Source organism: Henckelia pumila, chromosome 2 (assembly GCF_033568475.1).
Source record: "Henckelia pumila isolate YLH828 chromosome 2, ASM3356847v2, whole genome shotgun sequence".
Classification (NCBI taxonomy): Eukaryota; Viridiplantae; Streptophyta; class Magnoliopsida; order Lamiales; family Gesneriaceae; genus Henckelia; species Henckelia pumila.
This window is the reverse complement of record NC_133121.1, coordinates 80,709,386-80,781,474: the sequence shown is the minus strand read 5'-3', so window position 1 is coordinate 80,781,474 and position 72,089 is coordinate 80,709,386. Positions and strand designations below refer to the sequence as shown.

The window sequence follows — 72,089 nt, the reverse complement described above, 5'->3', positions numbered from 1 at the left end:
AATAAAACATCTCTCAAAAGTAACTTAAAACCGTTCTGCAAAATTAAATAAACATCTCCCACAGTTTTAGCTTCAACTCTGGAACCATTTCCGAGCCTCAGCTGGGTCTCACCCATTCTAAGCTTATTACTTCTTGTCATCATTTGCAACTCATTGCAAATATGAGATCTACATCTGGTATCCAATACCCAAGAAGTAGTATTAAGAAAAACATTTATTTCAATGTAAAACATACCCTTTGCAGTTCGCAACTGCTGGAGGTATTCCTTGCAGTTACGTTTCCAATGACCGGGTTTCTTGCAGTGATGGCAAACTTGTTTAGACTTGTCCAATTTTGCATGTAACATTTGGCCTTAAGATCATGGTCCAACCATTTCTCTAGTTCGGCCAACCTTTCGGCAGTTACATCACCCGGGGCTGTTTTCGGAGAAGCCTTTTCTAACACTTAGAAAATCTTTTCCAAACTTAGGACAATCTTAACTTATGGAATCATTCTGTATTGTTTGCGCCAGTAAGTTTGTTTTGTTGGAGAATTGAAACATGTGGATTACGAAGATTCATCATAATGATATACTGAGATGAAAAAGACAATTATCGATGATTGTTTAATTAATTTACTAAGACATAAAATAGGCGAAATTTATTTTATGAATCTCACTCCCACTATTTTAACGATTTCACTACCCTCTAGTGAAAACGGGAAACTGTTTTTCTTAGTGAGAACATGGAGTCCAATTGACAAACTATGGTCCCGAATAATATCAGCCAACCATAATTTTCAAAAGGTAGAGCCCAATTGCTTCCAAAGCAACCTCCACGTTTTTACCTCATGTCCAATAAGGGCCCAATAATATGACGCCGTTTATTGTGACATGTCAAGATGACCCATCAATATTAAGTTGTGATGGACGGCCGCCATGTGGATCCCCCAATAATATGAGCCGATCCCATGGGAGTTCCACCCAACTTACAACATGTGTCGATCCAATGTACAGCTTTCCGACGAACGGGCCCCCCTAATAATATGAGCCGGACCATATCCGCGGGTAGCATCTCATACATTGATCGTTGATGGAAGGTAGGAACATTTAAACAATTTTAAATTTCCTTTATTTATCTTGATATCAATTTTAAATCATATTTAAAATGAGGGATTTTAATTTTGAAAATTTGTCTCATCATTTTAAAATTTTGTATGCTTGCCGGATTCACACAATTTAGTCTAAAACATGCATACAACAATAATATCACATATTATATAGGATGATCGATTCCATTTCTAATCGACCCGTGGTTGCCAATCACGAGTCTTAGTCCAATCCTAGGAAATATGCAGTATGCAATGCAATCCTATTAAATTAAGCTTCCAATTTACATTTCTTCTGTCTTTATTGTCTGTTGGGCCCACCTCCATCTTCAAATCTTCATCTCCCACTAAGTCTAATGTATTTACAATAAATAACCATGACAAGTAGGGGATACATTTCAAGGGGTGGGAACAGGCCATAAACCAGGTCCACTTTTATTACATATGACAATTCATATTGGGCCATAAACCAGGCTCATTAATAAATCCAACAACAATAAAAACAAATGTAAATTCCTAACATACACCTACATAATTGGTCATGGCAATCGATCATCTTTATCCAATAACATTTAATTCAAAATTAATTTATTGGATAACATGCAATGGCAATTTAAATTTAAAAGGATAAAATCATATTCCATATATAAAATCTTATTTTACATACAAAATCATATTTTATCTTTTTATCAAATAAAATCATATTTTATCTATAAAATCCAATTTTATACATAAAATCATATTTTACTCAATATATCCATAAGATCATATCTTATCATCAATTGTACCAAAAATAATTAATTTCATAAAATCTGATTTAACGGATAAAATTTATAAATTTTCCAAAAATTCAAATTTATCCAAAAATCAATTTTAAAATTTTCGGACTCGAACAATTCGATCCGACGCCTCGTGGACCAATCAAAAACAATTTTCGATCGGACCAAAAATAAAATTTTAACATATTAAAATTTTAATTTAAAAATTAAAAATTAATTTTTCGCGGGCCGCCCGGGACACTCCCGGGCTGCCCGCGCCCTAGCCCGGCTGCCCCTAGGGCAGCGACGATCGCTGCCCTGGGCAGCGATCACGTCGCTGCCCATGGGCAGCGCCGTGGGCTGCCCGGGGCAGCGACCATCGCAGCCCGGGTTTTGCCCGAAAAAAAAAATTTATTTTTAAAATATTTATTTTGTTTCAAAAACCGAGGCTTAAAAAATTTTTGTACAATCGATTAATTTAATCGCTTGATCTGAGCAACCTGGCTCTGATACCACTGTTGGAGAACGGCGATCAGATCAATCAGAATTGATACCCGGTGCAGCGGAAGTTTAAAAATTTTATATGGAACGATTCCATAATGGGTATCAAAACTTTACGATTAAATTGTGTGTGTAAAAATTAAATAACAATTATAAATTTTTACCTCCAATCTCGAATCGAGATTATTGACACCAACAGATTGCTCTGCTCTTGTTGTATCTCCCTGGAACTGATGGACGAACTGTTCTTCAATCAGGTCCACGAACGGATATTTAATCCCTCTGATAGATTGCATTAGAAAATCTATCAGAAGTTTCTACGAAGAGAATTAACGAATTTGATCCGTTAAACCAGACTGTAATTCAAAATTCACAGGCTGGATTTTTCCCGAGCAGAGGGGAGAGGCGGCGGCCACACTTAAGAAAAATAGGGTTTTCGAAAATTATTTTGTGACCTGTGTTGTGTAATTTCTGTACTGCAATAACTTATTTATAATGTGGGCTGCTAACAGCTTAGGGCCCATTAGTCATAAGTTCAAGCCTGACAAGCAAAGCCCGCATGTTCAGAAATTAATATAAAATTCATCGTGACTCTGATTGATAAACCGATTTTACCAATGTTCACAGAAACCATTTCTGCACCTTTTAAAGTCAAGATAAATTTTTCTGAATCCGAATTCAGTGATTTCCAAAAATGCCCATCCCTATGTCATTTTAGGAAATCTTACTCCTCTACTCTTAAATAAGAAGTCCAACTTCTTTGTTCATTAAATTTAACTCTTTAAATTTAACTATCTCAACGGGGATTAAAAATCCATTACTCTGTGTGACCCTCAATGGTTCAGGGATACAGCTAGCCGTGGGCTCACAACTCCTTGTGACTCGGAACAACAATTTCCGACTTGCCCATCGAATCATGGTAAGAGCGCCTAGCAACATCGCCCCATGATTCCCTAGGTATCACTGATAGTGCCTACAAGAACCAATAGATTTTGGTTAGCGTACAGTACGGTCCCTTCATCCATATATCCCGATCGAATCAACAACCATTGGTAAATCGAGAGTCGTTCTAGATTCGATAACTATGCAATACATCTTGAAGATCAAATAGTGACATCGCATGTGCTACTAAGAAACCATTTCTTAAAACACATCATGTACTCTGGCCAGAGATTCGTCACACTAATATCTCCTCAGATCGCATAGGATATCCACACTCGCAAGTATGTGGTGAATCCTTGACAACAAAGCATCGACTCCTATATGTGTTGTAACTGTACCCAATCCCGACACCTGATGACCCCAATAGAGTCGGTAAACGAGTCAAAGCACAGTACTAGCATATAGAGTCTCAATGATGTTTCAAGTAGTAAGGACTAATGGTGTACAACCAAAACCGCGGACTTTATCCACTCGATAAGTGATAACCACTTGGAAAGTCCGGATAGGGTAGTTCGATCATTCATCATATGAATATCCATTTGCATGCTTCGAACATCTCTATGTTCCCTACCAATGAAACGTGGTACTCTGCATCGCAAATGCTAGTCTCAAACTCGAGCGATCCTTATCCTTATTATCGGATGGCTCAATCGACTAGGAACAGTTTAGAATATACAGTGACTATAAGATGTGTTTCATGATAGACATCCCCATGTTCTACCACATCTTATATACACTATAGTATATTCAAGGTCTTTATCAAAACAACAATAGTATATCACAATATAACAATATGAAGAAAGATAAAGTCATTGCCATTATTAAAAGTGTAAATTATATTAAACAAAAGATTGTTTATACAAAGAGTCATCAAAGCCCTTAGCCACAAGTTGGCTCACCGGGCACCCACTCTTTCAGAAACTACAAATCTTAGCAACCGTCGTCGGACGAGACCAGTTCAGCACTTCCTTTATCTTACTAGGATCAACAGATATCCCTTCATTAGAAATTACATTACCGAGAAACACTACCCGATCAAGCCAGAATTCATACTTGCTCAATTTTGCATACAACTGCTTATCTCGTAATGTCTGCAACACAATCCTCAGATGCTGTGCATGCTCATCCTTGTCATGAGAATATACAAGAATATCATCAATGAAGACGATGACAAATCTTTCCAGATATTCTCGAAATACTTGATTCATCAGATTCATAAAGACTGTCGGTGCATTCGTCAAACCAAATGGCATAACCAAAAATTCATAATGCCCGTATCTGGTCCTAAATGCAGTCGTAGAAATATCTGAGTCCCGTACTCGCATCTGGTGGTATCCAGATCTCAGATCTATCTTAGAGTAGACAGAAGTACCCTGTAATTGATCGAACAAATCATCAATTCGCGGCAAAGGATACTTATTCTTGATGGTGACACGATTCAACTGCCTGTAATCAATACATAATCGCATCGATCCATCCTTCTTCTTGACAAATAAAACAGGTGCTCCCCACGGAGAAAAAATCGGACGAATATATCCCTTATCAAGCAGATCCTGTAACTGCTGTTTCAATTCCTTCATCTCTGACAGCGCCAGACGATAAGGTGCTCGGGATATAGGCGTAGTTCCTGGTACTAGATCAATACCAAATTCAACCTCTCGCACCGGAGGAAAATCAGGAATCTCATCAGGGAATACATCAGGAAACTCGCTGACAACCGGTAACTGATCAATACCCGTACTACTCATGGACATATCAACTGCATAGATGAGGTAGCCCTCCCCACCTGACTCTAAGACATGACATGCCTTCAGAGCCGAAACAAGTGGCATCGGAGGTCGCGCACCCTCACCATAAAAATACCAGCTATCACCCTCAGCAGGATGAAACTGTACCAGACGCTGATAACAATCCACAGTAGCATGATACAAAGTCAGCATATCTATTCCCAAAATACAGTCAAAATCTGACATCGCTAATATCATCAAATTAGCCAATAACGTATTACCCTCAAACTCTAGAAGGCAACCCATCACTAGATGCTTAGTTACTATCTCCTGCTCCAGTGGAGTAGATACAACTAAATCCATATCTAATGATACATAAGGTAATCTATGTCTCTTAACAAAATGACTAGAAATAAAGGAATGCGATGCTCCAGTATCAATTAAGACAAGTGCAGGAATACCACATAACAAAAAGGTACCTGCCAACATGCGATCGCTTTCCTTAGTAGCCTGTTCTTGAGACAGAGAAAATACCTGCCCTTGAGACTGTGGACGGTAACCAGAAGAACTCTGTGGTGCTGGCTGTTGTCGTGGAAAAGTAGAAGCCTGAGATCCAACCTGTGATCCCGATCCACTAGCAGAACCCATGCGCTGAGGACAATCTCTCCGCAGATGTCTCTGCTGACTGCAAATATAACAAGCACCAGTAGCTCTCCGACATGAAGCTGCAGGATGATTCCCTCCACAATGGCTACAAAACTCCTCCTTCTTCTTCTTCTTCTTCCCAAAACGGAACATACCTAGTGAACTGTGAGAACCAGACAAAGTAGTAGGAGTAGAAGAAGACATAGGTCCAGATTGCACAACAGATTGAGCTCTAGGCTCAACAGATCCACTAGACTGTCCTGGCATCATCAACTATGCCCTCCTGTTGCTGGTCTCCACCAGACGACAACGGTTCACCAAAGTCTCATAAGATGTCGGATCATCACAGACAACAAATTGTGAATAGATATCTTGATTCAGACCTTGTAGAAAGATATCATACTTTGATGCATCACTGTCACTGATATGAGGACTGAAAGGTAGCAGATCAAGAAATCGTTGTTGATATTGATCAATATTCATTGATCCTTGCCTCAGAGTCAGCAACTCCATAGATCGTGTCTGACGAACAGCTGGAGGAAAATATAGTTTTTGAAACTGCTGACAGAAATCCCCCCAAGTCACCTGTCCTCTATCAATACGTGCCTGAGCAGCTTTGGCATCCCACCAAAAACGTGCTCGATCCTCTAGAACAAATTCTAGAACTTCCAATTTCTGATCCTCAGTGCAATCGAAAGCACGAAAAGTATTCTCGAGTTTAGACATCCAACTTCTTGCTTGCTCAGGATTCTCGCCCCCCACCAAAGGTTTCGGTCCTACTTGCATGAATTTATTGATAGAGTAGCGATGATGGTGGTGGTGACGATGATGATGACCACCTCCCTGGCCAATACTACCGTGACTCTCGTCAGCCATATCCTAAAAAGAATTGCACATTAAAATCCCAAATGCGCAAAAATTACTCAAGTCTAAACTAAATCCCAAGTAATAATCCCAAAATCTAAGCATGCTCTGATACCAAAAATGTAGTGACCCAGCATGGTATCACCTACTAACTGAAAACTAATAGCATGCATTAAACTTAATAAAGAAGGAATGCTTAACAGAGTAAAACGTGCGGAAACATAACCATAATGTACATATCAGCTTAATAAAACATATTCAGGCTTAAATCTGTAATGATACAACCATATCGAATAACTTAAAAGTAAACGTTATACAGCTATATCGAATCCTGCTGTATAATTAACTCCTCAAGGCTCCTGCTCCCTAGTCCTGCCTTGAACTACCTGCTCCGTCCATCCTGCGACCTGCCCCGTGGAATAGGGTGTCCAAGATAACAACTAGGACGTGAGCGCTAATGCCCAGTACATAAACATGAGTAAACATATATATACGATGCATGCAACATGATGACTGGTAAAGGGTCATCCGAAAAGTCATGCTCAGTACCGGCGCCACATGAGTGCTGCCACCGCACGGATCAACCTCTGGGTGCAACCACACTCGTCAAGTACACCATAGTAGATAGACATAAATGTCTCCGCCGTCGCGGTACTCTCAGTGACAGACTATCGAGTATAGAGCTGAGCGGCTCTATAATCAAGTATAACAAGATATAGGCTCAACGTGTATTTGCACAATGACATATGAATATGGAAAACGGTAAATCATATATCATGCCATATAATAATGCCAAATAAATGCAACATATAAACATGTAAACTCGCTGGCAATCTCAGTCAATGTGTACGTACCTCTAGGCTAGTTCAAGTATAGTAGGATCCTAGGTTTCAAGCCTATATTCAAAAGTTCACTGTATCACTACACAAGTTCTATAAGTCTTAACTAAGCTAATAAGTACTCCCAAAACTTAAATAGATTCCCGGACCATACCTTCATCCGTTGATAGCCCTTTGAAGTCGCTAGTCCCGGATGACTATAACCACACTTTGGTTATTCCAGAACCTCTATTATAACCTATAGGGCCCTCAAGTGTATATCTCACACTATATAACTGAAGAAGGAAACTCGGGAATTCGTAATTCAAATGAAATCATACAAGCCCTATTTATAGAAAAATTCCCGGCCAGGATTGGAACTTCCGATTTCAGGATCGGAGCTTCCGATCTGCCCTCTGTTCGACACTTGTCAAAACTCACGGTTGAGTCATCGAGTATTTCTGGCAGCTGGAGATCGGAACTTCCATTCCTGGATCGGAGCTTCCAATCTCTGTGCTTCCGATTGGCTTCCGAAGTGGCTGGGATCGGAGCTTCCGATCCGGCCCAAAGTCAAAAGCCCAAATTTTTTCTGAAGTTCAATTACACTCCGAAATTGGTTAATTACTAACTCTTAATCATGTTTAACATATTATTATCTTAAATTAGAATCTGGGTTACTACAAGTCGATTAATTCATCAACACTCCGTCCATCTATCAAAAGTTAACTCATCCTCGTCAAAAAATCCTTCTAATTTCAGTCACAATTCGAATCTTCTTTCGTTCTAACTCATGTGACACAGAAAGTTCATATCAAAAGGAAGGAGATCTTCATCTCTCCTCATACAACTTCTTGAGATGTGCTTTCATAAATCATTTGATCACTGCCATTGTACGAATTCTCCACAAAATCAAGAATTCTGCCAACTAGTACTAAGTCGAGCACTACAACTCATGGCAATTCCTCTAAAGTTAGACTCATCTGATCTGGCTGTACGTCGTTCTGAGGGTATCAAATCGAAAATAGTTGAATCAACAATAAAAAGTCTCTTCTAAGTCTATGCCAAAAAAACAATTACATCAAGGATCTCTGTTTAGACTGACAAACTTCGGCAATTCATGACATCTGAAAACCTCTGACCAGATATCAATCCTCTGTTCTTCAATAAAAATCATTCTGTACAGAAAACTGTAACGGATTCTATCAATAAATCAATCAAAATCAGACAGTAGATGAAATAAGAATAATTCCAAAATCTCAATAAGAAGAAATCACATCACTGAAAGATCATCAGCACTGAAAATCAAAATACACGAGAGAGGATAATCAAAAATTCCATCATCAGATAATAAGATCAAAGAAATTCATTCGGTCCAATCAGAATTCAAACATTGAATTTAGCAAACAACTAATCGGCGTACAATTCTGAAAATATTGTTGAAAGCTCTGTACGATCAGTACAATTCTCATAACCAAAAAACAAGAAATTCATCAATAACAATTCCTAATTTCAACTAATACTTCTAAGAATTCGGTCAACAAAAAATTCTTCAACAATACAGGATTATTCTTCAAATCAAACGGCCTGTCAAAAGTTCAAAACGGCCATAACTCAATTCGAAAACGATTCTGAGAAAGTTCTCTTCACGAACTTCCTGAAGATAAAATTCGGATCCCCATTCAGTGTCGAACTCGTTCTGACAATCAGGACCAATCTAGAAGTTCATTCCGAACAACTTCAGTCGTTCAATAACCACTGGCACATCAACCAGTTCAGGTTACAATCCAATACATCAACTGTAAAGCTTCGAGAGTTCGTTCATACTATTCTGTAACAACAGTCATTCAACAGAATAAATCAAGAATTCTTAGAATCGAGAATTCTTAACGGGGGATTCCATCACTCGTTCAATGATACTCAGATGACATCTCATCTCGGACTCACAAAGTAGCCTTGCTACAAAAATCATCGAATTGTGATCCCAAATCCATTCTGAATCAGAATAGACTGTACAACAGAAATTTGGATTGTTCTCTCTCTGACTGCTGACAGTTCAAAATATCAGAAGCCATACTTCGAACTTCATGCTTCCTCATCCTCTATTCTATCTGATTCCTCAATTCATCAAACATCTTCTGATCATCTGGAAGAACTCTGAATAAACTTCAAAGTGCCAATCTCCTGATACTCTGTCTCAAACCGAAACATCTGGCACAACAAAAGTTATTCGCTAATAAGGCATCAATATAAACCTGAAACTCAGATTATACTCAGATCTGATCCATCTTCACCGGATTCTGAAAGGTCGAATCAGATTCCAAAGCGTTCTCAATCTTCTCAATCAACTCTGGTTCGAAGTCGAATGAAGGAGTCAAGATAAGTGTTCCATCTGTTCCAGACTCTATCAGAAGTGCAGCAATCATCTGTCAAAGAGGACAACTGAAGTAGATAAAATAAGAACAAATCATTCAGCTTAAATTCTAAGTTGTTACAATCAATTCTCCGGATAACAATAGAATTCGCAGTCAGATTAATCGTCCTCTATAACTCTATTTCCCAACTCATAATCAGTTCGGACTGCGACAATCAAAACCTCTATCTTCCAAGATCAGAACAGATTACTGAAATCTTTCAAGCAAAAAAAAGATGCTAAATCTTCCAAGCAAGAAGATATCTATGAGACTCAAATCAGAAACTAACATCGCATCTCGAGCATCTTCAACTTCTTCGATGCTCAAGATAACAAGGAGTTCTTCTGAACAAGAATAAGTCTCAACTCTCAATAAGAAGGAGTGCAAAGCACCGAAAGGTCATCAATACCGAAGAAGTCAATAATACTGAGGTGCTGATCAATCTCTCATTCAATTCAATAAGATCTGGTCTCAAGATACAAACTAAACAGAAGAACATAATCTACTGAGTAATCGTCTTCTCAACAATAAGAATTCTTCAAAGGATTCGCGATAGAATTCGCTAAATCCAAAAATCTTCAAATTCAGATAAGGACGTCGATCCAGATCAATTCATAACAGCTCTAGTCTTGAGGTATTCAATAAAATTCCATCTTCCTAGATAAAAGATCGAGGAAAATACAACTCGGTCTCACAAGATTCAGACGTCAAAAGAATAGCATAATTGATCAACATGAAAATCTACGAACAATTCTTAAAGAATCTGAAAGATCAATATAGCTCTTCGAAGGATAAGAGATTCATCGATAAAAATACTCAAGAGCTCATCTACAAATCTCTGGAAGATTCGGTTCAAAGGACTCATAAACATTGCAGATGCAATTCCAATTCAATCTGTACGATTAAAATTCAAATCGGTCGTACCTCATTCCGAATTCAATCTCTGAACCCTCTTTCCTTCAGATTATCAGTCGATGATGTCTGATCTAAAAAATTAATGCTAAATTCATCCTCTCGACTCGGAGGCAAATCTGGAATCTCAACTAGAACAACATCAGCAAACTTAACATCTCTGTTAAATCAACCAACACGGGCTGATTGAAGACATCATCTACATACATCAAACATTCCTCCGTACCTTACTGTAACAAACGGTAATCGGCAAACAATAAAAAAGGAATTCTTAACTCAGGAATTCTTGCCGGAGGAGAAATCCACTTGTCTATCATCTCGGATTCGAATCCGGCAACAATCTAAAATCAACCTCGGTTGCCCTGTACTCGGTTAATATACTACATCGATAATATAATCAAAAACTGATTACCAAAAATATAGTACTGTTCAGTACAATCAACTCCCATCGAAACAAAATTCAAAATTTCGAATTAATTTCACCGCAACTAATTCAGATAGACAAAAGTAGAGGAAGCATCAATCTAACTTCTCCACAAGAAGAAAAGTTGCATCAATATCTAACAACAAAAGAGTCGAAAGACTAAAATCAACCAGTTACCTGCTTCGCCATCAACAGAAGCAGTTAGAGTCTGTGAATCCTCGCTAAGAGCAAGTACTAAAGCATGACGCAGAAACTCGGATTTAACCAACTCTACGAAACGACCAAACCTTGTTTTTCTAAGGCTTTCTTCTTCGATATCCACCAACTTTTCGCAATACCTTGCAGTTGGTAACCAACTAACTGAATCCGTCGTTCGTCGGTGTAGTCTCGCGAATCAAACAATTGATCAAATTCCTCTAACCATCTTTCACACAAGAATGGCATTCCCAGAATTATTCAGAGTCAACGGTTAAAATGACTGAAACTCATCGAAAATTCTTCAATCAGTGTCGAATAGCTAACCATCTGATCAGTCGCAGTATCACTCTATCCTGTTCGAATTCTATGCAGTTCGATTCTTCTTCAATATACAACAAGAACATAAATCTCATACTCAAACGAGTTAGGACACAACTACCTCGATCTTCCAACATTCGATGTCCAAAACCTCTTTCTCGAATAATTCAACCATCTCGAGAAAAATTCAAATTCGATCCAGGAATTCAAGTAATTGATATCTCAAGTAATTCATGCTTTAAAAATTTAAATCACATATCCAAGTAATTCAAATAATTCTCAATCATAAAGCATGCTCGCATATTCTTCAATCATATAATTAATCAATCACATGCGAGAAATTAAATTCAAGCGGACTCGATCTACCCCGCTCACTTCTAGAAATAAAATCCAGAAACTTATGCTTTGATACCACTTAATGTGAGACCCCGATTCTAATCATCTAATCAAGAGTTAATCCTATCGAGAACCATTCAAAGTCCAAAAGATAAACATCAAATGAAAATAAAAAAATATATTTTTCTTGTGAACAGTACTGCGCTCGATCCTATAAAAATCCAGGATCGAGCGCACCATATTCCTGAAATCTCTGCCGAGAAAAAAAATAAGTGTCACGCTCGATCCGGAAAAAATCCAGGATCAAGCACACCATTTTGTGCAAGTCTCTGCCTCAAATAAAAAGGGGCCGCGCTCGATCTCAGACAATCGTAGGATCGAGCGCACCCTGGGATCAGAATTTTTCCAGAAAACTGAACATGCTTCAAATCTCAAATCAACAATTCAACTCAATCTAATATCAATCTAACATGCTCAATTCCGAATCCAACAACATGTATTCAACATAAAAACTTCAATATTCATCATTCATAATCAATTCTAATATTTAACAACGCTCGAGTTCTAAACATGCTTTCAAAACATAAACTAGATTGGCATGCATTTCCAATTCTAACTCGAAGTCCCACTTCTATCTTCGATCTCAATCTATCCTTGTCGTCTTTGACTCGGTCCTGCCCCACCTGTTGCCATGCACACATACAAAAACAAGACAACAGTCGGATAATCCGGTGATAATACAATTTCCAGTAAAAGAGACAACATGCTATATCAAATAAACATATCAAACATGATATGCATCAATTCACCTCGTATATCAACTTCAGATATAATTCAAGTAATTCATTCAAGTACTGAATTAAAATGATATTCATGTCTTTAAAACTTCTGGATTATCAGACTCAGATAATCAAATGGAATTCTTCTTTCTTTCTTTCTTCGGTTTGGGATCCCGAGGTTAAAATATCCAACAATCACACCGACTACCCTCTCGAGATGGACGAGGCATATTTTAATCCTCTAGACTTCGGAGCATTATAGAGAGTTATTTCCACACATGTAGTAATTTGCCTACAAGGCCACTCAACTATAATCACCAGAATGTCTAATTCAAAATGAATAATCAATCGGCTCAATATGAATGCATATGTCATCTCATGCATTCAAATATCATTTTCAATCATCAATTCAAATAAACATTCAATCATGATTTAAAATAAGCATTCAATCATGATGTCAAATAAGCATTTAATCATGCAAGTATGTGAATTTCTTCGGAACACTCGAATAAATTCGGATTCGAGTTAATCATTTCATTTAAGTCTAATTCATCTTTTACCTTATTCTCTTCGAAGGTACTTCAATCTGAAAATCAATAATAAGGATAATAATCAATATCCAATCAAATTCATTCAAAACACAATCAAACTTCTTCGATTGATAAATAAGAAAATCGATACTGTACCGACTTCAATCTTCCAAACTGACCAAAGCTGCTATCTCACAACTCTGTTGACTTCACTTCAATCTAACAGAAGAAGTCATAAGGATCAATATCGACATCAAAAGCTCAATCAAACTCGATACGATCAAAACATCGCAACGATATCCAAAACTCAAACTGACGGCATAACGGCTATATTCTGACAAACCGGAAACACAGACAGCATAATATCAATCAAATAAACTCATTCCAATCAACAAACATTCATTCCCAATCAATCCCAACACATCTCAAAATCCCCAAATTTCGAAATTCATAAGATAATTCATATCAAATCCAATCGTCGTTATTTCTTCGAACCGTCTTAGATATACTATCACAGCTATCTCAAAATCATCCTCTCCGAATATAAATCAATTCTAAAGACATCCAAAAATTCAAAACTCTCAGAAATAAGATAAACTTACTTCCAAACGGAGCACTCGTCGCTGCGATCGCAGATATCAACTTCAGATCAAATTCCAACGGACAGATTGAGCTAAAATGGAAATCACAAAAGCTTGGAAGCTTTTCTCTCGCCTTCAATGGAGAGGAACCTATGAAGGGGATGAAGAGGGAACAAATGAGACTAAGTCAAACAAATTCCAAGACCAATCAATATAACAAATCCCATTTTTGCGTTTTAGTCCCTGAAAATTTCAAAAATTGCATTCTAGTCCCTGATCAAAATCGAATCGGCCCTCGACTTCTAAAATCTCTGATTATCTCAAATAAGGTCCATTAAGATAATTTTGGGGCGTTACAAGTTGTTAGATGGTTTTAGTTTCCACAATAACTCTGATTGTATTTTTTGCTTAAGTTTAATTGCATTCTTAAGTCTCTGATTAGTATGTGATATGGGACGGGTCACTACAATAGTGACCCGAGTTCTGTTTTACATGTTTAAAATGACTCTAAATTTTAAAAGATAAAAAAAACATGATTAATGGGTCATTATTTGAGAAAAATAAGTGAAAAATCAGCTCTAAAACATCCAAAAATAGTAGAGATGTCTCGGGGGTCCTAACTAGTTCGGAAGCAGCATAAGCAGTTCAGATCTTCCAAACTCAGCAAGCAAGAGGTGTCATGTTAGGTTGGACAAGTGACAAATCAGACATTCAGAACTCGGTTGTACCCTGAGGTGTCAAAATGTTGTTTACACGTGGAATTCATGCTCAGATCAGAGCTTCTGAACCCGGATTAGATCTTCCGATCTTTGGCTTATAAATAGATGTCCAAAAATCAATTTTAGATGCAAAATTCAGAGGATTTCGAAATATTAGTCTACTTTGAGTGTTTCTAGCCATAACCTTGAGGGTCGGGCACTAGCATGAGGCTATTGGACTTGTAGTGGAGCTGTGCTTAAGTTGTTGTAGGCTCTCGATATCAAAGGGTTGACGACAGACTAAGGTATAAACTTGGATACCTAGCAGTTATTGGGAGTAATTATTAGTCTAGTTATGAATTTTAGATAAGTTATAGTGATATGATATTCATTGACTTGTAGGCTTGTACTGCTACACCAGTGAGTTAAGGTACGTAAGTATAGACTGATATAACAAACTGAGTATGTATATTTATGTGCTGCATTATTATATGTTTCATTATTACCTGTCAAGTGATGCATGATTATACTATTCATATATGCGTCAGTTGTATACCACGTTGAACATGTTATCCTTTCGAGATAGTTTGTTGTGTCTAGGGTTGCTCAGCTAGGGGTGTTCATATTTTGGATAAAACCAAAAAAACAGGAAATCCAAACCGAAAAAATCAAAGATCGAACCGAACCGAAAACCGTATTTTGTAATTCGAATATAAATATTAAAATCGAAGTTTATTTGGTTCGATTTTGGATTATATATTTCAAAACCGAACCGACCGAAAAAATCGAAATTGAATTAAATTAATAATTTTATTTATATTTTTTATTTATATTATATATGCTATGAGATGATATTTAGTGAATGAATATTCATTTTGAATAATTTTTAGTTGATTGTTGTTTATTTAATTCGTTGTTATTGTTTATGTAATTTTTAGTTGATTATTGTTTATATAATTCAATTAAAATTTATTTTTAAATTTTTTACTAAGAAATCATTTAAAAAAACATATTATATTTTATAGCATATTTATATTATTAATTTTAATAATTGTGTCAAAATTAGAATAACTGTATCAAAATTTCTTTTGGTTTTTTGAAAATATTATAAGACTGTGGTTGGATATTTGTCCTTGTATTGTTTGTTATTTTTTATTTTTTCACTATATGACTATAACTTTAAGTTGTGTGTTGGGGTATTTAAATTACATGTTGGATGAAATTTATGTTTCTTTTATTGTGTTATGTATTATTAATGATAAAACTGATCAAACCGAACCGTATAAACCGGTCCGTTATAGTACAAAAACCAAACCGAACCGAAGTAAAATGGTTTGACTTTGGATTATATTTTTCATAAACCGAAAGCCGGAAAACCAAACCGACCGATGAACACCCCTATGCTCAGCCCTAGTCTTTCATTGTACGATGGGTACCGTGTGACACCCACTGGATCGACGAGTTAGCATGTGCGGTCACCCAAGATGGTGGTAGTCCAAGATCAGAGTCAGCATGTGTTGACATCAGCTGGATCCTTCGGGGTTAGCGTGCGCATACTGGTGGCGCCTACGTTCGGGGCATGATATTCAAGAGTTTGATCCATGTTCACCAGATCATTCATGCTCATGTTTCATGCATTTCATAAACTTGTATTGTAGTGACCCGATCCGGATCACCTACTAGGTAACCACTTAAGCATGCAATTAATTAAAACTTAAGCAAATAATAAACAACATAAACTAAACGTTAGTTAACCAAAACAAACCGGCAGAATACAACCGGAACTAAAACCCAAAGTGATAAATGTTATACAACCCAATCGAATAAAACTGTATCAAAACCTTGAAACCAGAAAAACAACTCACTGCAACACCGATTTTTCTCTCAACCCTGTCTCGATCCTTCGACCTCGTCCAACCTGAGACCTGCCGCGTCGAATAGGGTGTCCAAGAAAATAGCAACAAGGACGTGAGCGACTAATGCTCAGAACGTAAAGTATGAGTATACAAATCGATATGATGCATGCAAATGACTGGGTACTGGTCAACTAACAAGTCTTGCTCAGTCTAGGTACCAATGAGTGTGTAGTAGTATCTGGGGTCAACTCCGCTGGATAACTCCCCACACTCATCAAAGATCATCGTAGCGTCAGTCCCCGTCATCACGACGGCTCGCGGTGTTCGACAATATAACAAGGGTGTAGGGCTAAACGACCCACTCGAATGACTATCTCGAAGGAGATGCAACTCAACATGAATATGCACATGTAACAAAAGCAGTAAAACATGGATCATGACACGTAAAAAATAACATATAATCAAGTATAGTCGCTGGAAATCTCAGTCAGTACCTACGTACCTTTCTAAGGCATTCCTAGCAATACAAGTCTAGCCCACAAACTAATAATTATCATATCACTAAAACTAGGGGTGTTCACGGATCGGTTAACCGCCCGAACCGAAACGAAACCAAAAATTCGGTTTTTGGTTTTTCGAATTTTTGGTTTTTTGGTTTTTCGGTTCGGTTCAATTTGGTTTTTTCTCATGGTTAACCGAACCGAAAAACTTTTTTTAAAAAATTTTTTAAATTATTTTTGCATTTTTAAATCATTTTTTATTTTTTATTAATAAAATAAATAATAATAAAAATAAATAAATAATAAAAATAATAAAAAATTGAATTTCAGTTAAAACCGAGAACGAAACCGTTTCACCGAACCGAACCGTTAAATTTGGTTTGATTTTCGGATTTCAAGTGAATTTCAGTTCGGTTCGGTTCGGTTCGGTTCGGTTCGGTTCCGATTAAATGAATACCCCTAACTAAAACTGGTCTAAAAGCATTAACTATGTGATAAGTGCATTTTGTATGCATTATTTCATGTTATTTTTATGTCTATTTTGTGTGCATTCATATTATTTTTATGTGTTTTTATGTGTTTTAGTGCATGTGTGTGTATTTCACTCCTTGGGTTAATTTTGTAGGAAAATATATTGTTGAAGAGTGAATTGCGGACCAGCTTTGTTCAAAAAATCACATTTAATTTTAGAGAGCTCCAAATCCGATCTCCACCGGTCAGATTAAATTTCACGATGTTTTGAAGCTGCTGTCCAAATTTCAGCTCAATCCGACGGCTAGATCTTGAGATATGAATTTTTGAAAATCGTCGCTCGGTGCAGAAAACTTGTACTGCGCGCGCGCGAGAATCAAGCTCGCGCGCGCGCGAGTCCGACGTACAGGGCTCTGTTTTTATGTGCTGCGCGCGCGCGAGGCCTATGCCGTGCGCGCGCGCGTGTTCGGGGGTCATATGTGTTCCGAAAAATCCTTATTTTGAGAGGAAATTAACTGGTAGGCGTCCCGGACCATATATATAGAGGATATAACATATTTTTGAGGGTTTCGGAAGCTCCAGAGCGCAGACAACACAAGAGGAGGCGGCTACAAGGCTTGGGAGAGAAGATTTCTTCTTTCTTTTCTTCTTTTTATTTTTATTTTTGAATTATTGTTTTTAATTATTGAGTAGTTTATTTTCAACCAAGACGGCGTGATTGGGCCGAACAAATTTATGTAGAAAACTTGGATGTTTGTTTGGGATTTTTTAGAGTTGATTTTATTTTATTGATTGTCAGATTTATAGTTGTCTTGTGAATAGTCTGATCAACTGTTTGCTTGCATGTTAATCAATTCCAAATCGACAGAGGAGGTTTTGATTTTGATCACTCTGATAATTAACATATTTTAAAACCGACTAGAAATAGAATTCGGTTTCAGTGTGCGGTTTAGGTGTAAACTGAATTTTCACAAATATTTAATGCATTCAAATTTGATTAGAATTACGAAAGATTAGTTCATCAATATTTGAATAGGTTTGATTGTTCTAGAAATAGACCTTTGAACAAATTAGGAGAATTCCCGTGAATTAAGATTAAATCTGAGTCCTGAATCGACTACATGTTACAAAATTTGTTCGGTACCTACGTGTGTCTTGGTTGTCTTTGTCTTAATTATTTTTATCTTCAGTTATTTTTATTCTTATTTCTTAATCAGTTTTTATTTTATATTCTTATTTTATTTAATTTAAAATCCTTCTATTATTTTGTCTAGATTAAGTAAAATAATTAATTCTTGAGAATTGACTGCAGTCCCTGTGGGATCGATACTTGAACTCTCTGTCCACTTTACTATTACTTGACCTGGTACGCTTGCCAGTAGATTTATATCACACCGATTTAGCCGGTCACTATGCTAATAGATAATCTCAAATTCTAATAGGGATCTCAGACTATACTTGTGTCCGTCGTCAGACTTTTGCTGTCGAATGCCCTAACTCTTGGGTATGGCTCCGCTGCTATCCCGGAAGCATCTCGCTGCTGCCCGGCCCTAAATTATATGACTGGAAACGCCCTAATAACAACAAGATTTGAGAGGAAAAGTGTGTGAATTAGCAAAAACTGAATCTCGGATGACCTATTTATAGGCGAAGTTCGGACCTTTCGAACTGCGCATGCATGCCACAGTCCTAACTGCTCTGATCCAAATCTTCGAACTACTCTTCGGACGCTCCGATCTCATGCATGCAACGACGTGCCTTGTGCATCTTGACACTACGTAGAAGCCTGATTTCGGACCTTCCACGTGTCCGTGTATGATTGACACTTCACATACTACATGACCTAACTCAGATCGAACCTTCCGATCTTGGGTTCGGACTTTTCTAACATCCCTCAACTTCCGAACTCAACATAAAGCACTTCGGTGCTTCCAAATTGGAGTTCGGACCTTCTGAACTCTTCGGGGGTTCCAAAGTCTTATTTCATATTTCTGATCCAGTTAAACACCTAGTTAATTAGAATAGTGATCACTTAATCATGTTTTATTATTTAATCTTGTAAAATAGGGTGCCAATTACTACATATATACTCATATTTATGTATTGGGCGTTAGAGCTTATGTCCTTGCTTTGTTTCCGATTGTATACTGTTTGATTAGTATTTATTTTAAGTTCCACAGTTTGCTTTGATTTTTTTAATCTGTTTAAGTAAATTGCATGTCTAACTTTCTGATTAATAGGTGATCGAGGATGAATCACTATAGTTACAAATCCCAAGGGTCTAAGAATTTTAATATATGATGATGACAACAATAAAAGAAACTCAACGACGAATATTGTATTTAAAGGAGTTTTTCAAAATTTGTAATAATATTTTTCATTTTTTTATTTTTATTTTAGTCGGTGTTAGTTTAGATTTTGTATTTAATTTTTAATTACAAATCCAAATTCTCATACTTTCTATTTTTTAATCGTTGTATATACAATATAATTCGTGCATGGGACGAGTGAAATACTAGTTGTAGACAAATCTGGCATTGCAAGCATTTTTACTCACACCCCATTTCTTTTAAGTTTCCAGTACCTCTGCGTATCTATACTTTCTTGCAGAAGCTGGAATCCAATGAATCACGATATGAACAAGAAAGAAACAAAAATAGACAATCATCTATGGAATCGATCGGCTTAGTCGTGGATCGAGGATCGGGTAGTTAGAGAAGATCTCATGTTCACAATGGTGGATTTGTCAGCTCCTAACATGAAAGCTTCTCTACTCGCACCTAGGAACCTTGATACGGCACCTTTCACGTATCCATGCGCTTCTTTTACGGTCATTTTCTTCACTGTCTCACCATGAATACTGCTCAAGAAATGGTCGCCATTGAGAACAGCAGCCAACTGTACCAACTCGCTCTGAAACTCGGATAACCCTCTATGTTCATTGGTTTCAGTCCTCCTTAAAGGAACTACATCAGGCAAAACCTCTGCAAAAAAATTCATATATCACCTCCCTAGCTAAGTCTATTTCCCAGACAGAATTGAGTATTTCAATAAATAAAATGAGACATCTATAGTTCCTTTTTGTAACAAAGTATAAGCAAAATTAGCTTTTGGAAATGTATAAACTAATCATCTTGACTAAGATATTGTAGAGAGCTAATATTTTAAGCTTTTGGCTGGAACAAGTCATGCAGATGGATTACCTGGGCAATCGGTTCTTGGAGAGGTTAGTTCGGTGACGATGTGATCAAAAGTGCCAGCCCAAGCATCTCTACGAGTCAAAAAACTGGAAGAGAGATTCAACAACTTCTTTATCGTTGCCGGAACAGAGGAGTGTTCAAACTCTGAGTCTGCTTCCGGCCCGTTCGGTTTACTTATGACTACATTAAAAAATAATGAGATAAATAAATCAAGATCAAGCTACTTAATGCAGATATTTAAGTGAAGCTAAATCTGCCAAAAAGCTATCATTTTCAGTTGCTTAAGCACTAATTATATACTATTTCCATGTTATATGAAGCATATGTCTTATTAAGGCAACTTTTATCCAAATGAAAGAAACCATCACTAAACAAAACCATCTTATTATCCGCAAATGTGCTACCATATGTTGCAATCCTCCATTCATTATAAGCACAAAGTCATCAGTTTCAGATAACACTAAATGAAAATTTCAACATTTCACAAGTAAACATTTGAAAAATGAATGCTTTGTCCTCTAAACTAGTAGTCAGTGCACCCACCCCCTAGCCCCCATTTCCATGATCCGCCTTTGCATCTGCATCTACTACCAAAGGAAAACATCAACTAGCAACCGAAAAACAAGGAAACTAAATCGAACTCACCAGTTCCTTTCTTGATCCAAGGAGAGACCATGATAGTCGGGACACGAACGCCGAGCCTGTCAAACTTAAAGAAATAAGGCGAAGGGCCGATATTTCCATCCGGATTCGGAACATTTACAAAAGGGGTTTGGACATGATCATAGAATCCGCCATGTTCATCATAGGTAATTATGAAAAGGGTCTCATTCCATTGAGGACTCGCCCTCAATGTCTCATACACCTCCTTTACTAACTTCTGGCCATTAGCAACATCATGAGACGGATGATCGTCGTTTGCGGGAAATCCAATCAAATCAAAGTAGCTAGGCTCAATCACAGTTAAACTAGGCAACTTTCCATCCCTAGCATCTTTCTTGAACTTCAAATCATACTGATGGAACTTAAATGCATACTTCAATCTCCTCAAATTCCTAAAGAACAATGCTGTGGGAAAGTTCTTGAAATAAACACCAAAATCCAAACCATTTTCATCAAGCGAATCAAATATTGTGTTCTGTGGGTACCCTAAAGCCAACTGTTTAATCACATGGCTTGTGGATCCATGAGAAGTAGCAGAGTACACAAACAGCCTATTGGGCTGTGTAGGACCAGGAATCGAAGAAAACCATCTATCGAAAACTGCGAATTCTCGAACCAAAGAAGTATAAATAGGCACATTTTCGGGTCTAAACCCTTTCATCACAGTTTCTGATAGATTCTGTGACATGCTCGAAGCTTGCTCCACAAAACCAGACATTGAAGGTATTAAGCCCGACCCGAATACCTGTTTCGCCACATCTTCGAAGGAGTGACCTGGGTCCGGATCCACATACTTAGCATCATCGGAAAAACAAATAGTTTCATTACCACCTGCCTCTGTTGAAAATGAATTGCATTCTTCCCCTGTGACGCCATTGATTAAAGGGTTCACAGATTTCTTCATCCACCCAAGCAAATGGTCAAATGATCTGTTCTCCATCACCAACACCACCACAGTTTTGATGGGCTGCTGCTGCTGCTGCTGATGGGTGAGCAGAAAAACAGTGGAAAGCGTCAGGAAATTCAAGAAAATCGTCCTCATTTTCTTGATTCCGAAGAGACAGAGTTTCTTCAGGTAAAGAACAGAAACTTTCCCTCCCTATATCCTGCAAGAGTTACGGCAAATTTATCAAGGGTTATACCCAAGTGGGAAACTTTTAGAATGGTGGAGAATAAAAGATTCACGGAAAAATCTAATGTTTCTTTGCAGATTTTCAGTGAGTGGGTGAGTGAGATGAAACGTGTTCAAACCGGCAATGATTTGGGAAATTCCAGATTTGTGATGCATAAAGACAAGAGAATACTGTCCAGCCACTCCACTGTGGGGGCGAGTTCTTGAAAATTGAAATACATGCATTGTCATTTTGGATTCGATTCATTGGGAGGTTGATGCAAATATGGCAATACTAATGGCGGGTTTTACTTACATTTATATGTAAAAAATTTGGTATTGTACTGTGTACATCAAGCTTAGCGGGTGGTACATGGTTCATGACTCTTGCATATACGTCGTAGTTCGGAATTCCTAATAAAAGTTGGATCTTTTTGGCATACTATATAATACATTGCTTAAATGTGTTTGTCTTTTTGGCATACTATATAATACATTGCTTAAATGTGTTTGTTTGAGTGGTATAGATCAACATGCATGTTTTTCTATTAATAAATCTCATGTTTTTGGGAACGTTGATTGGAGAGAATAAAAAATGTTGGTGAGCTTTTAGAGCGAAAGATCGATTTGACCCAACTCGACTGTGAACTAATCTGAGTAGAGTATGTACATAATAAAGACCTTCAAACATTATAATGAGGTGAAGAGCAATAAGACAATAAATATGATGCTTAACATGTGAAAGATTATGATGTTTATATTTACAGAAATTATAAAGATCCTATTATCTTTTAGATAACTAAGAGAGTGTTTGGCTAAACTTATTAAAAAGAGCTTAAAAGCTGTTTTACGAGCTTATAAGCTGTTAGAACTTATTTTAAAAATAAGCTCTTAAAGTGTTTGGATAAACTTATTTTAAATAACTTAAAGATGTTGATGTGTTTGGTATTATAAGATCTTTTTATCGTCGAAATTACCAAAAAGGGTATAATTATATGAAAATAATGTTTTCAGTTATACATATATGAAAATAGTTTTAGAATAAACATATATTAAAAAATAAAATTGTTATAATATTTTATTTTAGAAAAATTTATGTGATTTGGAATTTTTTTAAAAAAATAATATTTAATATTTAATGGATGGAGGATATGATTGAGATTTATTAAAATATTTAAGGATATTTTAGAGAGATATAATGTTAAAATAAGATCTTTTTGAAAAAAGTATCTTCCCCTTACTTTTTTAAAAACAACTTATAAGCTGTCAAACAGCTTATTTTGATAGCTCATAAGCTTTTTTTAAAAAAAATTACGAAACAAATCCGAAAAGCTTTTAATCTCTCCCAAACACACTCTAAATTTGAATTACTCTACCTCAGTAGCTCCTACCTAATTAGGGCTCTACTCATGTTCATAGTGAATCATCAGTTAGTCAATTAATCGAGAAAAAACAAACAAACAAACAATGGATCGAAGAACTATATATCATCGACTAATAATATATACAAAAAATTAATATGCATGCCTCGAAAATGGAATGAGTACATGAGGGTGTTGCAGTGAACAATATCAAGTACTCAAGCGGTTCCAAAAATTATAATATCACATCCTAAAATAAAATCTAGTGGGAGAGATAAGTGTGCAAAAATACCAAGAAAATTGCAAATTAAAAGTACGCAAACCAATGTGGAACACATACTCTTGTTTGATACTTTAGCAGCATACCCGTGATTCTTTAGTGACCACAACAAACAAACGCGCTTGGGGAATATGACGAATTTGATATTTTCTCGACTTTCCGTTAGAGTAATTGAGATAGGGACTTTTTTGTTTTAAGTTGTGATTTTACGTAGTAGTAGTTAATAGATACAAACTCCTATGATAGTATGTGATTTATATCATAGGTGATTTATGGATTTTATGAAAAATTTCTTATTTAACTCATAAAAAAATATTATTTTTCATTTTTTGTATGTATCCAGTCTACCCGTTCTCACATAAAGTATTCACTCTTATTAATGTAATTGGTTACAAATTTCAGTTTCTGTTTATTATCTAATTAATCACTACCATATGTACTTACGTGTTCGTAATAATCAAGGCGACAATCTTAATTCATGTCCTTAATCTTGGTTAGGCTTCAATCATGTCCTTAATATACTCAATTCCGATTAAATATGAATGTTATATTCAATGGTATGAAAAACTTTGGCATAACCATATTTATCCATCGGAGCTATTGAATTAGAAATTTGATTTTGATTTTTTTTTTCATTATAAAAGTGTATTTGGATTAAGACCTCGTTTGAAAACAAAAGTTATTGGCTTAAAAAAGCACTTAAATACGTTAACCTTTTAAAGTGATTTTATTAAAAAAAAAAAAAAAAGAAGCAAAAGTAGTTTTAGTGTTTGGATAAATGTTAAAAAAATGTTTTTTAAAATTAAAATATAAGCAGAAGCCAAAAAACCAAAATTTCTGACTTTTAAAAAAGCATTTATTTGAGCTTAAATAAGTGCTTTGTTAAAAACGTCTATTGTAACCAAACAAATAACTTTTTTTCAAAAAACACTTTTTTAAAAAAATAAATGATTTTTTTCTAAAATATCTACTGTTCTTTAAATCGAGCTAACAGAATCTTTGATCATTGATATATAGTTTTAGAAAATAAATTTTCCTACGTTGGTCTATTTTCATATCAAGTGATTGATATGATTTTAGGCGGCGTTTGGTAAGGTTGATAACTAAATGATTAGCAAGTAGTCTAACGTTTGAATTGATTTTAGCACATTTTTGGATAACCATGGGCCCGGCACAATTCACTGTATGGGCTTGAAAAAGATGGAATATGAAACCCACGTGAGAGCAAGTATTATGAGTCCTCATTTGTACAGTACTCGGGAGAATAATGCTCAATTACCAATTTATCCCTTTTTTGTGCCCTACTATGCCAACCCACCTCACTTTCAAGCTTTTTACCGAAATCTTCTTCTAGCTCTTTCAACAGATCTGGAGCGATTTCTTGAAGGTAAAGTGTAAATCTTTGTCCACTTTTTTTTTGGTTCTAAATAAAAGGCGTCACCTTCCCAAAAAACACACCTCCCGGATAGATTTTTTGAAACGGTGATTTATCCACTTGAGCATCTTAATTTTTTTGAATCGGGTGGTGTTTCATTCTTTTTGTTAACTTTAGGCAGCTAGTTTTCTGAAACTATTATTTAGATTGATTTTTGTTTTAATTTTGTGGTGTTCAACCGAAGATTTGTTTAATAATTGAGATGGGACGACGAAGGAGATTTCAGTCGGACAAAACTATGATATAATGTATTCATTCAATTTCAAATTACCCGATGATGCAACTGTGTGTTTGTGGGTGTCGAAAGAGGAGGAGTAGTGTGAAGAGATTTGTGATTATGTTTTCTCTGAAGTGAGAGTGTGATCGGACGATGACCAAGGGCAATTTGGGTACAATTTTCTTATCCAACTCTTAATCCTTCGCATAAAAAACCAACCAAACAAATTGATGTATATTTTTTATTATTTCAAATATTATTACTAAAATATACATATCCGATAACTTATCTTTACATTAATAATTTCATCACATGTACCAAGCGGAGCCTTAGGCTCTTACGTGATGGACAAATTATATCGCTCAATTTTTCGACTTATAATATCATTTTTTATTATTATTATTTTTTAAAAAAAATATCTATTTTTTCGAACCAGACAAATTGAATCCACCTATTACTCATCCATTCCTAATTACAGTCAATTACTATATATCATTATCATTACTATTTTATATATTGATTTATATTTGACTGGAGTAATTTAATTTGCATGATTATTTTTTCTTTTTTTGATGATTTTGTGTGAACAATTTTAAACTGAATTTAAGACGGTATCATTAGGTTTATGTGCCGTAAATTGATATTTCGTTTGCAGACTTGTCTAAGAGCATCTCCAATAGAGGTTTAAATTTGAGGTTCAGATTTTGAACCAAAAAAATGAACCCACTATCATTGTGGGTAGTGGGTTCATGGTAGTAGCATAGGCGAGTTGGTAAGGTCTGAGATGACGTGGGAAGAAATTCTCCAGCGTTGCGGGTTCAATCCTCGTGTGGAGCATATTCCTCATTGAAATATTTGGGGGTATGCTCTGGGGGTTGGACCATGTTGTTCCCTCCCTCAAGTCCCTGCCTACTTGTGCACATCCCTCGATTTAACCCCGCATGAGCCAATGGGCCTCTAACTCATGTGGGATGGGGTCCCCTTCGAAATCAACCCTTTTAAGTGGGTTCATGGTTTAAAATAAAAACATGTTTAATTGTATGAACCATGTTCAATTTTACTTTTTCTGAAAAGTTTTGGGAAAGTGTGCACCAAAATGCTATCCTTTCCTATTCTTTTCTTTTTTTAATAATTTGTTTTTTAAAACATTTTTTTTTTTTGAAATTTTGTTCACAATTACGTTATCTTCATATTTATTGTTATAAATTTTTTAACAATTTATTAAAATTATTTTTTGATAATAAAATTTACTAAATAATTAAAAATTGATATATGATTAATTAAATTAAATAAATTAACATTATTATCATAAACATTAATTTAGTTACATAATTTAAAATTATTACTATAAACAATTCAATGTCATTTTTTTAAGTTGAAATTAAAACTTGTAGTATGTAGTAGCATGCTTTTTCATTTAAGTAGTTTTTAACAAAAATTTTAAATCTTTAAAATATAACATAAAACTCTATATCAAATTTAAAATATTTTAATTAATATTTAGTTGAAATATTATTTTTATTATAAAAATTATGATTTTATTAAACTTGTAATTTGAATTTTGTAGTGTATTTTGTTATATGTGCATGCTACTACACTTAGTAGAATGCCTTTTTCATTTAAGTAATTTTTTTAACAAATATAACATAATACTCTATATCAAATATAAAATATTTTAATTAACATAACTAAATATTATTTTTTATTATAAAAATTATGATTTTTTAAACTTTAAATTTGAAGTTGGTAGTGGGTTTCATTATATAATATAATCATTTTTTTAAAAAATAAAATAAAATAAATTGACAAATGTAAATGTGAATTTTGTTAATATTTTATTTTTTAAAAATCTATATATTTCAACTATAAATAAAAATTCGATAATTAATTATCTTTATATTTTATTTTATGAGTTGTTTGTATTTTTATTTTTAGTCTACTTTTTTTTATGAAAGCTATAAATAAAAATTCAATAATCTCTTCGTTTTAATATTTTTTTTATAATTTTTAAAATTTTAATAAATTATTTAAAAAATATATGATTAATTAACTAATTACGTAAATAAAAATTATTACCTAAATATATATTTAGTTAAATATGTATGTGCACAATATATAAATAAAAATAGTAAATTAAATGAAAGAATTAATGTGTGATTTGATAGCGGGACCCCCAATAGTTGTGTTTTTTTGGGTTTATGATTGTGGATGAAAGGTTTAAAAAGTAATGATTTTTAAACTTTTGAGGTGGCAGTACAGGTGGCAAAAATGAACCCATTTGAGTTGTTGTAATTTGCGACCATTACGAGACTGATTGAAGTTGGGCTCTTGGATTCTCATGACATGAATTGAAAACTATAGTTATTGAGAAAATGATTGTTGGGTGTAAAATTTCTTTTATTAGTCAAAAGAACGATTGAAATATGACGTTTGAAGAACGATTGATATATGACATTTGAGTTGTTGTGTATCATGTATTGAGACCAACAATAGTTTTTGATGAAACGACGAGCTATTGGTGTTATAGTAAATTAATTTATAAGTTATTGTTGTAAAATGAACCAAATATTGTAAAATTTTATTCTTTCAATTTTCAATTATATCTCCCTAATTATACCTCCAACCGTAATCATCCTATTAATTTAATTTTTATTGATCCCAAATATTTTTATTTCATTACCTAACATAATAACCTTTTATGTTCAAAAATATTTAAAATTCTTCTCTCTCAAGTTTCAAAGTCACATATTCATGCGTGAAATCACTAATTGATTTCATGCATGCATATGTGATTATATATATATATATATATATATATATATATATATATTATTTAAACTCCATCTTTTGTTAATTTCACTTCATTTTTAATATTTTTACAAAAACTGACAATCATGACATCCTCTAAATGATTGGTTTTATTTTTAGTAAATTCATTAATGATTTCAATGAGAAATTCCTAAAATATTTATTACTATTAACTAACTTTTGGTATTTTCAAGTGAATTTCAAAAAATAATCCTATTCGATACATAAATATACTATTTAACAATTTTAATTTATTTTCATACAATTTTTCCACCATTTCATATTTCATGTGTGGCATATTTTAATTTCAAAATTCAAAAACTAACTCTCACATATATTACCTACATGACATAATTGATTTTTATTTTTTAAAAAAAATACAAATTTTATCATAAATTATTTTTTTAATATGATAATTTGATCAACAGACGCATTACGTTTGCAAAGCGCTAGTTTTAATTACTCAAAAACTTATGGTTAAATTTTTTAATCATTAAACGCAAAAATAAATATAAAAAATTTTAAAACTAATTGTTATTTTTATTTTTGTGCTAAATTATATATTCTTTTTATCAAATTTTCGTATCAAATGATGTTCCGTTTTTATTTTTTAATTTTTATTACATATCTTTGTAATTTTTTTATTATATCTTAAGAATTAAAATTTTAATTAAGCATAATATCTTCCGTCATAGTCAGTTAATATAATTTTGTATTTAAAATTGTACAAAATAAAAAATAAACATAAACATAGATTAATATTTAGTATATATTTACATAAGGTAAATAAAATTCAAATCATATCTTTATACTATAAAATCAAGTTGTTAATCACCAAAGGATATATTAAAAAATAAAAAAATATATAATAACACAGGAATCTTAATTTTATCTTATATGTTAAGATACTTTGTATATTACTAGGTAAGGACACTTCAATACTTGAGGTGTTCATTCAGGTTTCTAATAGAGATAGTTAAAAATGATTGTAAGAATGATAAACTTGAAAGGAGTAAAAAAAAAACATTAAGATTTATTGATATGGAAAAACAACAATAGAACTCAAAAAATTCGTACATCACATGTAAGATGAGCAGACATATACATACATATATATATATTATACAACATAGTATTTCTTATATTACAAGATAATTATTTTATTAATCATTTATTATACATATTGTTCTCACATATATCTTCTGGCTCTGTTTGAATACCAACATATTCTGACAGGAGCAAAAGCTTTGGTTTTATCTGCAATACTCTTCGGAAGATAACGGTCCACATTGGATTGGAATGAAATCATTTAAACATTTTGTCGATTTCTTTTTGAAATAGATAATTGTAATAACATTGTCCACAATTGATACAAATTCAGTAAGAATTGTTTTCCATTTGATTTGCTTTGTAAGCTAAATTTTGTCTAAATTGAAATTGTATCTGGCATATGCGTGCTTATATATTATTGAAGATGAGCCGAGTCATTGAGAGTTTGTTACAAGTGTTTGTTTGATTTTGTCTGTTTCAATGATTAGTCATCATCAATATGTCAGGTGTTAGTTTGTTATTTAATTTAATATTTTTAAAATAGAAATTGTGTTTATCACATTGTTTGTATTTGCACATCGTAAAAATATCTTGAATAAAACAAAATAGCCAAACATAATTATTTGTAGTTGATAATATATTGACTATTTCGAAAATTAAATAACATACCTAGTGAACATATATTTTTTTTAACGGTAACACTAAGGTTTGAAGAAATTTAACTGACTTTATATTGTCCTCATTTCTTCATAATTGATTAGGTTTGGATGAAAGCTTTGTAAGCCTCATATGTTAATTTGACAACAGAACAACAGATTTGTTGGAAGTTGGATCAAATATATTTCAAGGTTGGAGTTAACATAGAGGGTTTTAGTTGCTCAAGTAATGCAAAATTTGTTTCTTTCGTAAGACATAATCTCAAAATAAATAGCATTTGGATTACTCTCATTTTCTCTTAGTGGCTGCCTTAATGACTAATCTCTTGCCCTTTAAATAAAAATAAAGGCAGAAGGGGCGAAATTTTGGTTAAGGAAAAAATGAAGACAATCATAAACAGTCACATGTCTATTGTTCATTTAGAAGAATAAACCTTCTAATACCTATTTATCATTTGCACAGAAGTGGAGAATATAAAATGATTGCATTTAAGATTCCCAAAATGATAACTATTTTTGGATATCATAATCGCATTGAGGGGACGGAGCACTTGAAAGGAACGAGATGTAACACAGATCACTTCAAAAGGATGTGATGTATAAGTTATATGCAAAGGTACATGGCAAGTTGAGTTTATGAAAAAGATTATCTTATTAGGAAGATAGGAAGGATTGCATACAACTTTGTTGCACTTAGCTGTTTCTCCTTAGGATGTAAGTATGTAACTCCAATCATGTGTTTTTCATTATTTAATTCTACATGATAGTTGACCAATTCCAAGTTAACAGTGACGACATTAAATGACCCTCGAAGACCCAAAAACCAAGAACAAGAAGAAGAAATGGAACACATTGTAACCAAAAGTGTAACAATTGGAGTGGTAATACTAGTACTCAACCATAAGCAGGGTATGAATAAAACTAAATTGTACCTTCAATTAAAGAAAACATATAACCACTAAGTTCTGAAAAAAAAAAAAAAAGAAAAAAAATCAAGAACGACTGATTGGAACACATGAAAAAAGAGGAAGAAACTACTTCACATTTTATGACGACACTACGAGTTGTACAAACCCCTGATAAAATAGTATGTTAAAGAGAATTTATCATCAAAGTTTGCGGTAATGTCACGACGTGCAAAAGAGAGCATGGTAGATTGGCAAAAACATGAAGTATGCGAGATTTAAAATCGAAAATAAAACAATATAAAGAATCCTTTATGTTTGGTCATGAACTGCATCAACTTTGATGTACTGTAAAGCATATTGTTTTTGAAAGGTAAATGCTAATATGTGGTGAGTTGAGATTGCAGTTTAGTATTGAACGCTTACGCATAGGTAAAAAGGAACAGATAATATTAATGAGATTACCAGGAGTTCTCTTCATATATTTAATTATAATCTTCTATATGATGAACAAAATTATTTTTTGTATAAAGCAATATCTCGAATTCTAGTTTCCAAAATGAATTAATCTCATCACAAAATCGTTGCAGCTCAGCCAATTAGAAGAGAATCCCTACAATTGAGTTCTTAAAAATTCACAATTATGGTAAGGAAAATAATGAAAACAAAAACACAAAGCCTCCATTGTTGCATTTATCTATGCAAGAATATGTAACAAAAAAATAATGCAAGACAACGCAAAGCTTTTTTTGAGCTAGGTGCAATCTGTTCGTGTGTAATAATTTTACCAAGTATTCATCGGAATCACAAACATTTGCAACCGCAGGAACCACGATGGTCAACATGAAAACTTGGTATAATTTTCCATTAGAGTATGTTTTAGACGCTTGAAAAGCTCTATATTCATCATCTGCGAATGCAAAGCACAAATAATTTTTTTATAAATCTAATCGTTAGGAAATATATGCAGAAAGAAATTGGTGTTGAAGAACTTTCGTACTTCATTTTTTAGTCTGGAGACAACATTTTTTTTATTCTTAGCCTTGATTAAGACAAATATATTATAGACATCTGGTGTTGTCCTAACTATTTTTTGTAAAATAGATCTATTAGCTATCAAGGAAGTTGCATGGCATAATCAATAATGCACAGATAATGAGATTTCTCCTACCTTTAGTCGTCGTAATGTTAATGAAGGAAAATGAATTATTCAGTAAGAAAGTGGCATTCCTTTTCCCCAAACAACCAGTAGCAGCAGTGTTAAGAAAGGCCTTCCCTTGAAGAAACTTGACAATGTTAATACCATCTTCATGCATTTTCATATCTTTACTCCAGAGTTAAAACCAAACTACCTGCTTACATACTGCATCATGGTATGAGCTGATTAACGACGACGTTTCCGTGAGAACACAAGAAATGTAAAAACCAAAACTTGGCTTCCAAGCCTACACCAATATGGAAATATTCCCCTACTTGGAAGCTGCAATCTTACAATACCAAGATAATGGCTGATACATGGAATTCAGAACAAAACTTTGGCAACAAATAAATCAAGGCTGAAGTTTAGCCTCTTATTAAGTGCAAGAATCAGACTCTTCACCCTCTTAATCACATTCTGCATCTACTCACTCAGAATACTCAGAAATCACATAAAAAATCCTCCCTCAAGGCTGCTGAAAATTCGAATCATAGCTGCTGATTTTTGAAGTGTTCTAGGCGTTTCTCTGCTAAAGTTGTTACTCGGTTGAGCCACTTGGAGTCAGTAAGTTATCTACTTTCCCTGCCTAATTCCTTGAGAATTTAGTTATCATATAGGTTATTAATTCTGCCATTGTTTCTCCCTTAATTCAAAGGATAGGGTCAAGGATTTGAGGAGTAAAACGCTTAAGGAATCTATCCTAGAAGGAACAACTCAGTAAGTGGGCTTGTTTTAAAACTATTACGTATGCTTTAAAGTTTCGATCGTCATAATATGTTTAAACCCTTGTTATGAATTCTGATTTACATGTATGAACCTAAAACTATTTGAGACACTGCTAAGATTCACATTATGAGTGGAAAGGGAATTTTCGAACAATGTATGTTATGGCCCTCATGCGGTGGGTAACAATAACCATTCTATGACCTCACCCCTCAGAGGGATTACATATAGGGGACTGATCAGTTAGCCTCAAGTAATGAGAAGATTTGCAGTGTTATTAAATTATAATTATGTTATGAACGATTACATGCTATGCTATGAAATGATCTGAATCTGTTTAAATCATTTTATGAATATATATGTACATGATCGATCGGCCCCCACTTGCTGAGTGTTTTCCAAAACACTCATCCCCCTTACTTCTTCCTCCCAGATGTTGAAGAAGACTTAGACGACAAGGAGCAGGATATGTTTTGGGGTTGGTAAAGAGAAGGCCGTGTTTAGTTCGTGGTTATTCTGGAATTTCTCGTTTTAGTTTTCTGATTTTATTTTAATGTGTTGAGCGCTTCCGCAAGTTTCGTTAGTACTTTTGATATCAAGTGTTGTCTATTTTTGTTGGAATGTAAGACAAGTTATTTTCGGCTTAATTATGAATAAAAGACTTGTTGGTATTAGACTGTGCTACAGAGGCTTGTTGTTTTATAATTTTTATAAATTCGAAACAACGCCAGTGACACGTCTCGGACACGGGGTGTGACAAGAAATCCCAGTGAATTTCCTTGCATGATTATTGCCACTTTGATAGTGTACCACCATGCGATAATGGTTGATTTTCAAAGTTCGGTTAACAATCTCTTTAGGCCTCCGAAATCGCGTTTTTGCCGTTTTAGGAAAGTTTTCGGACGCTTATAACTTTGCTTAGAAAATACAAAATTTGATTTCGCGAATCCTGGACACCCTCGACTTGTACTTTCTTCCCATATAGAAATCTCGAAAATTTCCATTTTTGGAAAAATTTTCTCCAAAATGTCGTTCGACGTATTACTACACTGAATTGATAATATAATTGTTATATTGATCTAAGTTGCAGTTGTTCTTTATTTTTTGAAAAATTTCTCTTCGATTGGTTCTAGGAAATGACTCCCCGATCTCGAGCTGATATTCCTCTCCGCATGTTGCGACTAGCTTCGGAACGCCAGAAAGCGGTGAGACGAAACCTTAGGATGAAACTTGAAGAAGAGAAGCTGATGAAACTCGCGACGCAAAAAGGAAGGGAGTATCTGGAGAACAAAATGAAACTACAAGCTCAAGAGAAGGAGAAACTGGAGGAGCGCTATTCAGAGCTACTCGAAGATATCAGCACCAGCCGAATCAAGGAGCTGGATTTACGTGAAGATATCAAGCGCTATGTTTCTTATCTCACTCGGGTAGACTTGCAAGATGAGGAGAATAAGGAGAAGGTTAGAGCTGCTCAACTTACCATCTCACAACTTTCTGAGGTCAACTTCAACCTCACAAAGCGGGCTGAAAAGTTGGAGGAGCAAAAACAGCAAGTTGTGAATGAATTTGCACAATACTGCCAACAAGCTAATGCTCGCATACAACAACTAGAAGAAAACAATAGTGCGCTGTACGAGCAGAATGTTTCCTTACTTCAAGAGATTCAGGAGTCGCAGCAAGAAGAAGAACCTGAAGAAGAAGACCCTGTTGGAATAGAAATTAATGAAGGGCAAGGATTAGGAGAAGTCGTAAACTAGGCTAGATTAGTCTAGAGTTTTGAGACATCATTCTTTTCCATTCTGCTATTTACATTTATATTGTCTTGTTGGAAACTCTCGTGCTATCAATCTGTTCTTAGAAAACTCTCGTGCGTTTGTAGGAAATGAAAAGATGAGCGAGACGAGGTCGCAACCCCCGTTACAATCGCAACCGTGAAGATAACAACAACAATAACAATGGAAATCCACCTCCACCTCCACCTCCGCCACCGAGAGTCAATCTCATCCAAGCAGATATGATGGCGATAACTACGATAGTGGCTACCACCCTCCAAGGTTTGGGCGGGACTCATCCGCCACCGCCGCCACCTCCTGCTCAACATGGGACTAAGTATCACTATGAGTCCCTTAGGAAAAACAATGCACCAACCTTCGATGGGAGTTCTGATCCGGAAGTAGGTCGGAACTGGCTCAAAAACATGGAAACTCAGCTTTGGTTGCTTGAAATTTCGGAAGGAGTTAAGGTCGATGTAGTGACACCATTCTTGGAGGACAAAGCTAGAAAGTGGTGGGAGGCTATTTCACCAGCAATGATGGCAGTAGGGCCGATTATGTGGCAACAATTTCGGGATACTTTTCTGAAATAGTATTTCCTCGCAAAAATCAAATTGCAAAAGTTGAACGAGTTTGAGAACTTTGTCCAAACCCCGGAGATGTCGGTGATGGAGTACACATCTAAGTTCAACTCCCTTGGAACCTACGTACCGACCACCATGGCTGATGACACTCAGAAAATGCACCGTTACAAGAAGGGACTTAACAGTCGGATCCAGTCAGCCTTGGCAGTTTATCAAGCCACGACTTTTGTTGATCTAATGGGAGCAGCCATTAGAGCCGAGACTGATATCCAACGACGTGAGGACGAGCACAAAAATAAGAGACCCTTCTCGGTCTCAACCAACCAAAGTGGACAGAAATTCAAGAAGCCAAACCAATCTAGTGGCCCATCCAAGAGTTCAATTCCAACTGATGCAGCAATTAAGCTATGCCCCATATGCAACTTTCGCCACCCCGGTGAATGTCGTAGAACCTCCGGTGCCTGCTTTAACTATGGAAAGATGGGACATCGCATTGCCGATTGCCCCGAGCCTAAGAAGGTGGGAATGAGATCAAACGTTGGCGCCACCCCAGGCAAGCCGAAAGAGAACAAACCCAATGCTTGGGGTTTGCCATCACTCAAGAGGAAGATGATGACACAAACGATGTCATGGCAGGTACCATTCTGATCAATCAATTTTCTGCTTATGTATTGTTTGATTGCGGTGCCACGCATTCTTTTATATCCAAGAGATTCTCTAAGAAGTTAAGGCTTGAACCTGAAATGCTTGTCAAACCTTATAGAGTAACAACTCCTACTAGAAAAACTATTGAGACTCATAAGGTTCACCGAAACTGCAATATATGTATCAATAAGCATGCTTTCGAAGCCAGCTTGATTCAACTCAATATGGTTGAATTCGATGCAATTTTGGGTATGGATTGGTTAGCCAAGAACCATGCATTGGTCGATTGTAGAGAGAAGAACGTGAAACTTTGGGTGCCGAACAAAAAGAAATTCGTCTTTCAAGGCAAAGACAAGGGACACAAATCCCTCTTATCTGCTTCCCAAGCATGGAATTCAATGAAGAACGGTGAGAAAATTTACCTAGCTATGATTAGCGAAGTAAAAGAAATAGCCGAACTTAAACTGGAAGATATTTCGGTAGTGCAAGAATTCCCAGACGTCTTTCCCGAGGAATTACCTGGAACTGTTCCAGATAGGGAAGTAGAATTCGAAATTAATTTGGTACCAGATGCTGTACCAATCTCTAAAGCGCCATATCGAATGGCACCAGCTGAACTTAAGGAGTTAAAGGATCAACTCCAAGAGTTGTTGGATAAAAAACAAATCAGACCAAGTGCTTCTCCGTGGGGAGCTCCTGTCTTATTTGTAAAGAAGAAAACGGGAGTATGAGATTGTGTATTGACTACAGAGAATTGAACAAGATTACAATCAAGAACAAATACCCCATTCCAAGAATCGATGATCTTTTCGATCAGCTCAAAGGAGACACAGTTTCTCCAAGCTTGACCTTCGATCAGGGTACCACCAGCTGAAGGTCAAAGCTGAAGACGTCTCAAAGACAGTGTTCAGAACAAGGTATGGACACTATGAGTTCACAGTAATGCCCTTTGGATTGACAAATTCTCCAGCGGCAATTATGGACCTCATGAATAGAGTGTTCAAAACCTTTCTCGATAAATTTGTGGTGGTGTTTATCGATGACATCCTTGTGTATTCACTAAGTGAGGAAGACCACAAGGAACATATCCGTCTTACCCTGCAGACACTTAGAGAAAGAGAGTTGTACGCAAAATTCAAAAAATGTGAATTCTGGCTCAAAAGTGTCACGTTCTTGGGCCATATCATCTGAGACCGGCGTGTCTGTGGATCCCAAGAAAGTGGAAGCAATCTCTCACTGGCCCAGACCAAAGATAGTGACCGAGATTCGGAGCTTTTTGGGTTTAGCAGGTTATTACCGAAAATTTGTTGAGGGATTCTCCTCTATAGCTATACCTCTCACCAAACTCACACAAAAGAATTCTAAGTTTAACTGGAATGATGATTGTGAGAAAAGATTCGAGACTCTGAAAAAGAGACTTGCGTCTACCCCAGTGTTGATACTACCGAAAGAAGGCAAAGACTTCGCCATTTATAGTGACGCATCTAAAGGAGGTTTGGGGTGTGTGCTCATGCAAGATGGAAGAGTAATTGCTTATGCTTCAAGGCAGTTAAAACCATATGAGCAGAACTACCCAACTCATGACCTCGAATTGGCTGCCGTAGTGTTCGCACTAAAAATTTGGAGACACTACCTCTACGGTTCCAAGTGCGAGATTTTCACTGACCATCAAAGCCTCAAGTATTTGTTCACTCAGAAAGATTTAAACATGAGGAAGAGGAGATGGATAGAACTGTTGAAGGATTACAACTTGACCATTAGCTACCATCCGGGTAAGGCAAATAAAGTGGCTGATGCTTTAAGTCGAAAGGATATGAGTAAAATGATATTGGCTTCGGTCTCGATCCAACCATGTCTTAGAGAGACAGTCAAATTAAACGAAGATCGAGATCTCTTCTTGACAAAACTCAAAGAACAAGTCAAGGAAGAGAAGTCGAATGATCTTCAGTCAGATGAGAAATGAGTCTCATGGATGAAAGGATGATTGTGTGTACTAGATATTGATAATATTTGTCAAGAAGTGATGTTTGAAGCACATAAATAAAAATTTTCGATCCACCCTGGTAGTACAAAGATGTATAGAGATTTGAAGAAGCACTTCTGGTGGAACGGAATGAAAAGAGATGTGGCCGAATTCGTCTCTAAATGTCAAGTATGCCAAAAGGTCAAAGCAGAACACCAAAGAACTGGAGGATTACTTCAACCCCTGAAAATTCCCGAATGGAAATGGGAGCACATTTCCATGGACTTTGTAGTAGGGCTGCCAAAATCAAGGCAAAGCCATGACGGTATTTGGGTCATTGTTGATAGACTCACAAAGTCTGCTCACTTCCTACCAGTCCGTATGAATTTCAACTTGGATAACTTAGCTATGCTATACATGGACAATATAGTCAGACTTCATGGGGTTCCAGTAAGTATCTTATCAGACAGAGACCCGAGATTTGTTTCCCGTTTTTGGAAAAGCTTCCAAGAGGCTATGGGAACCAAGGTCACCCTCAGTAAGGCCTACCACCCTAAAATGGACGGAAAGACCGAGAGAACAATTCAAACTCTGGAGGATATGTTAAGGGCTTGTGCTCTAGACTTCAGCAATAATTGGAGCGAACACTTACCCTTAATTGAGTTCGTCTACAATAACAGCTATCACAGCAGTATTGTAATGGCACCATACGAGGCACTGTATGGAAGAAAATGTCGATCACCACTATATTGGGATGAAGTGGGAGAGAAGTCTATTACGGGACCAGAACTTGTCCAAACAACAGTAGATAAAGTTGTGGTTATCAAGGAAAGACTCAAAACCACACAAGATCGACAGAAGAGTTAGGCTGACATGAAAAGAAGACCCCTGGAATTCCAAATTGCTAAGAAAGCTTATGTGAATGTATCACCAATGAAAGGAGTCATCCGATTCATCAAAGCTGAAAAACTGAACCCTCGATACGTTGGACCTTTAGAGATTTTGGAGAAGGTGGGTATGCTTGCTTATAGACTAGAATTGCCACCAAGTATGTCAAGGATACATGATGTGTTCCATGTCTCGCAACTGAGGAAGTTTATTTCAGATCCAAACCATGTCCTTGAAGTTGAACCACTTTTGATTGATGGGAACTTGACTGAGAAACTGAAGTATGAGAAAGTTCCTATCCGAATAGTGGATACCATGGACCAAGTCCTTAGGCGAAGGACAATTCCTTATGTCAAAGTACAATGGTCAAATCACACTAAAAGAGAAGCTACATGGGAACCAAAAGAGAAGATACAGGAGAAGTATCCCTATCTCTTAAAAGATCAAGTTAGCTCAAGTTTCGAGGACGAAACTTCTTTTAAGGAGGGCAGGATGTAAAAACCGAAACTTGGCTTCCAAGCCTACACCAATATGGAAATATTCCCTTACTTGAAAGCTGCAATCTTACCATACCAAGATAATGGCTGATACATGGAATTCAGAACAAAACTTTGGCAACAAATAAATCAAGGCTGAAGTTTAGCCTCTTATTAAGTGCAAGAATCAGACCCTTCGCCCTCTTAATTACATTCTGCATCTACTCACTCAGAATACGCAGAAATCACATCAAAAATCCTCCCTCAAGGCTGCTGAAAATTCGAATCATAGCTGCTGATTTTTGAAGTGTTCTAGGCATTTCTCTGCTAAAGTTGTTACTCGGTTGAGCCACTTGGAGTCAGTAAGTTATCTACTTTCCCTGCCTAATTCCTTGAGAATTTAATTATCATATAGGTTATTAATTCTGCCATTATTTCTCCCTTAATTCGAAGGATAGGGTCAAGGATTTGAGGAGTAAAACGCTTAAGAAATCTATCCTAGAAGGCTACCTTGAATTCAAAAATTCAGTAGGTTGAATTTTCGAGTTTTGCTTCCCAAGCTTTGACTGTTAGTTTGATTCAAGAACAACTCAGTAAGTGGGCTTGTTTTAAAACTATTACGTATGCTTTAAAGTTTTGATCGTCATAATATGTTTAAACCCTTGTTATGAATTTTGATTTACATGTATGAACCTAAAACTATTTGAGACACTGCTAAGATTCACATTATGAGTGGAAAGGGAATTTTCGAACAATGTATGTTATGGCCCTGATGCGGTAGGTAACAATAATCGTTCTATGATCTCACCCCTTAGAGGGATTACATATAGGGGATTGATCAGTTAGCCACAAGTAATGAGAAGATTTGCAGTGTTATTAAATGATAATTATGTTATGAACGATTACATGCTATGCTATGAAATGATCTGAATCTGTTTAAATCATTTTATGAATATATATGTACATGATCGATCGGCCCCCACTTGCTGAGTGTTTCCCAAAACACTCATCCCCCTTACTTTTTCCTCCCAGATGTTGAAGAAGACTTAGACGACAAGGAGCAGGATATGTTTTGGGGTTGGTAAAGAGAAGACCGTGTTTAGTTCGTGGTTATTCTGGAATTTCTCGTTTTAGTTTTCTGATTTTATCTTAATGTGTTGAACGCTTCCGCAAGTTTCGTTAGTACTTTTGATATCAAGTGTTGTCTATTTTTGTTGGAATATAAGACAAGTTATTTTCGGCTTAATTATGAATAAAATACTGGTTGGTATTAGACTGTGCTACAGAGGCTTGTTGTTTTATAATTTTTATAAATTTGAAACAGCGCTGGTGACACGTCTCGGACACGGGGCGTGACAAGAAATGCTAGTGAATTTCCTTGCATGATTATTGCCACTTTGACAGTGTACCACCATGCGATAATGGTTGATTTGCAAAGTTCGGTTAACAATCTCTTTTGTTTTCTTTTTGTTTCCCCCTTAAATTAGTATTTGGGAGGGGTTTTTAAAGTGAAATGAGATAAGAATTTGGAGAATAAAAACAAGTCTGTGTTTTTGTTTGCTATCTCCATCCCCTATGCTAGCTTATGAACTTACTCACAGACGGTTATTTTGAACTAATCATAATTATTATTATTAATTTTTTTAACTCAAACCTACAGAATAATGAGCTTGAATTTTACGTTGTAAAAATCTGAAGACGAATAAGAACATAACAGAATAAAGGATGAGACGAATTAAAATACATATTATAATCACTTACCTCAATTATATTACGTTGTATATATTTATTGGCGGAGGCACCTTTATATTATTATTAGGTTGTGCTTGAAAAATTTTGGTTACTGCAGAAGTCACTGAGACATGGAATTGAGGGTTTAAATTTTACTCATTTCACTAAGAACTTCACATCCACTAAGAAATTCACATAATACAACACGAGGAAGTTAAAATAAATTTAAAAAACAAAAGAAACAAAAGATCATAGCCTCAAAATATTTTACAGGGTTAGTTTTTTTGCAGCAAGTATTGAGACAATTACATTTGACTCAAAGAAGATTAAATATAAACAATTTTAATCAGATGACAATCTATTCGTTTGGAAAAGTAAAAACTTAGTGAACAAAATAGAGTAAAGTCAGCAAGATAATGTTTCTATTATATTATCTGAGTAAAAACACTATATTATGAGTAATACTTGGGAGCTTGTATGTGGTGTGGGACATCATTAATTTCCATATAAGGATTTAATTTCCAATTAAGTTGAAAAAAAAAACCCATTGCCCAAAATGACAAATAAAAGAAGATATATGCTTCGTGTATCTTGAAATATGTTAGCTAAAACTGCAATACTATTGTGTCTCACAGAAGGTAAAGCAAAAGAATAAAAATAAAAAAATAGTTAGAAAATTTATTAATATAAAAGAAACGAATTTAATGGCAAAATAACAAATTGAACTTGTGTTAAGAATGCAAAATTGATAAAGAAAGACGGATAGCTACATGGATAGCTACAGAAGTTACTGACACATCGCAGTGAGGACCTTTCTTTTATTCGTTCGATATTCGACTAAGAACTTAGTAGCAAACAACAAAGGAAAATTAAAGTAAACCAAATAAACCAAAATATCACGGCCTGGAAAAAAGTTAAGAGGGTTAGTTCAATTGCTATTATTTGGTTATTATACTGATGGGGTTGTTTCAAACCGAGGAAGATAGCGCTTACTCTTGGGTGATATAGTTGTTGATGTGACACCTTTAGATTGAGAGTAGCTTGTAGATGAAGAAATGGGAAACGGGAAATTTAAGTTACAATACATTAAATGATGTGTAAATATGAAGTACATATTTTTCTATATTCGTACTTCTATTTAAGCAACATGATAGAATGTAATTTTATAAATCTTCTATATTTTTGTTTTTTTGAATTATGAATTACTGCTTTATTTGAAAATTAATATCTATAAGAAATTACTCACCAAATTTTTTTTGAAGTGTAGAAATGATAAGTCTCTCGGTCTTCTTTATGTTGTTTCAAGCTTTTATGTGTTGGCATTTCTTTGGAATCCAAGCTTCTTTTACCGATTGAACTTATTTGAGGTTCAATTGGATTTGTTGTTGCGTGCTCCTCAGTTATTTTTGAAGTGCTTTCTTGGGATTCAACCATGGGCATGTCCGTCACTAAATCTTTATCAAGATGTGAAGAGGAACTTTAGTTCTTTAGAGCTGTGCGTAGCTGAAGACGATTCATATTGTGGAAGACATGCTATGATTGTATCTCGGACAAATGTTCTCCCTCTTGTTTCATTCTTAGATGTTCTAATTTGAATATTTGAGTTTTTTGTTCATAACATGCGGGTTGAAATCTTCTTCCTGAAGGAGAATTAAATGCAAAAGTTATGGAAATCTTTGTGCCAAACATAATTATTTTGGAAAAATTAAAATTTTGGTCATGTATGTTTTTTACTTTGCGATTTCGGTCCTCTATGTTTTCATATTTCAGTTTTAGTCCTATATGTTTTGATTTTTGGCAATTTCAGTCCTTTTTTTCCAAAAATTCTTACGTGGCAATGTACACGTCAGCTCCACATCAGCACTGCATCGGTGCCAAATCAGCGTCACACCATAAAAAAAACTAAAATTGCCAAAAAAAATAAAGATAGCGGACTAAAACTGAAATCTGAAAATATAGAGAACCGAAATCGCAAAGTGACAAACATATCGGACCAAAAAAACAATTTTCTCTAATTATTTTTAATTAAATATACCTCATGTTCTCCTTTAATGATTTTTTCAGTCGATGTACCTAATAACATTTTTGCTTTTTTGTTTTCTACATAGGCAGCCAAAGTTCCCGTTCCATCAAGTAAATCAACCTGGAAACGTAACCTATATACATATATTAAATAACAGTGTAAGCTAACAAGGATTTATGGTGAAAATTTGAGCATTATATCTATAACGGATTCAGGTTTATAAGCTATTAAAATAACTTACAGTGTTTTGGGGCTTGGGAAGTTGTTATTACAGTAGAAACATGTGAATTCACAACCGTAAACAGCTCCACGAGCTCTGGAACAGTCTGGGCAAGTTAAAAAGTATAGACGATGATGTGGTTCCGAGATTTTTAGCGTAGCTTTAACCCAAAAAGATTTTACCTTCAAGTGGAAATGTAGTTGTTTTAATATTTGTTTATGAGATTTAAATAAACACAAACTAAATTTTTAATGAATATTATCGTTTCAGTCAAGCTCAGGATTTGACTGATTTTTTGAATCTGAAAGTTTGGTGGTTGATCTATGCTTTGATATGATTTTTCATATAACTTTTGGGAGACAACAGTTTCTATAAAATCTTTGTTGAAATTGATCCTAAATATATGTTTAAATATTAGTAACTCAACTCCTACCATATTCAAATGTAGATAAAATGGAGAGAAAGACATGTATCGCAAACAGTCATTTTAGGAAAATGTAGACGCAATTAACTTAAGAGAAAATTAAGATTTGTTTATGTGGAAAAAATTGAGAACAAACGAGAAATTTTTTAACATGAAAAATATATTGACGTTTAATCTATTTTGGCCTAAATTTAATAGATTTTTTTATTTTTCAGCTAGCATATATGAAATTGGATAGAAATATATTGGAATAAGAGTTAAAATAAGGAAGAATATTAAATTTGAAGTAAAATACAATCAAAATTTTGATAAAAACAGTTGATATAATTTCCTACGCAAATTTGATGATACTATGTTATAATTTAGTTTTTAATACATATATTTTGACTGTGAGTGAAATGACATTGTTTAAAGGTTGAGTTACCATAATTTGAGGTCTTTCGCTTGTTGTATTGGAGGGTCTAAAATAATAGTATTGTTTGGTACTATTCCGACGGATAACTCTATTTTGATAAATTTCAATGGGTAAAGGCAGTTACAATAGAGATAATATACTGCAGTAAATATTAATTTTTTTGGCATGTGAAAACAGAAAGACAGTACATTACCATAAAAAGTGTTGACTGAAAGTCTCATCCCCAAAATAATAGGTATTTTGTGGACATTTTCAGACAAGCAAGGTCCCTCATTTTTTAAGAATTCTTCCCATAATGTAAGCAACATAGGTCGGCGCCTGCATACATAATAAACATGAAATTTATCATACAATATAACTGGGGAGAAAATTTTTAATTATATATATCAATTTAGAGTATTTGTCTTCAGATAGAGTGGTTTACTCTTGATTAACAACAACGAAGTCTTGTAAATATTTTTGGTTCTTTGGATAAAGCACGATGGGAACTGGGAACACATGTATTACACCACAAATTACATCTGAATATAACAAATTTGAATAATTGAAATTAGCAAGATAAGTCATAATATAACTAACAAGAAAAAGAAAATGTGGAGAAAAACTTAACTGATCTGTTTGTTTGTGACATCTACGAATTCAGGACAATGTGTAAATGGTGTAAGCTGGTAAATGTTATTTATTGAGAACTGATCCTGTTGGCTTGCAAGTTTGATGTAAGAACTTGGACTGAGGATCATTTGATGCTGTGAAATAGCTAGAATTGGCGTGTTCTTGATTATTTGCTTAATTTTTGCATTCCCCACAAAGTATGTTTTGTACAATTCAAGCAGCTGGTCTAATTGATCAACATCTTGTTCATGCTCTCATTTTGTATTAACAGAAAGCAGATGTAAGATCAACTGGTGCAATAACAAATATATTTCATTAAATAGATATTACCTCTTTATCAACAAAGACAAGTTTTTTATGTCTTCCCCATCTTGTGTGTCGAATAGGAGTTTTTTATGACACCAATACTTTAACAAACCAGCTTTGAATATTTGGGTTTAGATTTCTAAGTGTTGTGCATGTAAGAAATAGTTTGTTACTTTCGAAAAATTTATGAACAAACTCTTAGGAAAAAATAATTAGATACAAATAATGATTAAAAGGAACATGGACTTTGAAGGAAATTACTTCACAATTTTGTGATGCAGGAACTATAATGAATTATATTTTTTGAGTAACAATATGGAACGAAGAATTTTTAATTGAAGCTTTGAAGTAGAATTAAGCAAGTTGAACAAGAAGTTGAGAAGTGTAATTTAATTATGATAGTGCTGACAATATTTGATTCATCTCATATTAAAAGTTACTTATCTTAAAGAGAACTTGCTGCTTGTAAAACATCATGATATACAATGTTCCTTGTGTAATTAGTATTCTGGATCAAGGGTGTTGATGGTCTAATAAAGACCATTAATTGATCTATACTTTTTGCTCTTGACAATGCAACATAAAGTTGACTATATGAGAAAACAGGTTCCTTCAAATAGACACCAACAAAATCTAGAGTTTGGCCCTGTGCTTTATTAATTATCATTGCGAAGCATAGTCGTACTGAAATTGTTTTCTTTTAAATGTAATTGATGAAAAATTATCGTGAGGAGTTTCTAATGTGATACGCGAAATAAATACAGGTTTTCCAGCATGCATATCAACTGATATTTTAGAGTAGATGACATTTGTGTTGAAACATTTACAAAGAAGCCGTGTGCCATTGCAAAGTCCTTCAGTTGGATTAATATTTCTAAGAAGTATGATTGGTGCATTTAGTTTTAAAGTTAGCTTATGGGGAAGGAAGTCCTTGAGGAGTTAAAAAATAAAATAATTATTCCCGGTCTGGTATAATGCAGGTGCTTATGTTTTCATCACCACTATAATATGTGGTTTCTTCGTCCGGAAATTTATTAATCAATACATCGTTAATTTTGTTGGCAAACTCATTTTGTGTGGCAAGTATAACTCGTTTTACAAATAAAGAGAAATCTAAATTATCGTTATTAATATTTGAAAACACTGTTTCTATTAATGTATTTAAAGATGTAGTTTCATCCATAAATGGAATGTTTTCTTTCGGTGAAATTAGGATTTAATCTTTTTCGTTAGTTTCCTCAACACCATCACCAACTCTTAGTAAATAAAAGAAAATTTAGGATCGAGTAATGCTCGCATATTTTGCTTTAGTTTTATTTTCTCAAATTGGTTCCATAAAGGTGACATAGCAATTGAGAAATCTATTATATTATCTTTATTAGTTTTAAGACTCACTGGTAATGTTTGACGAAAATATCCACCAAATACAATAATTTTACCACCAAAAATTGCTTGTGTATTCATTATGTCTCTTAACATTTCGTCGAAATTTTGAATAATATTACGTTTAGCCATTGTAGCCTCATCCCATATTATTAATTTTGACACCTTTATTAAATGAGCTATTGTGCTTTGTTTACTTACGCTACAAGGTTTGGAATCATTTTCATCTAAAGGAATTTTAAAACGTGAATGTGAAGTGAGTCCTCCTGGAAGTAAAGAGGTTGTGACGCCTGAAGTTGCTGTAGCAAGAGCTATGTGAGCAGCCGAACGAATTGTGGCAAGAAGTGCCTTGTATAAGAATGTTTTCCCAATACCACCAGGACCATCCACAAAGAATACATGTCATAAATTATTATTAACATGATATAAAATTCGGTTGTAAGCATATTTTTGTTCTTTATTTAATTGCTCAGCAACAAGGAGATCTTCATTAGGTATAATTATGTATCGTTCAGTTTGTAATTCTTTTGTCAAACTATCATTAAAACTTGAAAGTAAATCATCTGTTATTGAGATGAAGTCTTCCAGCCTTTTTCCCATCAAATAAAGATAGTACGCAATGATGTCTAATACTTTGTGTCTAATTACATAAGGGTTGAGAGACTTATTTTGTTCGAAATCTTGTGATAAGAAATTTTCATATTTCAGCCATAATCGTTTGGGGTTTTTTGGGTTGCAATAGACAAGGGCAGTAGCAAATAATTGTCGTAAAGCAACAGAAATTAGGTAAACAGTTTCTTCTTGGATACAGATATCAACATTGTTATCATCCTCCATTAATCCCAATATTTGTGTTGCTTCTCTAAATGTAGCATAAATTTTTCCATTGATTGTTCGTAAGTCTTTAAAGGAAGTAGGATATTTGTGTTGCTTCTCTAAATGTAGCATAAATTTTTCCATTGATTGTTCGTAAGTCTTTAAAGGAAGTAGGTTTTAGAATTTGCATGAGTAACAACTTTAGATAAAACTTTTCGCCATCTGTTGGTTGACATCTAAAAATTCTACCTATAACCTCATTTCTTTTACATGGTTCCCATTCTTTTGTATCACAGTGCCGAGTAAAGTACTATGGAAATTCAACATATAAGCAACCAAGTTTTTTAGCATAGTCATTGTATTTATTCATGTAAAAAAAATTGTGTTAACATAGTTTTTTTTAATTGTAGGGTTATTAACAATGGTGGATAATGATTGGTTGTCATTGAAAGTTATCAATTGTTGATTTTCTGAATGAATTGGTAAACATATTATAGATGGATGAATATGGTGAAGATCAAAACTGAAAATTCGCTAAATTTCTTCGGGAGGTGAAATCCATATTGCACATTGAAAATTTTTTTATCTCATCAACCATTGAGTCTTTTTCATTTGGAGCTAATGTATAGAAAATCCTGTCGTGTCCTTTGTAAATATATTTGTAGATATATTTTACGGCTTGAATAGTTGAACATATTTCAACGTTGATGTGACAATTAAATTTAGCAAGAAGATATGGGTTGTAAGGTACAACACAACGATTATCAAGTTGTGAGCTTCTAATAGAGACTATGTGGTTGTCATTTCTGCGTAGATATATTGGATATCAATTTATGCCATACTTAGTATTTTTTGAGAAATTTTTAGGGTAATTAAACTTACAGGAACTTTTTTTCATACAAGGACATGATGGATTAAGTGAACCACAAGGTCCATGAATCATATATTTAATTATCGAAGAAAATAAATATGGATGTGTTAGCTGATTAGGTAATTCAGCACAAACAATTCTATTAAATGCTTCAGGGTTAAATATTTTTGATGCTTGGTTTAAAATGAGCAGAAAGTGAGCATGGGGTAAACCTATTGTTTTTTGGAATTCTATTACATAAGTATAAGCAATAACGTGACCAAAAATTGCATTTGTAAATAATTCATTTTTTAAAACTTGTACTTTCGCACGAAATATTATAGCAATCAAATTATGTCTATTTTGTATTTCGTCGGAGGGCAAACATAAAGCTTTTATTTCTGGCCAATTTGGGTTTGAAGTTATTATAAGAAAAATATCAGGTTTTCCATAGCGTTGTACTAAAGTTATAGCATCCATATATCTTTTACGCATATCTCTAGGTCCTCCTATAAATGACGCAGGTAATATCATACGTTTTCCATTGTCAACACCTATTTCAAACCCTTGTGAAATACTATCTAATTATCAACAGTACATTTCATTACGTAAACGATGTTGCATGTCTGTACTTCTAAAAAATTCTAATCTTGTTTTTTTTTTTAATTTTGATGTACATATCTATTATATATTGTTGTAAAAGCCTACCAGTATGTAGCAAGAAAGATTTATTGTTTTTTCGTATTTGTAATTTGTAGCAATAATATTCACGAGACGACACCATCAACCTATGGTTTTCTGTTTTCTTTTAGGATTTTGTAGTTGTGCAATTTCGAATATCATAAATTCTTTCACCATCGCATATTGGTGTTGGAGTATTTTTTTTTTCTTTCATTTAATCTTCTAATATTTTGATGCCACCCGGGTTCTCCATCGGAAAAATGAGAGGATATTGCATAGGATCATAACAAGCAAAGTAATGTTTAATTATTTGAGGTTGAATATTTTTTGGATATATTTGTATGTGTTGACTTGAATATTGGTTTCCTACATCACTTTCTAACCAAATTCCAGCAACTTGATATACCGTAGGTTTATTAAAAACATGTTGATCGACGATAGGGTCAGCTTGTAAAGAAATTTTATATTCGTATAAGTTTTGAATATCACTAAGACTTCGGAAGAAATTTGCATAAGGATTTACGCTTAAAATATGAGTTATTTTTTGTACAAGAGTTTCCTTAAATTTAGAACTGATATGCATTCGATTCAAGACCTCATGTTCAGTGTCGAAAAAATACAGTTGTAGATTTTTAGAATTTTGATTATTTGATGGTAAGACTACAACAAATATGTTAATTAACCACACTGAAAAGACAACGGTTTTATACACAAACTGTTGTCTTTTGACCTTTAACAACGGTTTTTACAAAAACCGTTGTCGTTGGCCGTAAACCGTTGTCTTATATGTGTTAAAGACAACGGTTTTTAAAAACCGTTGTCTATGAGCGGGTTTTTTAAGGCCTACGACAACGATTTTAATTAACCGTTGTCTATGTGCGTGTTTTTGGAGCTCTACGACAACAGTTGTATTTTTACCGTTGTCGTTTTGTATTGCTTTATGTAGTCTAAGACAACACGTTTTTTAAACCGTTGTCTTTGTTTTTATATCTTTGTTTATATATATATATATATATATATATATATATATATATATATAGCACATGTAACCTACAACGTCTCTACACTCTTAAGGGAAGAATGAAAAAAGGAAAGAAAAGAGAAGCCCAAACCCTAGTCCAAACCCGTCGCCCCTTCGAACCAGCTCAAATCCGGCCGACGCCTTAGCCACCGATCGATCGCCGAAAACATCTCCCGCTTCGATTTAAGCCATCTCCATCTTTGATTTAACCCATATCCAGCTTCGATTTAAGCAATAAATCATAATTTTTGAGCAAGGAATCGATCTGCTCGAAGTCTTGTTCGGTGACCTACTACACGCGTTGTTCTAAATCTTTCTTGTGCGAGTTTGCTTCGATTTTCGGTTGTAAGTTGCTCTTAACCTAACCTCAAGATATTTCGAGCATAGTTCAGTCTTTCTCTGTTCCACGTTTTTCTATTTTTTTTGGGTTTTTTTTCCATATCAGTTGAAGATCTGTCGATTTTGTGTTCTTGGGATGCATTACTTTCTTCGTCGATTTGTATGAAGTAAAATTATATGTTCTTCCTCATAATTTCTGCTGTATTCGCTAATGCCGCTAATGTGTCTGCTGAGAAGGCTTAAGAGCACGAAAATTCCTATTTTACTCGTGTTGGAGAGTGTTTTTTACTGATAACTGTTTGCAAAATAACTTTATATGGATCCAGGATTCTTTGTCAAGCTGGAACTCTATCCCAGAAAAGGTAAAGAAGAAAATCTTGGTCTGCCTACGAGGAGAAAACGCGAGGATCGACAAAGGACAACAAGCGGCCTTAGCTGGAGCAGTGGGAATGGTTTTAGCCAACAATCAGGCTTCTGGTTATGAAATTATTGATGATCCTCATGTCCTACCCGCTTCACATATCAATTATATCGATGACTTGCCCTTTTTCCTATGTTAATTCTACGAGGTTAGCACTACTCGCCTCTCCGCTTAATCAAGACCCAAGATATATCCCATGCATTCATTTGTAGGGATTAAAATGAAAATTTAGCAACTCTTACCCCATGTCTGGTGTAGCTTCTATCACCCAACCCTAGACTCAATTAGGTACACACCAGCTCCATCCATGGCGACCTTTTTGTCCAAGGGTCCTAGCACCATCACACCAGAAATACTAAAGGTTTTTTGACAGCAAATTAACTAACTTAATAAGTACTTCCCTTTCATATAAAAAGGGGGTGTGATAAATTTTCATGTTGTAATTTTAGCCTGATATCACCGCTCCAGTATTGAGTGTCATAGCTGCCTACACGAAAACTCAGTGACCAACAAATCAAGATTTCGACAAATGATGTGTCAAGTTCAATTCTAATGGTATGATGGTTTGTTAATTTTGTGAAATTTTATACTAACTTAATAAGTACTTCCCTTTGATTTGGCTTTTTGTGCTACTCAGACGACTAGAGACAATTGAGTTTCTAATATAAAATTTGTTCCTTACATCTTCATCTTCGATTTAAACCATAAATTTGTTCCCATATTTGCAGCAGACTGAGCCAAGAAGCTTTGATAACTCCCCAGAGGAGCCTCCTAGACCTGCAGTGCACTCGTTCTGCAAGGTTTTGACTGCATCAGATACAAGTACCCATGGTGGATTCTCCGACTTGTATTTGAAAATTTATAGTAACAATGGCATCAGTAGGTTTGCTCTATGGCTAGATTTATGAAGTATCACATAGTTTAGTGTTACTTCTGTTGTTGTGATGGATATGCGTATTTATCTATGTTACGAGTCTTCTTATTTTTCAAAGCAAGGTTTGTTTTTGGCTTCTTCATTGTCATTCGTTTCAGCATTTAATATGATTGCTACTGTTTCATGTTCACTTAGCAGCTCATGGCTTTATTAGGGGGTCATTGTTCAAGCTCAGATTTTGTTCCATTTGAGGAGTTCCATTTGTGAGGACATGAACAGAGAATACTTAATTTATGGTCTAATTTGTTTGTTGATCACTAGCTTTATTATTATTTACTTTCTAGTGATTATAAGTAGCTGCTTTGATGATTCGATGTTAACTAATGTCTACTTTTGCTTTAAGTAAGCCTTCAATTATGATTTTACTCTTTATATCACACTCTGTGAACATACAGAAAATGCAATAACAAAGCTATTAACTTATCTCAACTGCGTCGTCTGGGAAACAAGGAGTGTGCCAGTGTGATCTTGGGCTCTTTAGTTTTTTAGAGTTATCATTGAGAACCTTGCTGTAGGCTATATCTGCAAGTGTTGCTGCCCATTGAATTGGATTTTCCCATTTTAGTTTGCTCAGTTCTAATGCAAAAAGTATGTGTATTAATGTTTTAATCATATTAACAAAGATTAGATTATGAGACAACCCAGAGGGAACAACTAACTTCGTTGGTTCTCACATGATCTCGACAAATGTGTGATGCTGTTGGTATGCTAAAACTTAGTAGGGGACATTTTTTGATCTTATTTTTAATGAACTTTTCCAATGCTTTAACATATTATGCAGGGATCTGCAACACCTCCTACGGCTGTTACCATATTTTTCGGGGCAAATGACGCTGCCCTACTAGGAGGCATTGGTGAAAAGCAGCATGTGCCCATGGAAGAGTACAGGGAAAATCTTAGAACAATGGTTCAACATATTAAGGTTTTTATTCTCCAACTTCGTCTGTGCTCAAATTTTATTCTCCTATTATTCATCCAAGGGGAGCACAAGTTTCTCCTGATATTTTTTAAGATAGTTATCATTCCTGAAAAATATCCTTGAAGAAGTTTTATGCAATTGAAAGGACTTGTCTTGTATAACTTTGCCCTTGCTTGAGTAGCAAAGTAAAAAGATGTGCGACACATCACATTTCTTTCATCATTTAATTCAATAGTTTTCTTGATATTGATTTTTGTTTTACTCTGTAATTTATGTCGTCTATTCTGGGAATTCGGTGAAAAGCTAAATCCTTGGTAATCTTTAGTTTGTACAGTAGACTGGCTGTAAACAGGGATTGCTTGCTGATCATGTAAACATTCACATTATATGCTTTTGATTTGGTGCATATAAGTAAATATTGAAGTTATAAGTTTTACTTGTCCAAATACATTATAAATACTATATCATGTAAACATTCACATTATATGCTTTTGATTTGGTGCATATAAGTAAATATTGAAGTTATAAGTTTTACTTGTCCAAATACATTATAAATACTATATCTGCATCAGGATTTGGTTTACGGATATCTGCAGAGTTGGTTTCCCAAGACACTTGTTGTGCTCATATCTCCACCTCCCATTTATCTAGAAGGGTGTAGAGAGTTTGCGAGGTATAAAATATTTTTATTTTTCATCTTCTCAGAGTCTTTTTCAGCTGCGTGAAAATTGTTAATTGTAAGGCGTGCAAATATACTTCGACAGTGGATTATTTCTCTTGATGTTTCTTACAGAAGCTAGAAAGTGGAAAGGATGAATTATGGTACTTAATAGTGCAGCATCTTATAGTGCAACATTCACTATGTATTAATCCAATCTTATAGTATCAAATTTCCTTAAATGAGCTTTTAACTTCTCACTGGCATGGCCAGTGCCGCCAGGGTGGATCACTTGTTTTTGTTGAAGTAGTCAGATTTTGCTTCACCTTTAATCAATGGTGTATAAGTTTCCTTTTATGTTCCAGTTAGTTCTTATTTTCTATATTGCTTAAGGAATTTTCTGCAAGCTGGTATATGCATCTGCAAAAAGATGGTGAAATGTTTGATGAACAGATAGGCAACAAGTCCAGCAGCTAGTTTCCAAAGAGGGAAGCATCGTGAAATGTTTGATGAACATATATGCATCAAGTGTGACTACTGTGGGTTCTGATTCTCGATGTAAAAAATATATTGCCACCTTTGTTAAGTATGTTGACTTAATTGTTTCATTCTATTGATTCGTGATATGGTTGTATTGCTGTTGTTTTCTTTTTGGTTAAATTTTAGTCATATTTCAGTTAATTTCATTTATTTCAATTACATACTTCGATTTCAATGTTTGGAAATTATCTTTGTTAGAGACTTGCTAATTTCTTTTAGGAGAATTAAAGAGGGTAAGTAAGGGCATTTAGAATTCTATTAAGAATTGACAGTGCCATATATCTTCTGTACCTAGTACATGTATATTAACCATTCTGGTACTTGTGCAAACTATTTTTTGGTAATCTAAAGAGTATATTTGGATTTTAGGATACTATTTGTACGATACAATGATACAAGGAATTGACAAAGTAATTGATTTAAATATTCATATAAAAAAATGCTTTTACTGTGATACTTTTTTTGGTTTGGTTTAGACTTCCTATTTCATACGCCAAGTAGGTTAGTTAACTGCCTTTGATTTTGTTTCTATCGTAGTCCTCTTCCTCTCCTAATATGTTGTTTTGCTATATTTTATTGTTCTTATAATTGAGATTTCTTGCCTATATATTAAATGATTCGAAAAATATATTCTGATAATTGAGATTGCTACATTTGTATTGTCCAACAAGATAGCAAGATTGAAGATTAAAAATTGTGAAACAAGGGTTCCATGTTTATGAAGATTAGTTCATAGCTATGTTTTTTAGTATGATTTGAATTAGAATTCGAATTTTATTAGTTCATAACTCTATTTTAGAGTGTAGATTGAATTAGAATTAAAGTTTTGACTGATTTATAATATTGAAAAATGTATATTAAATTTTATTTTGGAAATTTTAAATATTGATTTATTTATAATATTAAAATTTGTATATTAATTTTATTTTTTTTTTATTTGAGAAACGACAACGGATTTTATCCATTGTCTTTGTCATTTTAAAACTGTTGTATTTTTTGATGTTGTTAAAAGTCCACTAAAAGAAAACGGATAAAATCCGTTGTCGTTGGGCGCACTTTCAACAACACCTAAAAGTACAACAGTTTTCTACAGCCTACGACAACGGATAAAATTCGTTGTCTTTAGCCGTTTTTCTTGTAGTGAGAGTTGATCCATGAAGTGGCAAACCTGACCCTGTACGCGAAATGTGTAAATCCCATCATTTCTTGTAGCTAAAGTTTTGTCACAATGTATACCCATTGATGTGAATGAAAACATATTATTGTAACTATGAACACAGTTAATAAACTCTTTAGCATCCGGAGCATTGCCAAGATACAGCTGAACTAAGTCATAAGGCATTTCAGTGTTTAAAAGATTTACATCTCCTAGTGAGAAGCAAAATGTTGGTGGCTCCAAGTAAATACGGTGTGCATCACAAAATTTACAGTTTGGAATAGTAGACAGTAAATCTAGACTACTCACTATGCATCTTAATGGGTCAACATCAACATTTTGTTAATCAATTGTATTTGAAATTAGAAACTATTTTTGTTCTCTACATCAAATGTTTTTAGCCACTCTACGATCGTCAACGCTATTGTATTTTTTTTTACAAGTTTTTGTTGACATTATCGCAAATTTGAAGTGTTGGACAAGGTATAATAATAATGTAAGTTAACTATAGTGAAACTTACCTTTTCTGAAAATAAGAATTGAAACAAAGTGTTTTTCTTAAACTAAGTAAAACAGAGCACGATAGAAAGGTAACAGTGTACTACAAGATAGAATTGAATAAATCTAAGTATCCCTACATGTAACCTTAGTTTAAGCAGTTGACTAAAGCATAGACACAAAAACGTATTTTTTTCTTTTTTACCTAAGCGGTTGTTAAAGTTTAGGAGGAAAATACTGTTGAACAACACAAACCTAAATATTTTTACTTCTAAGAGTGACAGAAAATACAAAGTACAGTACAATTTAGTGGATATGGTTGGTGATTGAGGTCTTTTAAAGTTTATAGCAAAATATAGATAAGAAAAGTGTCAACCTAGTTATGTTCTAGTTCAACGATGTTTAAACGGTTGATGAAAGCACGCTTTAATACAGAACAAAGTCAGCTACTTAAACACTTCAATTAAATAGAAAGCTGAAAAAAGATACACACATATACAAAGCATCTAGTCGTAATAAAATTCAAAACAAAAACTGAACCTATACGCCATTCGAGTCGAAGAACGCGAAATTTCTTTCGTTGTTCAACTTTTGTTCAACGTGGTCCGTAGAATTTTAGAAAGCAAGTATTCCTAGTACAACATGCATGCAAATCGTCAGAAAAAGTGATGAAAATAATTTATAATTATAAACTGACGACTAGTGATACTAATAGTAAACTTTGGAAAGAGTAGTCAAAGATAGTATAGAAAATTAGTCAATATTTCATTATTTCAGTCTAATTTCAGAATTGAAATGTGGATGGTAAAAGATATATGTATGTTCATCTAATCTAGCATTTAAATATGCAATGTTTTATATTTTATTTTAATCTCATACAAAATCAGTTAATATCTCGTTATTTAACAGTCCTTTAATTTTGGGATTGAAATATGAAAAATGGAGGAGACAATTAATAAATGCTAACTAGATATGTCATATGCATGTGTGGTTATGTTGTATTTAAATGTGCATTGTCATATATTTTATTTCTATCCCAAGCTTCAAATAAAATTCGTTGATTATATTCCTCATTTTATTCACGCACGATATCAGTTAACTATTTCAAAGTATCCTATTTGAATCAAACAGGTGGAACTAATGTTTTGCATTTAAAAACCTAAGAAATGTAATTGCAAAAATGTAAGAGGGATAAGAAGAAACAGAGCAACATAAATAAAAAGGGCAAAAACTGCAAATTTGGTCCTGTATGTTTGTCACTTTGCGATTTTGATTTTCTATGTTTTCATATTTCAGTTTTAGTCCTGCATGTTTCGATTTTTGCAATTTCGATCCTTTTTTCGAAAATGCTGACGTGACACTGTACACGTCAGCTCCACATCAACGCTGAATCGGTACCACGTCAGCGCCACGTCGAAAAAAGGACTAAAATTGCCAAAAAAATAAAGATAGCGGACTAAAACTGAAATTTGAAAATATAAAGGACTGAAATCGCAAAGTGACAAACATACAGGACCAAAAAAGCAATTTTTTCATAAAAAGGTTAAATATCAACAGAGAATCCAGCTGTGCAAATACAGTATTTGTATCAAATACAACCAGCTGATTGATCCTAAGACTAACAAAATAAATTTATTCAAAATAAATGTTGGTTTAGCCAAAAAGTTTAATCTTTTGGATTTAAACTACACTGAATCACCTTCAAATTTTAAAGTTACAGAAAAAAAATATCCTCTTCCACTTTGCAAAATTCGAACGATGACAGTGGAATGAAGATTAGCAGAGCAAGCAATTAACATTTGATGACACTATAAACTAAAGTTAGAACACGCATGCATAAATCAAAATATAATTAGTATAACAAACAGAAAAGCAGAAATCCCAGCACAAAAATTTACCAGTACGCAGATCGGCAGGTGGAGGAAGTCCGTAGAAATGATGTACCGTAACCTAAACAACAAAGCAGTAGGTATAAGTGCAAGAAAAACACACACAAAAATTCGAAAGCAAAAGGAGAACGAAATGTAAGCGTATAGTATAGCAGAGAGAAAAACAAAGAACCGAGTGATTTCGCAGATGGGCAAGTGGAGGAAGTCTGTAGAAATGATGTACCGTGACCTAAACAACAAAGCAGTAGATGTAATTACAATAGAAACACGTACACAAAAACATTCGAATGCAAAAGGAAAAGGAGAGAAGCAAAACCGAGAGGAAAGTAGAGAACCAAACGAGTTGAAGCAGGAGATCGAACTTAGCAGCAAACAGATCGTTAGACGTAGTGAAGAAGAGGGGAAGAGAGTTGATGCCCGATTGTCCAACTTATACCTCAACCAATAATTTTTAGACATCTTTTTTGTTTTATAAGGGGTGGAGATTGAGATAACAAAGACGCATCCATGTATTTATGGTGACTGGCGCGGTGGAGTGAAAAAAATTCAGACACGTGTAATTGGGGTGACGGAGTAATCTGGCCATTTTTTGATTTAACAGCTTTTCAAGTATGTAAATATCAAATTTAAATAAATTTTGGATAAATCAAAATTTTTTACATCCACCATTTCATATGAAAATAATATTTTGTATCACCATACTAATATTTGAGATAAATTGTAAATATTTTATGATCAAAATTAAATATTTTCGTTATTTTATTTATATATGATAAAATATTATGCAAAAACTTTTAAAACTACTAAAATTTAAGTTGTTGACAATATAAAAGTATTGTATTTGATATTTTTTTAAGGTAGAATATATAAGATTTTATTATATAAGAAAAGATATTATAAGGGTAATTATGTCTAATAATATATTATATATTTAACTAAAATTGAGTTATATTAACAATTTTTGGAATGTAAATAACACTCCTCATATATATATCTGTCAAAATGGGTTGGGTCCGCTGGATTGGCTCACCCTTGCGCGTTGACCCATCTCGTCGATCCGTTTTGGCAACTATATATATACACGGTGGCAGAGAATATCATAGGATGAAACTTCGATAGTCCTTGATTAAAGATATATCATATTTTCAAAATTTTCAGAAAATTGTTTATTAAAAAAATCTAAAAAAAAACAATAAACAAAATCTTCGTTTCCATTCGAACATTAGCTCTAGAAGTTGCATAAATTTACAATGCAAACGATAGAGTACTGCCACAAATAGGCCAACAAGAAAATGGAAAAAATAATAAAAAGACAACATATACTTAAAAGTTAATTACTGGCGGAACATAAACATATATAATATATTTATAAACAAATACTGATAAATTATTAGCAAAAAAATAGACGATCGATAAAAATGACTCATGGTTTTTTGAAGTTCCACACCGATCTTGCTCGAACGATCTCTGCATGATCATCTTGCATGCGAAGCAGATGTGTGCATTCTAAGTCACAATTTTCTTTAGCAATCTCTCCATTCTCCTCACATGTTCTTGGTTTCATACTTGTCAAGGATTCTAACACATTCGACTGGTGGCATTCGCGTCGATATTCCAGAATCATGCTCGTAAGATTATAATCTTCCAGTATTTTTATCGGCACGCTCTGCATGTATAATAACAAATCTTTTACCAAGCATCATACTCTTGTCACTTATACCCATTTCTGTCATTTTACAGAAACATGTAATTAACTTTGTCCTTCATTTGCATATATATTTTTTAAAAAACACCGAAATATTAACGTAGATGTTTTTGTAAAATAAATTACCAAGATCCATCTAATGAATATGTTTTGTTAAGAAAAGTGGACTTGAACCTTAAACCTAAATCAACCCAAAAACCAGCTAAAAGGAAAGATTGTCCAAGTCTGGAACTCAACCCGAAGCTAGTTCAGAGAGAATAACTACTCAAGTCTATATATAGAACTTCTAGCAACTTTACCCGACCAATGTGGGATAACTAACGCACCAACAAGTTTTGACGTACCTCCAAAATCCATCCAATGTATTTGACATTATTGACATGTTGATTAGCATCCATATCGCTCCATCGAGGCTGGATTAATTAATAATTTATATATATATATATATATATTATGCAGATAAACAATGAATGAAATTGATTAATTATATTATATTAATAGCGTGAAATTAATAGAAATAATATTTTCAAAAGAAATGATCTTACAGCCAAGCCAGTTCGCATGATGTGAGCTGTTTCATGAGTGAGCTTCTCGATCTTCTCACTGTCATTATTCTGTGGAGGAATGGAAGCCCTGTTCAGGTAAAATGGCTGCACTTCATTCTTAACTTCTTCTGGGATTTTACTCAACCTTCTTGTCTCTCTGTTCATCATCACCCATGTACTGCATATAAAAATGTCACATCAACACTCTCGCGACGCAACGGACATTTCCAAAAATTGAAAAGTACGAAAAGACGGAGATTGAATTTGATAACATAAAATACCAAAATCAGGCATTTTAATATAATTTTAATATAATCATGTAGGCACCTACCTGGTAGCTCTTGTTATAATTTTTTGGGTGTTGAAGTCTCGAATCACCCAATCTCGACGCATCCCATTTTTACCTGCCGCATCCACCCATGTGTCTATCTCCACCAAATCTCCCCTATATATCAACAAACAAAATAATATTCGAAAAATTATTACGCTTTAATCGTTGAGCTTGCATGCCCCTAATTAATTATAATTTTGGTTTTGATTCTTTTGCCTACGTGGCTATTTGCGATTTTGTATGGTCAAGTTTTAGATTTTGGCAATTTTGGTCAATTTCTCTTTAATAGCGCCGATCGACATCACATCAACACTATACTCCACTGAAATCTGATAACATAGATAATTAAAATTTATATATACATAACCAAAATTACAATTTTTCAATAATTAGAAATGTAAAGATGATTGGGGAAAAAAGTATTAATTACCAAGAGCTATATTTGTCAACTTGCACGAGTATACGAGTAACAACCCAAATAAGTTTCCGAATGCTCATCTCACGGGTTGCCCCAAACCCGTTCCCACCCACGCCTGAACTCGCCACATGATTCAAAGCTGTCTCCTGCACAAGAAATTTTTAATATACATTTTCTTAAATAAATTAAATTTTAAAATAATTAAAATACCAGATCATGCATCGCGAAATATACTATATATGCTGTATTATTAAGTATTATTCTCGTACGTAGAATAAATTTTTTGGTCATTTTTCATTCAATAAACATATTATAAAAATCTATTTCAGTAAATTTTATGACCAACAAATATATATGTCTATATCACATGTACCCCGAGCTATTCCGATCCCCTTCCAAAATAAACATACTATATTCTTTGAAATTGATTTATTTAGGAAAAAAACAAGAATTTTACCGAGAATATATATATAGGACATTAAATCAAGAGAAGAATAAAATAAAATAAAACCAAATTAATGATTAACATGTACCTGGAGAAGATTCATCAGGGTTTCCATTGTAGCAGTTTTATCAGGTCCGATTTCATAAGATCTTATAACAAAAGATTGCCTAAACACGAACCGATTCTCCACGAATCTTCCCATCAAATATTCATGATTGCTCGAATCCTGATCGTCGTCGCATTCGCTATTGGTTTGATCCAAATGTGGAATCCCACCAACATGACTTCCGTTAACTTTCTTCCCGTTGATCGTCTCCACATTCGTCCTCGTGTTGGCGTTCAACCTCAAGGGTTTCCTCACCTTGGAACCATCGTCGAAACCGAAGCGAACCCGTCTACACGAGTTGAATATCCCCTCCAAATTGTCGTTCTTTTCGGAAAAACAAGAATTTGCATGAACATTTAGACCAGCACTGTTTTGCATGGAAGCCATGATAACCTATATTCCTTGATCTATTCTCCTTATTTAATAAAATTCATATGTTTTCGTTTGCTAATTCCCAAAAAAATATGCGATAAAAAGTGAAGAAATATTAAAAAAAAAAGGTGAATATATACTTGTGATGTTGCGCTTAATAAGTAGCTCATCTACTTATTGAGAAAGGCATGGGAAAATTAAGGGTCGGGAGATTATACACAAAAACAAATGTAAAATAAAGAGTTGAGAGGAAATAAAAATAATATTTTTTGTGCATACGTGTGATCGATAGCTTAAATTGTTGAATACAAGGGGTACTCAATGGACATTGGCAGCTCAACCACTTTTTCTTTGGTGGGGGAGAAAATGGATATATTTCCTTCGTTGATTTATGCGAAAAAGTGGAGAGTTGTGCGTTTGAATAATGATAGTGATGTGTTTCACTAATTCAAATAAAAGTTCTCAAATGGAGTCATGTCTAAACGTACGTGTTCGAGATGATGTGATAGATAGCATTTAATCAATCATAAGGGGTTTGATTCGCTTTATCAATATTTGTTCTGTGAATCTGTCACACAAAGTTTTTTTAGTGCAGTTCATGTAACTAGCACATGGTCAAAGTATTGTGTTAGCACGTGCACTAAAAAAAACAGCATTTGCCACAGTTCTACCGTGATAAAAACCGTGGCAAAATTGAATTTGCCACGGTTTTGCCACGGTTTAACGAAACCGTCTGGAAAGGCATCGTGACAAACGTTTGCCACGGTTAAAAAGTAATATGTTCTCGTGATTTTTCAGGTTAGGTCGAATATTTATATAATAAAATTGACCTAGAAAATCATCTTATACAAGTTTTTGTAAGAAGGAAAATATATATATATAGACGTCTTTGAATTAATTATAATAATTATGAAACGTTTCATTTTTTTATTTAAAATGTACGTTATTATTTTTTTCTCTGAAACCAAAGTTTTCATAATCGGACCGGTAATCGAACCGGTCTACCTTAAAAAACGGTCCAACCGGTTCGATCGTTTTAACAGAACGGTCGGACCGGAAAACCGTTTATATAATATAATATAATTAATAATATCTTTTAAATTTTAAAAATCTAAAAAATGTATATAAATAAACAAAAATATATTTATCATAGTTTAAAAAATAAATAACTATATAAATATATTCAAAATATTAACTATAGTTATATATACTATATTTTTAAAAAATAAATAACTATATAAATATATCAAAATATAAATTATAGTTATATATAATATATTTTTAAAAATAAATAAATTAATTAAAAAATATAATAATAGAAAAATAATATTTTTAACGAAGTACAAATTTCAAATAATCATGTGTATATATATAATAAAATATTAAATTAAGATTTTAAAATAAAAAAACAATTATAAAAAAAAAAAATTCGAAAACCGGTTTAACCGGTTTTTTGGCTGGTTCTTGGGACCGGTTCTTGGCCGGTTCGACCGGTTCTGAGCAGTTGAACCGTTAAAACGGTTTTTAGGGGTATTTCGAACCGGATCAGTAACCAATTCCCGGTTGAACCAGTCGAATCGACCGATTCGGTCTGGTTTTTAAAACACTGCCTGAAACAACAGTAATGGATTACTAGTGGTTTGGGAAAATACATTACTTTCTAATAATCCAAATTGCACAACACATATATGTCATGGGTATTGACTATTGAGAGTTGAAATTTTTTATAATTACAACGAAATCTTTAAATATTTCTATTTTATTGAGATTGGTTGTTTTCAATTCGTTGGCACTAGACAATAGAAAAAATTTGGATGTGTAAATTCAATTTGGTTTTCGAAACTATAATGAAAAAAATATAAAGAACATGTATGGGACTAGGGGTGATCTTGACGCAAGTGGCTTTTTTTTTTTTTTTTTTAATAAAATCATGAAAATCGATCGAATTGCGTGTACGCGGTTCGGTTTCGTTCAGTTATGTGATTTTTTAATATAAAAACTAAATGAGTAAAAACCATTAAAATGAATTCAATTGTAAAAAATAAAATTAAGTAAAATACAACATCTATTATTTTTTTTTATTAATAATGCTTAAGGTACGTCAAATATCGTATACACATCAATATTTACATTGTGAGATTTGCAATAATATCGTGAGATTGTATTCAATGTAATCAAGAGATTTTGACAAATGAAGTTTTGTGTTGAATTTTTTGTGACGTAAGAAACGATGTACAAATATCAATGTACGTGTAGCTTCACTCTTAATTTTATCTTAAAAACAACAACATAATTGAATTTGTTAAAAGGTCACTGAATGCCTAATGTTGCACTTGGATGGATGAATTTCAAATCCAAATATGAAGATTATATTTTTATTGTTAACAATTAAATAATAGATCAATCTTAATTAAAATTACGCCTTAATTACTTACTTTTTTTGTGATGTGGAAACCCGCAGCCGCTATCTTCGATGCGCACTGGGCAAACCCCTGCACTAACGCAATATCCTGCAAAAATACGTTGGCCAGGTAAACTACACTAGGCAAGCCCTGTGTGACAGACTAGTCCAAGAAAGTGTTGGTAGGGGGAATCGAACTTCTGACCTCTGACCAAGAGTTCACATACTCCACTATATAGAGTGAGATGTACTTCGAATGAAATTATTATTGAATAAACCTGAAATTCATCATAGTAATTAACATGAAACACTTTATAAACATGAAAAATATGGATTTGAAGTTTATGGCCATACTTTTCTAAAAAACAAAATTACATTTTAAATTCACGGATTACAACAAAAACATATTTGAAATATATAGATTTAAATATTTTCACTCAAGCGCAACATAAAAAAATATAGTAAAACACTAGGATAATAAATTTATGAAATGAATAATTAACTAAAAAAATCATGTTATGTTACATATATTTATCATTGAGACGATTTGATTCTTATATAATATGTTTTAACTAAAGGTAATAGTCCATAGCTTGTGGACGAGTCTGGAACTCTGGATAATACAAATGATAATATTATAAATTGTATTGCTATTTATTCTAGCAGCTTTTAGCGGTTAAACTTAATTTTCTACTCATATTTTATTTTCATATATATTGACGGAGTAAATGAGATTTATGTTTTAAAAAAGATGAAAAGTTATTAAAATTGGAGACTATATATGAAAGAAATGAAGACTAACAAAAGATTAGAAATAAGATGAAAGTGTTTTTTTAATAACTTAAGATATTTGTTTTAGCATTAGTTAAATTTTTTTTATGAAAATAGCATTAGTTAGATTTAGGTTAAATATAAAATGAAAACTATATTGTTTTCATTATTTAAAAAATATATAAATTAATTGTCAAACTATGCAATAATGCGATCGGACGTTCCCCTACAAATTGGAACCACAACATTGTATACAGTATGCTTCAAGATTTTTTTTGAAACCATAGTTTATTTTTTAAAAAAAAAAATTGAATCTTTACTATTTTATTAAGTGTGCGTAGCCTAAACTGTTTTTGGTGGCATCTCTCTTCAACTCACTTATCCCACCTTTTTCCTCTCAACTGCTCGCATCATCGATCTATTCTTTTATCATATCTCTTTCAATCAATTAAAACTGAATTTCATTCGACTAATTTTTTTATATTTGAAAAAAAACCCAAAAAAATAAACAAGCACTTTAAAATTAACAAATTAAGTATTCAATATATAAAACATTATATTTATATATAATATTTTACACACGCAATGCTTGTACTCCGTCACTAGTATATATAAAGCTTTGGGTCGGTCAGTTTTGAGAAAATTTGATCACCTCTAGAGCAAGAAATACATTTAAAGGGTGATTAAGATTTTTGGAAATTCAATGTACATAGTATGAATAAAATTCACAGAATATATAGAAATAATAATAATTCAATTTTATTTTTTTAAAAGGTGTCTAACGTGAGGGTAATATTTGTCAATAATTACGTTGGCTAACCAACGTTAAGGCTAAATTCACTGGGGCTATGGTCTATGAAATAGAGAAAAAAAAATTAATTTTAATAATAAAAAAAAACTTACCTATTCTTGGCTTACAGTCCAAGCTTGCCACCATTTGCAGCCCGTACCAAAAAAAAAAAAAAAAAAAAAAAAAAAAAATACCGATCTGTTGGGGATCTCAATTGAAATAGGCATAATGTCCAAAAAACATTTTTCAAAATAAAATAAAAAAATATATCTTATTATCACTATAAAAAAAGTTCTTAAAATTCAAACCGACTAGTCAGTTGAATAAAATCCCCATGAACTCATGTCTAGGGGTGCAAACGAACTGAACATGTTCGTGAGCTTTACGAGCCCGCTCGATAAATATTTGATTCGTATTCGAGCTTATCGAAATCGAGCCGAATTCGAACATGTTCGAACTTTTTTTCGAACCGAACTCGAGCCGAAATTACTCTGTTCGATAGTTCGCGAATATTTCGCGAACCTTAATATTTAATTAATATAATATAATTATATAATAAATATATATTTATTTCGAGTTTTTCGAACCATAATATTCGAATAGTTCACGAATAGGTTCGAATATTTTGAATCGAACTCGAACTCGAACTTCATTTCGAGCCGAGCTCGAGCCTAAATATTTGAAATTATCGAACTTCGAATCGAGCTCGAACTCGAATATACTCTTATCGAACCGAATTCGAGCCTTGAAATTTTACCATTATTCGGCTCGATTCGGTTCATTTGCACCCCTACTCATTACATAACAATTTAACGAAATACGTCATCCATAAATATGCATAAATTTAAACTGAATCGCGAAAAACTTTAATATGGTTCGGACAAGTGCCCCTCGACTCTGAACCCGGCTCCTCACCAGTCTTCCCCGCTCAGTCCCCCTCACCGCTTCGAAGAAAACTAATGAGCCTAGAGTTTTTGGTTTCAACAAGTTGTTCCGCTCCGGTATATAGCAAATACTAAATAAATAAAACCACATACAACCTTTTGTTTCTCAAATTTCAGCTTATAAAAATAAAATATAATCTATATAATCTCTCAACATAAAAGCCTTCAAAACAATCTATAACTTAAAAAACATTGACCTCAACATCAGTACATCACCAATAAAAATACTCTTCACTTTTTAAACAAAAAAAAACACATTGTTGGGCATCGGTTGGACTGCTCCTAAAATATATATCTCTCTTGAGTAGTTGAAAATATGTTTCTTCAAATGTGAGCTCAGTTGTAGCAACTGGACTCTAATCTCTCGTGTGTCAATATTAATTGGCCAACAAATATATGTGCGGAAACAAGACAACTAACAGATTGAACATATATATAAAATGGCTTGATTGGAATGTAAATTGCACATATATGTTTATGGATGTTCGGAGACTTAACTTGTAGTAGCCCACTTCTATTTTACAAGATTAAGTTGTTAATCATGTTTAGATTTAATAAAACATAATTCAAGTATTTTAATATGATAAATCGGACCAGGGGATTTGGTCCAGAATGCCCGAAAAATGCTTAATGGACTTTTTGGGCTTAAACAGGATCGGAACTTGCGAACCAGGATCGGAACGTCCGATCATATCTATAGTGACCCTTACCCGGATCACCTACTAAATAGAACTTATGCATGCAATTAACTTAATTAAACAGATATCCGAATAAAACTGCGGAAACCATAAACGTTATACAATCCCAAGTAAAGGAATCTGTAATTTATCCAAATAAATATACAACCAAATCGAATAGCTGTATAAACCCAAACAACAGTAATAAAACCTAGACGAAGCTCCAGCTGGCCAACCACTGACTAGCCCCTCCTGGATCCACCCTCCTCGTCCAATCGCAAACCTGCCCCATGGAATAGGGTGTCCAGAAAATACAGAGTACGAGACGTGAGCATAAAACGCTCAGTGCGAGAGTATGAGTATACATGCATGCAAGTGAACTCCCTATAGACTCGAGGTCAAAGATCAGATAACAGAGACAGACCGGGCCCTGGTATGTAGCACGCTGTGCCGTCGCTTCAGGAGGTGGCTCCCATACCGAGATAACCGTGGATACGCCGGACCCAAATCGATGGAAGTCCATCCACTAACAGGATATGGTACAACCATACTAACAGACATCTCGAAAGAGATACAGCAAGATGCAAATGAATGCAGCATAATATCATGGCATATAAATCATGCAGTCACATAATACATGCATACTCAGTCAGGATATATCGAACAGTACTTTCGTACCTCAAAACAGTGCAAGCTCTACCAACTCTAGGTCCACGCCTATAGTTTGCTCTACACTGCCAAATGATACTACTATCATTAAAGTGCTCTAAAAGCCTTAACTAAGCTATTGCATACTCCTAAATATTTATAAGAAGCAAAAGCTATACCTTCGTCCGTCGTTAGCCCTTTGATGTCGATGCCTCCAGAACTTGGGCACAACTCCGCTACGACTACTGAACGCCTCGCCGACCTCCGGACCAAGCCTAAGAAGACTAGAACAGCTCCAAAAAGGACTAGAATGGAAAGGAGACTCGGAATTGGCAAATTAAAGTGAAGCCTCGGCCTTCTATTTATAGACAACGATCGGAACTTCCGATCCTTGATCGGAACGTCCGAACCTCGATCGGAACGTCCGAACCTCGATCGGAACGTCCGATCCTGCCATCGGAGCTTCCGAAGATCCTGATCTGCCACGTGTCAAAATATCACTTGTTGACTCCGGATAGGGGTGATCGGAGCTTCCGGTCCTGATCGGAGCTTCCGATCTCGCCACACGTCATGCCTGACGTAATATCGATCGGAGCTTTCGAACTCACCTTCGGAGCTTCCGAACTCTACCCAAGTAATTATGATTAATTCCTTAATTACTGATTTTGGTTACGGGCTACTACATTCTCCCCCACATAAGATATTTCGTCCTCGAAATCAGATCTTAAGTACCGAATGCAAATACAGAAATCAGAAACATTCTTTATTCAAATCAAACATTTACAGAGTTTGCAACTGAATACAACTTTAAAGAATGGAATCAAAACAACTCAGGATGGTCTTTACGCATCCTGTCCTCAAGCTCCCAAGTAGCTTCCTCAGTGCTTCGGCGCTGCCACTGAACTAAAACCAAAGGAATGACTTTGTTCCGTAAAACCTTATCCTTATAATCCAGGATACGAAGAGGTTTCTCAACATAAGTCAAATCCTTGTCTACCTGAACCTCAGACCGCTGCAGAATATGAGATTCATCTGCCACATACCGTCGCAACAGAGATACGTGGAACACGTCGTGAATACTGGATAGATGCGGCGGCAAAGCTAGTCGATAAGCCAAATCGCCAATGCTCTCCAAGATCTCAAACGGACCGATAAATCTGGGAGACAACTTGCCCTTAAGGCCAATCTGAGAATCTTGCGGAAAGGTGACACTCTCAGAAACACTTTCTCCCCGACCTCGAACTGCAAGGGCCTACGCTTGATATTAGCATAGCTGGCCTGACGATCCTGTGCAGTCTTAATCCGTTTCTTGATTTGATCAACAATGTCTATCGCCTGCTGGATAAACTCCGGTCCCTCAGCCTGTCTCTCCCCCACTTCTTCCCAGAAGAGTGGAGTACGACAACGTCGCCCATACAACGCCTCAAAAGGTGTCATCCCAATACTAGTATGATAGCTATTGTTGTAAGCGAACTCGATCAACGACAAATGATCCTGCCAGGCTGAACCAAAATCCATGACACACGCTCTAAGCATATCCTCTAACGTACGGATAGTGCGCTCTGACTGACCATCAGTCTCCAGATGATAGGCTGTACTAAAACTGAGAGTAGTACCCATCGCACGCTGAACACTCCCCCAGAATCTAGAAGTAAACCTGGGGTCCCGATCGCTGACAATGCTCACAGGCACTCCATGAAGTCGGACGATCTCCTGAATGTACATCCGTGCCATGCGATCCACAGAGTACTCTCGGCTATAGGCAATGAAATGCGCTGACTTGGTGAGTCGGTCCACCACAACCCATATAGCATCACAGTTCCTCGGGGATACCGGCAAATGGGTCACAAAGTTCATTGTGATAAACTCCCATTTCCATTCAGGAATAGGCAGACTGTGAAGCAATCCTCCAGGTCGTCGGTGCTCTGCCTTAACATGTTGACACACCAAACATCTCGAAACAAACTGATAAACACTGTGTTTCATTCCCTTCCACCAGAAACGAGTACGGAGATCCTTGTACATCTTGTTGCTCCCAGGATGAATACTCAACTTAGTGCGATGTGCCTGAGACAAAATCTCCTCTCGCAACTCTTCATCCTGTGGAATCACAAGCCTACCAGACAAACACAAAAAGACATCTGACTGATAATGAAATCCAGACGAGCTACCCTCGTTAGCTAGACGAGCTAAACGCTGGGTCTTCGAATCAGACATCTGAGCATCTCGGATCTGCGAATACAAGGCTGGCTCAGATAATATCGCAAACATCTGGATACTCTGCATACCTTTCTTATGCTTGAAGATATAACCAGAAGTACAACAGTCACTGATCGCACTAGACATCGAACAAGTCTGAAGTGCGGATAGTCGCACCTTGCGACTCAAAGCATCAGCGGTGAGATTAGCAGCTCCCGGATGGTACTTAATCTCGCAATCATAGTCCTTAAGCAAGTCCATCCAACGTCTCTGCCTCATGTTCAACTCCGCCTGAGTGAACAAATACTTGAGACTCTTATGGTCGGTGAAGATCTCAAATTTCTCGCCATACAGATAATGACGCCAGATCTTCAAAGCGAACACAATGGATGCTAACTCCAAATCATGGACTGGATAGTTGTCCTCGTGAAGCTTCAGCTGTCTAGAAGCGTATGCGATCACATGCCCATTCTGAGTCAGGACACAACCTAACCCCTGAAGAGAAGCATCCGTGTATACCACATACCCTCCAGATCCTGACGGTAATGCCAACACCGGCGCAGAAGTCAACCGCCGTCGAAGCTCACAAAAATTCTCCTCACACTCGGAGAACCACTCAAAATCCACACCCTTGCGGGTAAGCTGCATCAACGGTCGAGCTAACTGAGAGAAGTTCAGAATGAAGCGACGATAATACCCTGCTAGACCCAAAAAACTACGGATCTCAGCAACTGTCGTCGGACGCGACCAATTAAGTACCGCTTAAATTTTGCTTGGATCAACAGAAATACCTTCCCTGGATATGATATGGCCAAGAAAGACCACTCTATCCATCCAGAACTCACACTTGCTCAGCTTGGCGTACAACTGCTCATCTCTAAGAGTTTGCAGTACCAACCGCAAGTGAGAAACATGCTCTTCCGTATTACGCGAATACACCAAGATGTCGTCAATAAATACCACGACAAACTTGTCCAAGTACTCCCTGAAGACACGGTTCATCAGATCAATGAATATAGCCGGCGCATTAGTCAAACCAAATGGCATCACTAGGAACTCGTAATGCCCATAGCGAGTACGAAATGCAGTCTTGGCTACGTCCTGATCACGGACTCTCAACTGATGATACCCAGATCTCAAGTCAATCTTGGAGTAAACTGATGTGCCCTGCAGCTGGTCGAACAAATAATCAATACGAGGCAACGGATACTTGTTCTTCACAGTGACTCGGTTCAGCTGCCGATAGTCAATGCACAGCCGCATCGACCCATCCTTCTTCTTCACGAAGAGAACAGGAGCTCCCCAAGGAGATACACTAGGACGAATGTACCCCTTGTCCAAAAGATCCTGTAGCTGATTCTTCAACTCACGCATCTCTAACGGAGCCAGACGATACGGTGCTCTAGAAATAGGCGAAGTACCCGGCATCAACTCTATGACAAACTCGACTTCCCTAGCAGGAGGAAAACCCGGAATCTCATCAGGAAACACATCTGGAAATTCATCCACAACAGGAATGCTCTCTATCCCAATACTCTCAGCGGACAAATCAACTGCATAGATAAGGTAGCCTTCCCCGCCAGACTCTAGAGATCGACAGGCTCTCAAAGCTGATACCAAAGGCATCGGGGGTCGCTCTCCCTCACCATAGAAAAACCAGCTCTCACTCCCTTCCGGATGAAAGCGTACTACTCTCTGATAGCAGTCCACTGAAGCTCGATAGGTAGTCAACATATCTATTCCCAAAATGCAATCAAAATCGTCCATCGCCAGGACCATGAGATTCACTAACAGAATGTTCCCTTCGAACTCTAAAGGGCAACCCATCACTAGACGCTTAGCCAAAGAAGATTGGCCCGTCGGAGTAGAAACAGACATCACTACGTCTAGTGTAATGCATGGTAACTTATGCCTCTTAACAAAACGTGCAGAAATGAAGGAATGAGATGCACCAGTGTCAATAAGTACAAGAGCAGGTATACCATAAAGCAGAAATGTACCTGCGATGACTTTCTCATTCTCCTCCACAGCCTGATCATGTCTCAGGGCAAACACCTGGCCAGAAGCTCGTGGCCTCAAATGAGAACTCCCAGCAGACTGTCCCTGCGACCTCTGCTGTACGGTGGCCTGAGAGCCCGATCCTGAACCAGATCCAGAACCGCCTCCCCCAGACAGTGGACAATCCCTCCGGATATGACCAGTCTCTCCACAACGGAAACAAGCTCCAGAAGCTCTACGGCACTTGTCGGATGGATGGTTCTTCCCACAGTGATCACACTTGTCCTTCTTACCGTAACGGACAACACCTCCAGAACCAGAGGAAGAAGAAGATCCAGACTTCTTGAAAGTTTGGGCACGGGAACCCAAAGAACTAGCAGGCCTCGACTGAGGGAAAGACCTGTTCCGCCGAATACTGTCCTCCGCCTGGTGACAACGGCTCACCAAACCCTCGTAGGAAATGTCATCACCAACCGCCACACGGTCATGGATCTCAGGGTTAAGGCCCTAAAGGAACAGATTATACTTCATCTCTGAGCTATCAGCAATCTCGGGGTAATAGGATAGCAGATCAAAGAACCTCTGCTGATACTCATCGATAGACATGGCTCC

The 72,089-nt window shown here is 34.9% G+C and overlaps 3 protein-coding genes across 3 annotated transcripts; 1 reads left to right on the top strand and 2 right to left on the bottom strand.

The window, feature by feature from the left end:
- Positions 1-19,895: 19,895 nt before the first annotated feature.
- LOC140883069 (non-specific phospholipase C6-like) lies at positions 19,896-22,577 on the bottom strand. Its single transcript, XM_073289378.1, has 4 exons — positions 22,471-22,577; positions 21,202-22,325; positions 20,560-20,736; positions 19,896-20,340 (listed from the first exon to the last, which is right to left on the bottom strand). Exons 2-4 carry the CDS (start codon positions 22,259-22,261, stop codon positions 20,042-20,044), a joined length of 1,536 nt encoding a protein of 511 aa, XP_073145479.1. The 5' UTR covers positions 22,262-22,325; positions 22,471-22,577; the 3' UTR covers positions 19,896-20,041.
- A 12,403-nt stretch (positions 22,578-34,980) lies between these two features.
- On the top strand, positions 34,981-36,695 carry LOC140877790 (uncharacterized). Its single transcript, XM_073281368.1, has 3 exons — positions 34,981-35,280; positions 35,329-35,955; positions 36,030-36,695. Exons 1-3 carry the CDS (start codon positions 34,981-34,983, stop codon positions 36,693-36,695), a joined length of 1,593 nt encoding a protein of 530 aa, XP_073137469.1.
- A 21,727-nt stretch (positions 36,696-58,422) lies between these two features.
- Positions 58,423-61,236, bottom strand: LOC140884420 (palmitoyl-acyl carrier protein thioesterase, chloroplastic-like). Its single transcript, XM_073291175.1, has 6 exons — positions 60,660-61,236; positions 60,139-60,272; positions 59,709-59,822; positions 59,378-59,555; positions 59,177-59,245; positions 58,423-58,793 (listed from the first exon to the last, which is right to left on the bottom strand). The coding sequence occupies exons 1-6, from the start codon at positions 61,062-61,064 to the stop codon at positions 58,551-58,553; spliced, it is 1,143 nt and encodes a 380-aa protein (XP_073147276.1). The 5' UTR covers positions 61,065-61,236; the 3' UTR covers positions 58,423-58,550.
- Between the last annotated feature and the right edge of the window lie 10,853 nt (positions 61,237-72,089).

Excerpts from the sequence above, each read along its gene's own strand:
- LOC140883069 (XM_073289378.1), bottom strand. The coding sequence starts at position 22,261 with ATGAGGACGATTTTCTTGAATTTCCTGACGCTTTCCACTGTTTTTCTG. Across the intron at positions 20,737-21,201 it reads TTGGATCAAGAAAGGAACTG|TCATAAGTAAACCGAACGGG; the intron begins GTGAGTTCGATT and ends TTTTTAATGTAG. Across the intron at positions 20,341-20,559 it reads TCCAAGAACCGATTGCCCAG|AGGTTTTGCCTGATGTAGTT; the intron begins GTAATCCATCTG and ends ATTTTTTTGCAG.
- LOC140877790 (XM_073281368.1), top strand. The coding sequence starts at position 34,981 with ATGGCGATAACTACGATAGTGGCTACCACCCTCCAAGGTTTGGGCGGG. Across the intron at positions 35,281-35,328 it reads TTTCACCAGCAATGATGGCA|TATTTCCTCGCAAAAATCAA; the intron begins GTAGGGCCGATT and ends TTTCTGAAATAG. Across the intron at positions 35,956-36,029 it reads CACAAACGATGTCATGGCAG|AGATTCTCTAAGAAGTTAAG; the intron begins GTACCATTCTGA and ends TTTATATCCAAG.
- LOC140884420 (XM_073291175.1), bottom strand. The coding sequence starts at position 61,064 with ATGGCTTCCATGCAAAACAGTGCTGGTCTAAATGTTCATGCAAATTCT. Across the intron at positions 60,273-60,659 it reads CCCTGATGAATCTTCTCCAG|GAGACAGCTTTGAATCATGT; the intron begins GTACATGTTAAT and ends TTTCTTGTGCAG. Across the intron at positions 59,556-59,708 it reads ATTATAACAAGAGCTACCAG|TACATGGGTGATGATGAACA; the intron begins GTAGGTGCCTAC and ends TTTTATATGCAG.